This window comes from Odocoileus virginianus, chromosome 24 (genome assembly GCF_023699985.2).
Source record: "Odocoileus virginianus isolate 20LAN1187 ecotype Illinois chromosome 24, Ovbor_1.2, whole genome shotgun sequence".
Taxonomy (NCBI): Eukaryota; Metazoa; Chordata; class Mammalia; order Artiodactyla; family Cervidae; genus Odocoileus; species Odocoileus virginianus.
In genome coordinates, this window is record NC_069697.1 from 4,729,410 (window position 1) to 4,801,498 (window position 72,089).

The window sequence follows — 72,089 nt, forward strand, 5'->3', positions numbered from 1 at the left end:
CGCTTCAGTTTTAAAAGGACTTTTTTAAAGAATAGACACATTATTAAGGGCCACCCTTCCTCCGCACACTCCCCTATATCACCAGCCTCCCTAGGGGCTAATGGACACGGGCTCTCAGCCTCAGTCTCCTTGCTTTCCCCGTGCTCAGAGAGTCTACCTCCCTTCCCTTTCTCTGCAGCCCTTTAGACATGCATTCCTTGATCTAGATAGGATGCTTCCTTATCCATTACTTTTCTTTCCTTTGAAAGATAACCTATCACTCAGAATGGCCTCTTTCTTACAGCCTCATCACTCCACCACTATCATGTTTGCAGTGGAGACTTAGGTCTCTGCCTGTTTCATGCCCCGCCCGTTAGCACTGAAACAGGCCTACTCTTTACTGACCAGGGATGCCCAAGGAACTGATTCAAATAGCCGAGATTTGGCAAAGCCGGAGCAGCATCTGCTTAGATGTGACTGGAGACCACTGGCTCACCCCAGGGCTTTCAGGAAATAAAAAGGAATCCAGTAGAACCAAGAGTCTCAAGCCAAGAAATCGCTAGCTAGAATTCCGCGTGTACCCCACCCTCTATTTTACAGATGGACTCTCCAGTGCCAGGGTCGTGACCAACCCAGCCTCTGGGAGTGACAAGCTGGGAATCACCGCGCCACAGCGACCATTCGGTACCAGCTGCATGGGCTCCAGCTTCGTGCGTTTTCCTTGGGACGCTCAGAAACTCTGCGGAGACTAAGGAGATACCTCGGAATTCCTGCCGCTGGCCTCGACTCAATCCCCCTTCAGCCAGAAGATCACAACTATGCAGATACTAGAGAAATTCAAAGATGGCAAAGAAGTTGGTGGACGTGAAGTACATCTCTCTCCACAGATACATCGGGAATACACCTTCAAATAACCTAGATTTTCATCTCTGGCTTGCAGGGAACCTCATGGATGATCCCAGATGCTTCCTTGCTGCTGGCTGCCATGATGCAATGTTTGTTAGTGTTGTTCAGTCACTGAGTCATGTCTGACTCTCCGCTGTGGTGAATAGCTATATTTATTCTTCTGTTGTCTCCATCTGCATTAAGTTGATTTGGTGTGTTCTGGGGATCAAGCAAGATAAAAATATAACCAAAAGAGCTTGTACAACGCTGAGGCTGTATTAAAATGACAGTCATTGCTAGAAGAATTATAGTCTAAAAAGTATGGTGCTTTGGCATCTGGTCTGGTTGCCGTGGGCTTCTAACTACTCTATCTACACTACCTCCATTCACAAAATTGTCCCTGGTTCTCCCTTCACTTCTATCAGATCCGTGAGCTCCCTGTAACTTGGAGGGAAACCCACTAGTCTAAGGAAGATACTACACAAGTTCTGTTGATTGTTTTAAACTGTATTTAACTGTATTCGATTCTTAACCAACTGCAGCCTGATTTCTATCAGATTCAATGAAGTTTCTTTCAGAAAAGGATCTGTACTAATTTGTATGACTTACATATAGAATAAGCATTTAAGTTTAAAAAGTCAGTGGTTCCCAAACTGGCTGCACATACTGTGGAAGCACATACATGCTTCATGTGAAGACTGAATGAACATATATGTACATACGTACTTACATATGTGTATGTGTACACAGATATCTCCACGTATATTCATAAATATCCAGCATTGCTATTCAAGTGTAGATATAAATGCTATTGATAATGAAATGTAAGTTTATTTGAAAGCATGACAATTTATGAAAGCATTTATCATTGTACACGTTCTCAATCATTTATTAATATGTAGTGATTCTAAATTTTTAATATAATAGCATTTTATCAAATCTTGGCATTGATATTATTAGTAATGTTTGATTATTAACAATAATATTCCAACACTTATTATGTGTCAGACACCTTTCTAACAACTTCAGGCTCAAGATTCAAGAAGTGTGCTCAGCTGTGTCCGACCCCATGGACTGTAGCCTGCCAGGCTTCTCTGTCCATGGGATTCTCCAGGAGAATAGTGGAGTGGGTTGTCAGTTCCTACCCCAAGGGATCTTCCCAACCCAGGGATTAAACCTGTGTCTCCTGTGTCTCCTGCATTGGCAGGCGGGTTCTTTACCACTAGCGCCACCTGGGAAGCCCTCTAACAACTTAACATATATTAACTCATTAAATTCTCACAGTGAACCTATAAGACAGAGCTAATATCATTTCCAGTTTACATATTAGGAAACTAAGGCACAAAAAGGTTAAGTAATTTATCATGGAGCTAATAAGAGGCAGAGTTGAGATTCAAGCTCAGGCATTCTGGTGCCAGAGCCTAAGGTCTTTGTTTCCACATAAGAGCCTAAGGTCTTTGTTTCCACATAAGTAGTTGAGAATTCAGCTATGCAATAATACACTGGTGCCACTGTTTTTGATCAGAAAATTGTATGTGACCTTGACATTGATTTCATATTCTATGAAAACAGGCGTATTTCTATCTGGGTACAGAGCAAAATGTATATGCATACTCTGGCTTATATTTGACCAGGGACACAACCAAGAAATCTATGGTAACTGCTTTATGAAAAAACAATAAATTGAAATAATAATAAAAATCCTACATGCTGCCTGGTCTGCCTATATACTCCTGCCCAAGGAGGTCACATGGACCAGAGTGAGTTTACATTCACAGCATTTCCTTTGTTGATTATTTTGTCACTATCTTGTCGCTTTCACCTTTTTCTGCTCCGTTAGGAAACTATTAACAGTTTTCCAATATTTGCACTGTTTGATGGTTTGCTAAATTAAAAGCTAGTAACAACTACAACAACAGAAGCAAAAACTACGAAGGAAGTTAAATTCTATAAAAATGCTGCTGCTGCTAAGTCGCTTCAGTCGTGTCCAACTCTATGCAACCCCATAGATGGCAGCCCACCAGGCTCCCCCACCCCTGGGATTCTCCAGGCAAGAACACTGGAGTGGGTTGCCATTTCCTTCTCCAATACATGAAAGTGAAAAGTGAAAGTGAAGTTGCTTTGTCGGGTCGGACTCTTAGCAACCCATGGACTGCAGCGCACCAGGCTCCTCTGTCCATGGGATTTTCCAGGCAAGAGCACTGGAGTGGGTTGCCATTGCCTTCTCCCTCTGTAAAAATAGAAGGATGCATTTCAAATTTTTGCCTCTGTACTTGAGTTACATTCACACTCACACCCATGTTCCATTTCACTGAACATTTAAGAACATTCACTGACTCTCTGCCACGTCCAGGAATTGTGTTTAGAGCTATAAATATGTGAATAGAACTAGAATAATCTAAACACTTTTAAGAACAGTCTAAAAGATTCTAGGGGGTCCATTCACTCAATTTAGAACTACATTGCCAGGCAGAACAGGGGGACAAAACTCTATACACGTCCTCAGCAGGGAGAGGTGACTCCAAGTCACTGGACAGGAAGCCTCCTCGTGGATTCTTGCCCGAGGGCTCACTCACTCCCAGAGCCACCTAGAATCCACACGCCAATCAGCAAGGCACGACCTCATGGGGCCTCCTTGATGTCCTGGGGCCAACTTATCCCGAGATACAATGGTGATCCTCTTACTCCATATTCTTACTGATCCTCTCTTTCCCCCAGCTTCTCTCTTTCATTGACTTATTCAACTTTTTCTTTTTTTTTTTTTCATCATTCTCCTTCTCTTAAGGTATGTTATTTCCTAGGAACACTTTCACAAGGTGACTAATGTCATATTATCTTAACGCTTGCTACGAGAAAGTGGTATTTTCAACTCTGTTTCCAAATTATGAGAAGTTATGATATTCTAACTCCCCCTTATCTATGGGGAGTATGTTCCATGATGCCCAGGGGGTGTCTTAAACCATGGATGGTAACAAATTCTATTTATATTATGCTTTTTCCTATAAATACATACCTGTGATAAAGTTTGATTTATCAATTAGTCACCATAAGAGATTAACAATAATAACTAATAAAATAAAACAATTATAACAACATACTGTAATAAAAAATTATGTGAATATGGACTCTCTCTCAAACTACTTTATTTTACTTTACTCTTTCTTCTCGCGATGATGTGAGTTGATAAATGCCTGTGTGAGAAGATGAAATGAAATGAGTGACAAATGCACTCTGATATACCTTGAGGCTACTATTGACTTTGGATGAAACTCAGAAGGAGATTTATCTGCTTTGGGTGATCTTGGATCATTCATGGTTGCAGGTCAGGAGCAGATGATGTCAATGGTTGGGCTACTTGGGCAGGAAAAGCAACATGGTGTGAAATTTCATCACATTACTCAGAACCAAGCTGCAATTTAAAACTTATGAATTACTTATTTCTGGAATTTTCCATTTAACCTTTTCAGACCATGATTGAGCACAATAACCAAAACAGCAGAAAGCAAAACCACAGATAAGGGAGGACTAAGAAGACTCTTTGAGAGTCCCTTGGACTGCAAGGAAATCAAACCAGTCAATCCTAAAGGAAATCAGTCCTGAATATTCATTGGAAGGTCTGATGTTGAAGCTGAAGCTCCAATACTTTGACCACCTGATGTGAGGAGCTGACTCATCGGAAAAAATCCTGATGCTGGGAAAGATTGAGGGCAGGAGGAGAAGGGGCGACAGAGGATGAGATGGTTGGATGGCATCACCAACTCGATGGACATGAGTGTGAGCAAACTCAGGGAGATGGTGAAGGACAGGGAAGCCTGGCGTGCTGCAGTCCTTGGGGTCACAAAGGGTCAGACACGACTGAGAGGCTGCACAACAACAACTGTGCTTGAAAACTGCAAGTTCCTTAAGCATTAAAAGTTCTATGTTTGATGGCCCTAAAACATCCTTTCTTGTCCCTCTGGGTCAGAATCTGAGTCAAGGAGGTTGAACAGAGCCAGGTCAAGAATGACTTTGGAAGAAGTAAGGAACCTAAAGAGTGGTTTGAAGAGGGGAAAAAAGCACAAACAAGAAGACAATCATAGGCACACTGGCAGCACACATAGGCTTCATGGACTCTCGGGGAGACGGCATCCAGACATAGGTGTACTTGAAGTGAACAGCTACAAAGGCGCTGATTTGTGTTCTTTCATCCAGAAATTTTAGAATTTTTGCTTTCCTCTAAGCACTCTAATCATCCTATGAATTCCTTTGCAAACCTGACTTTTTATGGAGCCCCAGTCTTTTGAGCTAAAAATATCTGGACTCCTTTTGCACCCAGGGGTACAAGTGTAAATGTTACATTTAGTTGAGAGCATTTTTCCAGCTTCACTTTCTGTGCTTCATTTGAGAAGACAATGATACTGATTCTTTAACAAACTTGACAAGGTGTGCTTAGGAAGTAATTCTCATTGTCCTTTGTTTTGTTTAAAAGACAATGTGTTCAAGTTGAGAAGGTCACTTGAATCATAGAAGACTCCTCTGTTCCAGATCGCACTTTTCCACTAACAAGTATCATGTTAAGTCATTTCACCTCTCTGGCTTCAGTTTTCTCATTTGTACTTAGCATACAGAAGGAGCTTTATAAATATTTGTTAAAAGAATGAATTAATGCTATTTACTACCTTAAACTGTGGAAAATTCTGAAAAAGATGGGAATACCAGACCACCTGACCTGCCTCTTAAGACACCTGTATGCAGGTCAGGAAGCAACAGTTAGAACTGGACATGGAACAACAGTCTGGTTCCAAATAGGAAAAGGAGTACGTCAAGACTGTATATTGTCACCCTGCTTATTTAACTTATATGCAGAGTACATCATGAGAAATGCTGGGCTGGATAAAGCACAAGCTGGAATAAAGATTGCTGGGAGAAATATCAATAACCTCAGATATGCAGACAACACCACCCTTATGGCAGAGAGTGAAGAAGAACTAAAGAACCTCTTGATGAAAGTGAGAGAGGAGAGTGAAAAAGTTGGCTTAAAGCTCAACATTCAGAAAACTAAGATCATGGCATCTGGTCCCATCACCTCATGGGAAATAGATGGGGAAACAGTGGAAACAGTGACTGACTTTATTTTTCTGGGCTCCAAAATCACTGCAGATGGTGATTGCAGCCATGAAATTAAAAAACACTTACTCCTTGTAAGGAAAGTCATGACCAACCTAGGCAGTATATTAAAAAGCAGAGACATTACTTTGCCAACAAAGATCCATCTAGTCAAGGCTATGGTTTTTCCAGTAGTCATGTATGGATGTGAGAGTTGGACTATTAAGAAAGCTGAGCACCAAAGAATTGATGCTTTTGAACTGTGGTGTTGGAGAAGACTCTTGAGAGTCCCTTGGACTGCAAGGAGATCCAACCAGTCTATCCTAAAGGAAATCATTCCTGGGTGATCTTTGGAAGGACTGATGTTTAAGCTGAAGCTCCAATATTTTGGCCACCTGATGCAAAGAGCTGACTCATTGGAAAAGACCCTGATGTTGGGAAAGATTGAAGGCAGGAGGAAAAGGGGATGACAGAGGATGAGATGGTTAGATGGCATCACCAACTCAATGGACATGAGTTTGGGTAAACTCCAGAAGTTGGTAATGGACAGGGAGCCCTGGCATGCTGCAGTCCATGGGGTCGCAAAGAGTTAGACACGACCAAGTGACTGAACTGAACTGAACTACCTTAAAAGATGATTGTGAAGAGCTCAGTTTTTAAGCTCCCAGATATGTCTGTTTTACTTACCACTGCATTCCCTGGCACAGTACCATGTACATATCAGAATCTCATCAAAACATAGTGAATTAGTGAAAATTAATAGATTCTATAATAGCTGCCATACTTTACAAAGTTACCAAGAGTAACAATTTTAGGCTCACGATGAAGATGAATTCTGTTGATTATACTCATCACTGTATCTCCAATACCTAAGTCTCTGGCATTTGTAGGTGTTCAATAAATAATTTATTAAATAATTAATGAATGCTCAATAAAAATATATGTAAAATTATTTTAAAAACCACAAAGAATGATATCTGCACAAATTATTAATAGCCTCTTTCTTCCACACACCTACACCAACAACTTCTATAAGAAGATGACCTCAAACGGGGTGACTTCCATGAGATATGATGATTTAGAAGAGATGATATAGAACCTTCTGACTCACATATGGATCTCAGGTTGGGAACAGTCATGTGTTAAAGTTCAAATATATCCCAAGGATATGCAGTGACATTTCTCACATTTCTTAAGAGCATAATCAAGACATTATTCTTTGGGTATGTGATCATACTGGATCTTCCTAGGTGGCTCAGTGAGAATCTGCCTCCCAATGCAGGAGAGGCAGGAGACATGGGTTCCATCCCTGAGTTGGAAAGATTCCCTGAAGAAGGAAATGGCAACCCACTCCAGTATTCTTGCTGGAGAATTCCAAGGACAGAGGAGCCTGGTGGGTTACTGTCCACGGGGTTTCAGAGTCGACAGGACCACGTAACTGAGCATGCTTTCATATTACATATTACATTTTCAGTTGCAAACAACAGAAAACCCTAGCATAAAATGTTCTAAACCACAAAGAATATGCATTAACTCAGCTAGATATAGAAGTCATATGTAGAAGTATAATAGCTTCAGAATGGGTAAAGTTTAAGACTCAACATTATTGTCAAAGACTCAATTTATCTCCTTCTTTCAGCTTTAACATCCACTGAGATGCCCTCTAGAGCTGGTTCCTCTAGAGTGAAAAAATGTCTCTCACAGACCCAGGCATTATTAGACAACACATCTAGTGGAAGAAGGGAAAAGGGAAATCTTTTCTTGTAGCTTATTCTTATCAGCAAGGAAATCATTCTCAGAAGCAGACTTCAATTCTTGTGGGCCAGAATCATATCATATGTCCACTCCTCAGCCAGTCACCATCAAGGGAGACAGAACCATTATGGTGGGCTTAGACCTGGCAGGTTTTATCCCTGGAAATCAAGATAGGGCCAGTCATCCCTAAGTTTCATGGGAGCTCCAGAAGTGGCAGCAAGGAGGAAGGAGACAGAGGGGCTTGGCCGTTCAGTGGGCAGCAGAGTCTGCCAAAGAGAGAAAGTATCGTGCTTTCAAAATTGTTATTTAATGTATCTGATTAAGATTCTGTAGGTTTAAGACTTCAAAAACCTATTCCATCTTCAACAAAAACTCAAGGAAGGCAGCTAGAAAAATTATAGGAAATTTGCTTATAATTGCAATTAATTATATTATAATTTATTTAAAAAATCATATATATAAATATATATATAAATATTAAAAAATTATAAAATTGCTCAAAAATTGAAGCCACTTCCATTGTATAAGGCATACCTTCTCCAGAGGCTCTCAAACATCAGTGTCCTTGACCCACAGTAAAAAAAATAAAATACAGTAAACACCGTACCTTTACACATACTTCACAACCTTCAGTGAAACAATACTTATTACCTTAATACCCATGAGCATACTCATGTTTTCCATTCCATTCTATTTAACTTTTTTTTATAACTATTCATCTCAATCCAAGAAACTGATTTCAGGAGCCAGTAATGGGTTGCAAGCCGCTCTTTGTTTCAAAACACCACTTATTCAAGGGTCTGGCAAGTCTCATTTGCTTATTTGTTTTTGTTTGTGGCGGTGCCATGTGGCATGTGGGATCCTAGTTCCTTGATCCGCGACGGAACCAAGCACAGAGTCTTAATCACTGGACTGCCAGGGAAGTCCCTTGCGTTGCTATGTAAACATGATCTAGCATGATTTGTTAAAAGCAACAGTGACATTATTTCAATTAACCCTGTGAGTATCCTTAAGCCATGTTTATAGCTCAGAAAACATACAGTATGAGAGATCTGTTAGGATCTTACAGCCAGTAAGAGCTGGGGGTAGAGATGGGAGGAGAGGGGGAGCCGTGTAGCAGACTTCAAATGAAGGTGTTCTGATTTTAAATAGGTGTTTTGAAAGAAAAACAAGAAACAGTTTGGTATTCACTTGAATGAAGTCTTTAGTTTCTTCAAATGACAGCTGTAAAAAATGCAAGCATAATACTCACACTCACTGGCATAATAAATGGCCAAGTACAACTGTTCAAGGCTAATTACCTCCGCCAGGCCAAGCAGAGTTGTCCAGTCCATCAGACAATCCATTACATCTAATTAAAGGAAATTATCTCGAGATGACTCTTAAGCCCAGTAGAGAATGTTCTGTGCTAAGTTTTCTAAAATGCTTAGAGAAGTTTATGAACCATAAGAGGGTTTGCAAAACTAGAACTCTGATCTAGAGAGATTAAAAACACTTGACCTGCCCCATCTCCTCCCTTCTTTAACTTCAGGAATCAGGTTGGCCCTAAAGGTTTTCTATCAGCCATTGAAGAGTCCTTTCTGTATGGTAATGAAATTATTATTTGCACTATTTAATCCTAAGCAGGAAAATTCCTTTTAGCTTCATGGGTAACATTTACTCTTCTAGCTCAAGGACAAAATCAGCTGAAGAACTGTCAGCCCAGAGCCACAAAGAAGATGAGCAATGAATTCTCTGCTTCTCGGGTTAGACAGCTGGAGCAGCATGAGCAGGACTTACAACGCCCAGCAATGTCCTTCCTGCTGCTGCTGTTGCTGCTAAGTCGCTTCAGTCGTGTCCGACTCTGTGCGACCCCATAGACGGCAGCCCACCAGGCTCCCCCGTCCCTGGGATTCTCCAGGCAAGAACACTGGAGTGGGCTGCCACTGCCTTCTCCGGATGTCCTTTCTAATCTCCTTTAAAAGAACAAAGAGCAGAGGCTGTCTAGACACTCAGTAACGCCTCGCTCCATCCCTGGACTCTCCAGTTCTCCAAGAGTCCCAGGTGAGGAAGCTAAATGGCAGAGGATGATGCAGTGGAAGCGAAGAGAGGAAGCAGGGGCCAAGGATACACAATGGCAGCATCACCCAAGCTTTGTTCCATGACAGGTGGAAAAGCTCCCAGGGCAGCAGTCACGGCACAGGGGGCCCAGTGCCCCACGAGCAGCTGTGCCAAAGGTAAGGTGCCCTGCGGGAATGGCAAAGCACTCCGCTCACCTCACTGGAGACCACCAGCCTCCCTGCTATGCTGACCTCCTTTCCTAAGTAACACTCTTGAGAAGCCCATGAAACCAAAGGTCTTTTGAGCCCAAAAGACCATATATTCAGAATCAAATACTAGAACTTGAAGACCATCTAGGGTCTGTTGTTGTCATTGCTTGATTTGCCTTACAAGTTGTAAAAGGCTAAATAATTTAGTTATACTGCTTGTGGATTTAATAAATCATTTTAATGAAATAGAATGAAATGATAAGAGGTAGATGCTGTCCCAGTAAATCCAGGATATGCAATGTTTAGGAAATGGTAGAGATATTTCATATTTGCCTCTGTGAAGTTCTAACTGCAGATTTCGGTGAGGACTATTTCTCTTCCCCACAGCCACAGAACAATCAAAATAGGATCATATATAGAGGGGGAAAAAAAACCTAATTTGATTTTCTGTGGCTCTCCATTAAACCACAGACTCTGTGGAGAAAAATGTAATTCCTATTTCTTCAATAACTTTATCTTAATATTTCACATGGCGCCTGTACAATAGAGTATGCTATTACCTGTGTTTATTTGATGCATTATATGAGACCATGGCAGAATTTTTACCAAAAAAAAAAGAACTATCAGTGTAGAAGAAGAACAACAGTGTTAGTGTATTTGGGTTATAAAAATTGTATTTACATACAGAGTCCCTTGGCCTGAAAGGAGATCCAACCAGTCAATCCTAAAGGAAATCAGTCCTGAATATTCTTTGGAAGGACTGATGCTGAAGCTGAAGCTGCAGCTCCGATACTTTGGCCACCTGATGCGAAGAGCCAACTCATTAGAAAAGACCCTGATGGTATGAAAGATTGAAGGCAGGAGGAGAAGGGGACAAAAGAGGATGAGATGGTTGGATGGCATCACCGACCCACTGGACATGAGTTTGAGCAAGCTCCGGGAGTTGGTGATGGACAGGGAAGCCTGGTGTGCTGCAGTCCACGGGTTCACAAAGAGTCAGACACGACTGAGCGACTGAGTTGAACGACTTTAGAAATTCTATTTCTGCATGAAGGGAGACATACCCGTCCATAATCCTGAGTTATTCGGGTTTCCTACTGAAAGGTAGAGAATTTAAGAGATACTCAACTAGACTATGAAGTTATGAGCCAGAAAAGACACTCAGTACTCCCAAGACAGCCTATAGTACTCAAACTTGAAGACCAGTGAAAATATAAGGACTAAGACTGGATCCTCTTCCACAGGCAGCTTTGGCTAGGTCAGCTTAGGGGTAAACAGCAGGACTCCAGTTCCACGGGTACCCAAGGCTGGGAGAGCTCTATCCATTTCATGAAGCTCCTTCGGGTGATCCTGTTCACATAACGACCCAGCACCTACAGGGGCAACGAGGCCTATCTGCCCTAGAGAAGCTAGTGCTGCTAGAAAGGGCTTAATGGCCCAAAGGAGGTTCTGGTTCTTATGGCCTTAGGGACGATCAGTCAGTCTCTCTCAAACCTCCTGGCACTCAGAAAGCCCTGATACTGCCAGCTAACATGCACTATAGTACAGGTAACACTATAATCATTGAGCTTGTATTGATGCAGCTAATCTTCCCCACTATCCTATCAGGAAGGTAACTATTATTATCCCCATTTTGATAAACTAAATTTTATCAAGGTTAGATAAATTGCCCAAGTTTACAAAGCTGTGGCGGTACCAGGAGCCCAACTCAGAACGTCTGTCCACAGAGCTACATGCTCTTAGCCATGACATTATACTGCATAGTTCTACATACATGCATGTAGTACCTGTGTGTGCACGTTTGTGCATCCACGTGTATGTCCGTGCTATACTGATATTAAATTGTCGGCATTCTGTCATAGAAACTGAATTGTCCTAAGAAATATTCTTTTGACAGCAGTACTTCAAGGTCATAAAAAGAATGGTAAGCATGATAAGAAATAAGAAATAATAAGGTCAAAGGATTGTCAAGCCTACAGAATGGATTAGAAAAATTCCCCTAGAGATACAGCAGGTCTCTAGAGGATTCAATATGCCTGATACAAAGAATGCTTGCCTCTAAAGGAGTCATGAATATTAACAATCACGAGCGTGGAGAATAATTTTACTTGACCAGATCTTCCCTGCTGTATGCTTCACTTAGTGGTGTGCATCAGACCAAGGCATAAAAATGAATTGCAGCTTTGCTTAAATTAGATCACCAATTTCCCTGGTAGCCAATATTTATGAGTAGGAGACTTGAATCACCTTGTTAGAGAAGCAGCGCCCACCCCTACCTCCTGCCAGGTGTGAGCAAAGGGGCGTCAGTCTGGGGCACGGGGATGGAGCAGCTGGGTGAGCACCAGCGCTGCTTCTTCCTCCATGTGCCAGCGAACCTGCTTCAAAAACATGAACATTGAACGAAGGGCTCTAGATAAATCACCTGATTGCATTTCATGCCTTTAGGGAGATGGCTGTTTAAGCCAATAAGACTGGTACTTTTTTGCTACACCTTTTGCATTTCCTCCTTTTCCTTGGGTGCCCCATGTAAGTGTTTTACACACGACAAAAAAGAAATTCTATTTTACACTCAAGTACAACCTTTAGTTTAAATTAAGTCCACTCCCCTTGATAGTCCCATGAGGACAGAGAACTGTTTTGTGTCCTCCTCATCAGTTCAGTTCAGTTCAGTTGCTCAGTAGTGTCCAAATCTTTGTGACCCCATGGACTGCAGCACGCCAGGCCTCCCTGTCCATCACAAACTCCCGAGTTTACTCAGACTCATGCCAAGTGAGTCGGTGATGCCAGCCATCTCTCTCATCCTCTGTCGTCTCCTTCTCCTCCCACCTTCAATCTTTCTCAACATCAAGGTCTTTTCAAATGAGTCAGCTCTTCACATCACATGGCCAAAGTATTGGAGTTTCAGCTTCAGCATTAGTCCTTCCAATGAACACCCAGGAATGATTTCCTTTAGGATGGACTGGTTGGATCTCCTAGCAGTCCAAGGGACTCTCAAGACTCTTCTCCAACACCACAGTTCAAAAGCATCAATTCTTCGGTGCTCAGCTTTCTTTATAGTCCAACTCTCACATCCATACATGACTACTGGAAAAACCATAGCTTTGACTAGATGGACCTTTGTTGGCAAAGTAATGTCTCTACTTTTTAATATACTGCCTTGGTTGGTCATAACTTTCCTTCCAAGGAGTAAGTGTCTTTCAATTTCATGACTGCAGTCACCACCTGCAGTGATTTTGGAGCCCAAGAAAATAAAGTCAGCCACTGTTTCCACTGTTTCTCCATGTATTTTCCATGAAGTGATGGGACCAGATGCCGTGATCTTAGTTTTCTGAATGTTGAACTTTAAGCCAGCTTTTCACTCTCCTCTTTCACTTTCATCAAGAGGTTCTTTAGTTCTTCTTTGCTTTCTGACATAAGTGTGGTGTCATCTGCATATCTGAGGTTATTGATATTTCTCCCGGCAATCTTAATTCCAGCTTGTGCTTCATCCAGCCCAGCATTTCTCATGATGTACTCTGCATATAAGTTAAATAAGTAGGGTGACAATATACAGCCTTGATGTACTCCTTTTCCTATTTGGAACCAGTCTGCTGTTCCATGTCCAGTTCTAACTGTTGCTTCCCGACCTGCATACAGATTTCTCAGGAGGCAGGTCAGGTGGTCTGGTATTCCCATCTCTTGAAGAATTTTCCACAGTTTGTGGTGATCCACACAGTCAAAGATTTTGGCATAGTCAATAAAGCAGAAATAGATGTTTTTCTGGAACTCTCTTGCTTCTTTGATGATCCACGGATGTTGAGAATTTGATCTCTGATTCCTCTGCCTTTTCTAAAACCAGCTTGAACATCTGGAAGTTCACAGTTCATGTACTGTTGAAGACTGGCTTGAAGAATTTTGAGTATCACTTCTCTAGCATGTGAGATGAGTGCAATTGTGTGGTAGTTTGGGCATTCTTTGGCATTACCTTTCTTTGCTATTGGAATGAAAACTGACCTTTTCTAGTCCTGTGGCCATTGCTGGATTTTCCAAATTTTCTGGCATACTGAGTGCAGCACTTTCACAGCATCATCTTTCAGGATTTGAAATAGATCAACTGGAATTCCATCACCTCCACTAGCTTTGTTCATAGTGATGCTTCCTAAGGCCCACTTGACTTTGCATTCCAGGATGTGTGGCTCTAGGAGGGCCTATTACCAAAGGCATATTATTATTCCTTTGCACTTTTTATCATTTTCCATTTTTCCTGCATTTCTTGGGGACTTCTCTAAGGCTCCTATGTATTTTTTACACCATGTTAAAATAATTTTTTAAATCATATTGAAGTGACATATTTTCCTAGTGGAAAACTAGAGAAACTCTGAAATGTCCAAAGATCTGACATCTCAGATCTTTCTCAGAGCCAATTTGATATATATCTTTCCAGTCTCATATGCCAATGCACATATATGTTTTTCTGACCGTTTTCCCCTGCCACTGATAATTGCTCTTTACTATAGAGTTGTAGTCTTCAACCTGAGTCTATGCATAGACTTCATACAGTCAATGAATTCTGTGAAATTACTTACAAATTTTTATGTAGGTAAAAATGTGCTTTCTTCCCAAGAAGGGAATTGGCTGCTTTTATCATATTCCCAAAAGGATGTAAGACCTAAAGAAACAGTTAAAGTTCTCATTTAACAACAAGATATGATGGTTGTATAATATTCCACCATGTTAACTGATCTTGCTATTATAAATTATACTGCAAAAAACATTTATAATTCTTTTCATTCACCTTCAATAATTTCTAAATAAACACATCCTTAATGACTTTTATCAAGACATCAATGATCAGGAATTTGGGATTAGTAGATGCAAGTTATTATATTATATATAAGATGGATAAACAACAAATTCCTACTATGTAGCACAGGGAACTATATTCAATATCCTGAGATAAACCATAATGGAAAAGAATCTAAAAAAGAATAAATATATGCATATGTATAACAGAATCATATTACCATCTAGCAGAAATTCACACAACATTGTAAATCAACTATACTTCAATAAAATAAATTTGTAACAAAAGAAAACAATATCTTATGGACATTCAAAAAGAAAGATATCAATGACTCTAAGAGGAGTAAGGTCACTTGACATTCACCCTTACATTGATGCCAGATCACTAGAAACTGCTTCTGGGAGGACTGTCAACTAAATACTCTGCCTGCCTAATTGTAGTAACTCTGGAAATAGAACCTAGCTGAAGAGAACATAAAATCAACAGAGATAAGAGTGGCCAAAACACCACTGTGGTAACTGAGAGGGTGAGCTCTTGCAGTGAGAGTTCCTGGGCTCACATGTCGACCCTCCCCCCGCTTGCTGTCTGCATGGCCCTGGGCACACACTTCCCTGTCTAAGCTTCACCCCAACTTGGACTAATAAGGGCCCTGGGCTGGGCACTGGGAGTGTGCCTTCCTGTTGGTTGCAGGTGGTTTCAGGACTCCTTCGACACATTGTCAGACTCCCCTGTACAAATCAGTAAACCCCCGAGGCCCTCCTCCACACCCCCTCTCTGTCTCTTTCATGCCCAGCTTCTTTTTGTTACCTGTCTCATATCTGATATGTGATATCTTTGTTTTCATCTGGCTTCTCTCACTAGGATGTAACCTTCACAAGCACAGGATGTTTGCATTCTGTTCTCAGCGCTGCACCTTGAGAATAGAGAACAGGGTCACTGTGATGACTGAATGATTCAAGGTGTCTATAAGGATGTGTTAGTTTCCTAGGTTACCGTAACACAGTACCACAGACTGAGGCGCTTAAATGACAAATATGGACTGTCTCACGGTTCATGAGCCTAGAAGTCCAAACGGTGGCGGGACCAGGGACCGCGAGGGAGAATCTACGGCAGGCCCCTCTCCCAGCTCCTGGTGGTTTTCTGCCGTCCCTGGGGATCCTTGGCATGTAGATGCATCACCCAAGTCTCTACCTTCACCCTCAGTAGCCTTCTCCCTGCGTGTGTGTATTGGTCTCTGTATCCAAATTTCCACCAGATTAGGGCTCACACCAATGACCTCATCTTAAATCAATCATCTGCAAAGTTCTTATTTCCACATAAGGTTATATCGATCAGCACCCTGGGTTAGGACTTTGACATCTCCGGGGAAGACACAATTCAACCCATAATAAGCAGACAGCAGGATTTCTCCGGTGATCCAGTGGTTAAAATTCTGCCCGCCAATGCAGGGGACAGGTGTTCTGTCCCTGGCCCAGGAAGATCCCACGTGCCAAAGGGCAAATGAGCTCATGCGCCGTGAACTACTGAGCCCACGCCCTAGAGACCACAGCCACAGCTCCTGAAACTTGCCCACCCTAGAGCCCACCCTCTGCAACAAGAGAAGCCCCCACTCTGCAACTCGAGAGCAGCCCCTGCTCGCTACAGCTAGAGCAAGCCCGCATGCAGCAACGAAGCACCTGTGCAGCCCAAATAAGAAAATAAGCTAAACAATGTTTGTTTAAAAGCAGGTAGCAGTTGGCACTCAATAACTATTTACCCTACTTAGATACTCATGTTATGGGATTATTATCTTACCGAGAAAACTATGTTATGTCTAGTGTGATAGGTTCTCACGAGTCACTATGACATACCTTCACTCTAAGGAGGCATTAACTGCACTTGCAATAGCTCCCATTCCCTCAGCTCTGAGTGACGACCTATGGGGCGGAGAGGCGGCTCTGAAGTCAGTCTTTGCCACTGTTGCAAACCCGTTATTCTGCAGACAAGAAAGGAGAGGCTAAAAGGCAATGACTTGAGCAGAGGTTTACAGTAAGTCAAAGCAAAAGCTGTACCAGAACCCAGCCTTTATCACTCCTGGCTCCTTGCCTCCTTTATATAAACCTATCTACATAGATTTAAAATAATAATTACAATTATGGACACATTTTTAAATAGGTTGATTATAGAATTTTTGGCTCATGGATTAGTCCACCTGGATGAACAAGTTACCTATAAATATAGTCAATTGACCCTTGACAAAAGAGAGAGGGTAATACAGTGAAGCAAGGTAGTCTCTACAACAAATGGTGCCAGAACAACTGGATACCAAAAAATGTAGAAAACAAAATTAATATAGACACAGATCTTACACACATCACAAAAATTAACTCTAAATGGATCATATTCATAAATGTAAAATGTAAAGATATAAAACTCTTAGAGGATAGCATAGGAGAAAACCTAAATGACTTTGAGCATGGTGATGCCCAAAGACCCAAACCATGAAAGAAATCATTGATAAGCTGAACATCATTAAAACTAAAAACCCCTGCTTTGTGAAAGACATTATCAAGAGAATTAGAAGACAAACCACAGACTGGGGGAAAAAATTTGCAAAAGAGATACCTGATAAAGAAGCATGATTCAAAATGTCCAAGGATCTTCTAAAAATCAGTAAAAAAAACAAACAACACGCTTAGGACATGGGCCAAAGACCTTCATAAACATCAAAGAAGTATACAGATGGCCAAAGAAACATATGGAAAGATGCTCCACATCACTTGTCATCAGAGAAAAGCAAATTAAAACAGTGATCAGGTACCACTACCCAGCTTTGGTGGTGATGGTTTAATCCCTCAGTTATGTCCAACTCTTTGCAACCCCATGGACTGTAGGCTCCTCTGTCCATGGCATTTCCCAGGCAAGAACACTGGAGTGGGTTGCTGTTTCTTTCTCCAGGGCATCTTCCTGACCCAGGGATCGAACCTGCATCTTCTGCATTACAGGTGGATTCTTTACAACTGAGACACCAGGGAAGCGCCAGCTTTAGAATGGCCCACACCCAGAACACTGGCTTCACCAAATGTTGGTGAGGAATGGAACCACAGGGACACTCACTCACCACTGGTGGGCATGCAGAAGGGTGCGGCCTCCTGGGAAGACAGTGGTGGCTTCTTACAGCACTGAACATGCTCTTATCGGATGACACAGCAAGCACGCTCCCAGGTATTTACTCAAAGGGGCTGAAAATGTATGTCCACAGAAAAGCCTGCACATGGATGTTTATAGCAGCTTTCTTCATAATTGCTAAAGCAGATCTGCAGGCAACCAGATGTCCTTCGGTAGATGAATGGATAAGTAAACTGTGGTATATCCCAACAATAAAATTTGTTCAGTGCTAAAAGGAAATGAGCTACCAAGCTATGAAAAGACATGAAGGAAACAAATGCATATAAGTGAAATAAACCAATCTGAAAAAGGCTACATACAGTATGATCCCAACTATAGAACATTCTGGAAAAGGCAACACTATGGAGATGATAAAAAGAACAGTGGTTTACCTGGGGTGGGGGAGGGGATGATGAATAAGGTAGTAACAATACCCTATATGATATTATATTGATGAATACATGTTATTATATATTTGTTCAAACCCATAGCATATATAACACCAAGAGTGACCCCTCAGGTCAACTGTGGACTTGGAGTGATTATGATGTGTCAGTGTACGTTCATCCTTGGTAAAAAATGTACCATTTCAGAGGGTGATGCTGATAATGAGAGAGGTTATGTATATGGGGAGGAAAAGAATATATAGGAAATCTCCATACCTCCCTTTCAAATTGGCTGTAATCCTAAACTGCTTTAAAAAAACAAAGTCCTATAAAACACATTGAGACATGTCTTGCCAGAATTAACTTCTCTGTTTTATCAAATCTAAGATTTCACCTATTGTGAGTGATGCCATTATTTTATCTACTGCCAAACAAACAATCAGAAGACCATTGCCAATTAAGGTGTGACATGTGATGAGGAAATTACCTCCCAAATTCTCAGGTGCTAAAGGGTGAAAATGTCTGGGTCTCAAAAGCCACAAAATATAGCAACATGGCCCCTCAGTCGTTGGACTAAACATTTCACTGATACAGATTCTCTTCCCTAGACTGCTTCACTGTAACCCAGCTTGGAAGGAGGGGGGAAGTAAGTTTTAAGACCCAGAACTGCTCATCTAGACTCCCCTCAAACGACCTAACACATCCTCTTGTCATTCCTATCAAAGCCATGCAGGCAGGTTAGGTCTCGAAGGACAAGAGGGAAGCAGCAGGAGACAGCATTCCAGATCAAAGACATGAGAGCGGAGAAGAGAGGATCACAAGGCGGTTCTCTGCCAAGGCAAACAGAGACAGGCAGAGGGAGGAGACAGAATGACATTTCCTTCCGAGAGCCTCTGATGGAAAATCACAGAGAGTCCATCCGCCCGTGTCTGGAGCTGAGACGCAGCTGGAGAGGTATGAGTCGTCCCACGCGGGGGGTCGGAAGCCGCGAGGTTGGCTCCGGCTGTCTCCAGCCTGGCGCAGGACCAGAGCCGCCTCTGGCTGGTGTTTACAGAGATCTGGTGAGGGGCCAGCTGGCTGCCAGGGGTATGTTTCTGTATCATTCATCACACACGAAGTGCTCTGCACCTGGAAAGAGAGTCAGGATCGTGGCGGTCAATGAAGGCCGGCCACGGGACTGGCCTCTCCCCCGTTTCTAAGTCTCAGCTCCTTCCTCAAGAGCAGACAACCGGCCGAAGCCCCGCGGCAGTCAGTGAGAAGGGCACGGGGAGGCCGTGGGGAGGATGGCTAGGCCCATAGAGACGGCTTGCCACGATCGGCATCCACCAAGTGTTTACTCGGCACCCACTATGTTCTAGGTCTTGGGGATACAGTGGTAAGCAGGACCGCACATTGCATTCCAGTGTTATTCACTCGGAATGATTTTGTGCCCTGGGCTCTTTCCATCTGCTTCCCGTTGCAAGGGAAGGAAACCGCCGCAGTTTGTCCTTTTGTTCAGTCTCTTCAGCTGGCTCACAGGCACTCACCAGCTCGCGTTTTGCTACCCGCCCAGGCTTTCACAGGATGGGTCATGGGAAGGCCGGCTCCGCAGAGCGGCCCAGGAAAACCAAGAGCCCAGCTAAGTGAAGTCAGCGTTTCATCATAACTTGGGGACATTTGGAAGCAGCTCACAGGAGCAAAAGGAAGGAGGACAGATAAGAGGGGCAGGATTGTCATTAACAAGGAACAGTATGGCCTCACATCTTGCGATGTGTGCTGAGTAAGTCGGTGCAGTTTCTTGGGAGGGTAAACACTGATGGCCATTCAAGCTGACAGTGGGAGCCGGACAGTTGACATTTACAACAATGCTCCATGCAAATCAAGGCACTTGCCCCCAGAAATGGAATTTCATAGATTTATCCTTTGAAAGGCCATTTCTCTGACTAGTCTGGGTCAGCAGTTAAGCTGAAAGAGAAATATTTCTATTATTTGGCAGATTTTTCCAAGGCCTCCAGTTCATTAGGCAAGGGAGGCCTTGAAAAAGTCTCATTCTGGTGTGGTTGTCAGGCAAACAGAATGAGAAAACATCAAAGAACAATCCCATTTCCAGAGATGATGACAACAAATACTTCCTCTGAAGTCTGTAATGTTCCAACAGGGGGAGGGGGTGGACCCCAAGACCAGGTGTCCTGGCACCATTCCAGTTTTTCAAAAATTGTTTCAACACGCTCCAGTAACTCTTCCTGGCTTCACTATAAAGTAGCAAAACTTTTCATGCACAGCCACTGCCGCTTGCTATCCCAGAAATGGACTAAAACCCAGAGCCTCTCACTAGTTGGATGACCTTGAAAAGTCACAAAACCATAAGCAAATCTTCATTGTTCTTTACCTGCTGCTCTTTCCACCTACCTTCACACTCACTGATTCCCAGATGCAATGTGTTTTGTCTTCCTCATCGCAGTTAATATTTGAAATTATTTCATGTATTGGTTTGCTAGTTTATCACATCAGCTTCCCAAGAGTGGAGACAGTACCCGCCTTATTCATCTCCGAATTCTTAGTACTGAAAAGGATGCCTGGCACCTAATAGATGCTCGATGAATATTTGTTACATAAATAAATGGAATTCATTCAAATTATTTGAGCCCAAATTCTATAATAATAATGAGTAATAATAAAAGATAAACTGTGCCTTATAGGATTGTTTGAAAGATTAAGTGAGATCATGTTAGTAAAAGCAGAGCCTAGAACATTGCAAGGCCTTAATAGATATTAATTTAAGAAGTATATAGGGAGGGGACATATGTTTACATATGGCTGATTCATGTTGAGGTTTGACAGAAAACAACAAAATTCTGTAAAGCAATTATCCTTCAATTAAAAAATAAATACATTTAAAAATATATATATATATCACCATTCCTAATTCCACAAAGCACTTTTCTCAGCTTAACTTTCTAGGAACAAAAATTCTGAAATAATTCATGATGTGCTTAGTCGCTCAGTCGTGTACAACTCTTTGCAACAACTTTGGACCGTAGCCCACCAGGCTCCCTTGTCCATGGGATTTTTCAGTGAAGAATACTGGAGTGGGTTGTCATTTTCCTCCTCCAGGGGAATCCTCCTAGCCCAGGGATCAAACCTGTGACTCTGGGTGTCCTGCATTGCAGGAGATTCTTCACCTGCTGAGCCACCAGGGAATGCTTAGATATGACTAATAACTGCTGATATGCCACATTTACAACATTCTAAGCTCCTATCCACTGAAAATGCATTATAAACTTAATAACATTTGGTTGGTAAAAAAAACACTATATGCATACTAATTTCAAAAATGAAGAAAAGTGAAAAACTCTTAAAAATAGATATGGTATTACCTCTCGTTGGGAAAAATAAAGCTGAGCTTTAGGCCAAATGAGTAACTCTAATTTCAGGCGCTGTGACTTGGGTAATGGGAAAGGTCGTGGGAGAAAGCCTCCCACACAATTTGAATCCTAGCATGTTACTTCCTGGCCCAAGTGTGGAATGTGAGCAACTGCTCTTACTTTGAGACTAGGAAGTAAGCAATGTAATCAGCAGACATACAATCAAGTTTCAATCACCCCCAGTAACCGGGATCGGGAACTGCTTGACTAGACAAACCCCCTGTGAAATCACATTACTAGAATGCAGTCGCTGGAAAGCGGAGAGCAGGAAGGATGCCCTCCTTTCCATGTGAGGGACAAAGAGGGGCTAACCTCTCTCATTAAACAGAGTCAGATGTGTCTACTCTCTCATGGAGAGGCTCACCCATGGGGCTTGGTTTCTTTGTTTAAAATAGTCACCATGCTCTACATCACACCCCCAGGACTCATCTGTCTCATGACCAGAAGTGTGCACATTCTGCCCACCTGCACCCATTTTGCTCTCATTTCGTGAAGTTTTAGCCTCTCATCCTTGCAGCACAGTCCCCAGGCAGCTGGGTTAATGAGCAGATATCACAGGATGACAAGAGGACAGCAGGCCTAGATGGTGCAGCAAGTTAGCAATGAGACATTGGTGGGCCAGCCCGCCCTCCTGCACGAGCCTCCAGTCTCTTCCACTGAGCGAAAAGTACCATTCAGCGCACCTCCTCTTTCCCATTTTCTCACTATCCATTAGTTCAAAAGGTCCTGGAATAAAGGCTGAGACCCTGAGGACAGAGGACAGGAGGCATTGTCCTGTCAAAGCCTTGTCTCTGCTGTCCACCCTTGAAGTGAATGCGATGTCACATGAGATGTGACACAATGAGATGTCAGCTGACCTTTTTTTTCTTTTTAGAACTGACTGGCAGACAGCATATTCAAGGGATCCAGACTGGGCATGCTGGACGCCCTGTCGCTCACTGGGGTTCGGGGAGATCATTAGCAGGCCACAGCCTTCCCTTCGCGTGTCTTTGGTCCCTCCCTGACCTCTCAAATAATAGTAGGGGGTGGGGAGAACAAGGACAAAATTAAAAGATCATTTTCTAAATGGAACATTGATCTATTACCATGAGCCATCTGCCGACTCCTGCGTCTAGGGAACCATTGTACTGTCAAAGATGGGGAAAGTGTGTTAGTTGTCAGACAGAATGCAAGTTCAAACAGCTTCGATGAGCTTTACCCACTGACCTGTCTAAAGATGATCCCTTCAACCACAGGAGGAATTTCCAAAGCAGTTTCTAGGAAATGCAAAACCAGGTTCAGATGGAAAAGTAGAGTTTAAGTTTTGCTAGGGTTTTGTTTTGTTTTGTTTGCTTTTTTCCCTAAAAGGAGTCTATAAATCAGTTGCCTTCTTCGGCCTTCCCCATACAAGAGAGGGCAGAATGCCTACAGGGAGCAAGGGGAACCCCCATCCTCGTCAGGCTGAAGAGCAACGAGGGTCTGGGAACCACAAATCCAAAATGGGGCGACCATGTCTGGGTAACTCACAGCCTGTCCAGCACCAGCTTCATGTCCGAAGCAGCAAGCTGAGATAGGCTTCCCAGCTCAACCAGGCATGCTTCTGCCTCCTCCCCTCCTTGGTGACCACCAGCCTGGCGTGCGTGTCCTATGACGCAACCCCACTCCAGAATCCGAGGGGGTCTGCAGAGACCCCATTCAGGTAACCTGCTTACCAGATAAGCACATCAGGGGGTCACCCATCATGACTGCAAACGAGTTGTTCAATTGGCTGTGACAGGAACAGAGGATGTCACCGGGAGCTTCAGTCTTACACTTTTAAATTCTGTTCTGCCTCCAGACATGTGTATCCAACACAACTGAAGGTCCTGATCCAGACAAAACGGAGTCTGTTCCAGGACTAACACTTCAGTGTTGGTCGCTCAGTCGTGTCCGACTCTTTGGAACCGCGTGGACTGTAGCCTGCCAGGCTCCTCTGTCTGTGGGATTCTCCAGGCAAGAATACTGGAGTGGGTGGTCATTTCCTTCTCTGGGGGATCTTCCCAACCCAGGGATCGAGCCAGGTTTCCCACATTGCAAGCAGATTCTTTACTTTCTGAGCCGCCAGGGAAGCCCAATGGACATGAATGAGTCTGAGCAAATTCCAGGAGATAGTGAAGGACAGGAAACCTGGTGTGCTGCGATCCATAGACTCTATGCTGAAGTCCATGGAGTCGCAAAGAGTCGGACACAACTTAGTGACTGAACGACAACAAATAGATATTTAAACTACTTACTTATCTGTGTCATTTGTTAAGATTTTACTTCCGGTCAGGTGAAGTGTTTCTCTGGAAATGCAAGCTCAGAGGTTAACTGAGGGACTTAACATGAATGCCTTCAAACTCTAGGGACCTATTGTAAGAAACGCACTCACATGTGTGTGACTGAAGCAGATGTTTTATGAAACAGCGCTCACCGGGCTCATGCCTATCCAGGTTTTCCTTTTTCAAAAAAAGCTGCTCCCTATGCTGATGCACTAAGGGGTTGAGACTAGCCATTTTTTTAAATCTTGATTTAAATTATATCCAGAGAAAAACTATTAAAAATCTCCTTTCTATGTCTCTAATGCCTAATGCCTCCTCTCTAAAAGCATCAATGGCCACATATTTTCTGAAATGCACTGTTATGTTTTCAGGATAAGAGAAGTGGAAAGGGGTGAGGAGAATTTGAACAATAATAATACAAACCAGAAAGTGCCTGCTGACAACTCAGGGATATTGAGAAGATGGCTCCACACTCTCAGAAGGCATCTCATGATGATGCTTCGTTCCACCCTCAGATTCCGAGTTCCTTCCATGGACCAGGTGCTCCCAGGGCGGCTTGTGGCGGGGGAGGCAGGGGAGGGAGGTGACAGGACCCTATGCTGCCTGTCACCACCGCAGGCAGACCCTCTGCACGCCGCTGGGGCTGCGGGAGCAGCCAGGCTGCAGCCGCCTCTTCTTCCACCAGGGCGCTGGGCGAGGAGCAGCCCCAGAAGGGAGGTCTGGTCTGAAGCACCAGAAGATTCCTCTGGCCAACCCGTACTCACTCATCTGACAAAAGGCCGAGGAGGGAAACTCTTTCCATTTATGAGTCTAAATTTTACAATTGATTAATTGTAATTTATTTTTTATCCTGACAGGAATAAAGGGTTTATGAAGCCTCAGTTTCCCAGTGTCATCTTTCTCTTTCCATTTCCTTTCTTGTCAGCAAAGAAGGGAGGAAAGAAACAAGAAGAAGGGTAAGGAGAAGAAAAGGAAGGAGGGAAGGAAAGAAGAAAAAAACAAATGAAGGTTGAGAGGGAGGGAGGGAAAATACTAATGCTGAGATCTAATCAGATCTCAATCAGTTAAACCCAGAAAATTTTTCTCTATATCTTTTCAGTGGAACCTTCACAGCCACATGGAAACAAATATATCTGGATTCTTAGCTAGTTCTTTTTCTTTCTTTCTGGGTTTTTTTTTGGGGGGGGGTTGGTCAAATCAGAGGCTTTTTAAAAGTTTTATTTGAGTGTGGCTTCTTTCTTAAAAGGCAAAAAATAAAATAGACCTAATGTAACTTGTGGCTCAGCTGGTAAAGAATCTGCCTGCAATGTGGGAGACCTGGGTTCGATCCCTGGTTTGGGAAGATCCCCCGGAGAAGGGAAAGGCTACCTACTCCAGTATTCTGGCCTGGAGAATTCCATGGACTTTATAATCCATGGAGTCACAGAGTCGGATATGACTAAGCAACTTTCACTTTCAGTGTAATTTAGACTAAAGTGTAAAGTGCATCCTCAGTGCTTTTCCGGAAGCAATAAAGAGTAATCAGTAAAAGGCGTGAGGCCTACTCAGCTATTAGTATTTTGTCTAAAATAGACCCTATGGATTTCCCATTTATTAAATCATTTTATGGATCACCCACCTCATTGGCTCGGTTTCTGCCTCTGTTCTTCAATCAATCCAAATATCCAAAAGCACCAACAGCTAACATTAGTCTTTCCCAAAACCACTCTACAATGGTCAGGGAAGGGGTGGGGAGAGCCAGGAGGCAGCCAGGAAAACAGTAATTTAGCAAGGACGGCAAGCAAAAACTACAAATATTTTCTAGAGAAATAAACATAAAGTGAACTCAATCTCTCCATTTAATTGCAGTCTTCTCTTAATGACACCTTGATGCTCCTGAAGATCTCACTTCAACCGATTGCCCGCTCTGCTTCTGTTGTCAGCTTGCATGCCAGCACACTCTCACCACCAGGTCGGAGGGGTTTCCAAGCCAATGGTGAGAAAAGTGCTCGACTTGAGATGCGTCTCAGAGGAGGGTTTGCACTCACACCCCTTCTGATTGCAGACAAATCATAATGTTCGATAGGTTCCACTACCAGCAGGAATCTGAATTTACAGAAGATCATATTCAGAATTCCTTGACGTCAGCAAGCTAAGTGGAAAATATATATACGCGTGCATGTTCAGTCACTCCAGTTGTGTCCCACTGTTTGCGACCCCATGGACTATGGCCCACCAGGCTCCTCTGTCCACGGGATTTCCCAGACAAGAATACCCCTCCTCCAGGGGATCTTCCCCACCCAGGGATCAAACCCATGAACCCATGCTCTGCAGCAGGCAAAGCCACTGCAGTGAGAAGCCCATGCACCACAATCAGAGTAACCTCTGCTCGCCACAACTAGAGAAAATTGTGCCCAGCAACAAAGACCCAGCACAGCCAAAAACAAATAAACAAACAATAGTATAGGGGAAAAAACTTTAGCTCCGGATCAAAATGAAGCCATGGTGCCCTCCCTGGAAATAACAAATTCTCTGTAGTAGAAGTTAGCTTGATGATAAGGAAACGTTGCAAGTTACCTCCATATTCCCAACATGGCATCTGTTACCTCCTGGAGCATCTGCCTAGGTTAGGTCTCCTCTGAAAATAGCCATGTCACACATGTGCTACTAAGAATCAAAGAACTGGGCCTTGAATGATCCACCTTGCCCTCGACCAGCCTTGTAACTGAGGGAATGTAATGTATGTGTGCTCAGTCGTGTCCCATCCTTTGTGACCCCACGGGCTGAAGCTGCCAGGCTCCTCTCTTCATGAGACTCTCCAGGCAAGAATACTGGAGTGGGTTCCTTCTCCAGGGGATCTTCCAACCCAGAGATCGAACCCCTGTCTCCTACATTGGCAGGCGGATTCTTTACCACTGAGCCACCTAGGAAGCCCTTTGTAACTGAACACATCAGTAAATTTCTCTTAACCTCTCTTTCTTCAAACACACAGGAGCACGGCCACATGCAATGTCATCTAAAAGATGCCAGTGGTTGATTAGCTGATGTCTAAAGTTATTTTCCATTTATAACATCCTGTTCTGAAAATAGGAATCATCGTAACTCCTAACAAATAAGTGTGGGTGAAAAGTCTCCAAATTGACAGAGTTCTAACACATGACAAATGTCCCTTGAGTTTGGAACAGAGGCTAATGTCACACCAAAGCTCATGACTTCCAAGTCAGGGTCATTCTTTCCTTTCCTCAGTCAATGAAATGTATTATCCATAGGTTACGTACCAGCAACTCCTCTGAGCGTAAGCGAACCTCAGAGAGAGGGTGGCAGATTTCAAAGTCAGCAGCTCTATAAACAGGTGGGAGGGAAAGGGAAAAGGAGGGAAAAAGGAGGAAAGGAATAAGTCAGCATACTCCTTCCAGAATAGGGGTCTCAAAGTTTTTTCACCATAAATAGGACACCAGGAGTTGAAAGGGAGCTAGAAGAAGGTTTGCTTCTTTTTTTTAATAGACTTTGTCTTTTAGAGCAGTTTTAAGTTCTCAGTAAATTTCAATAGAGTACACAGCTTTTCCTGTGTACCCCCTTCCCCACACATATAGCCTCCCCCATTATTAGCATCCCTACACAAGGGGGTATGTTAGTCACAACTGATGAACCTACACTGACACATCATTGGACTTATTTTTTCCAACAGATGAAATGCACATATAACACTGCTAATCAAAATATAAAATCAGTATTTAATCCTTAGGATGTTTGACTAAAATGTTTGTTTCTAACTCAACCCCTCAATCCTTGAGGTACCAGGAAGGAAAGAAGGCTCAAGCTCCTTCTGAAACCCTCGAGGCTCACAATCAGAGGAGGAGACTCTAGTCAGCCCCTGGAGCCACTATCAACAGTGAGAATGGCCCCAGGAGTCCATGGTCACTTTCTGGGGGTCTTCCCCCCAGCTCCTCTCCCTGTAAACTGCCACACACACACACACACACACACACACACACACACTCAATCACTCTAGATCGTAAAGCCTCTGTAAGATTTCGTGGACTGTTCCCCACCAGGCTCCTCTGTCCATGGGATTCTCCAGGCAAAAATACTGGTGTGGGCTGCCATTTCCTTCTCCAGGGGAATCTTCCTGTCCCAGGGATCAAACCGAAGTCTCCTGCTTGGCAGGCAGATTCTTTACCACTGAGCCACCAGGGAAGCCCTCCTTTTAGACCTTCAGGCTCGTCTGAGACCTCTGATAATCCTAATATTGGACATGACCCCAAGATGTTCGCGTGAGTAGGGACTATTAACAGTGAAGATCATTGGTGCAGGGACCAATGAGGTAGCATGTCCCCCACTAAAGGATGCCATAAACTCTGAATTAAACAACCCAATGGGCTAAACCTTCTTGGAATCATTATTCAGGTGCAGGTATCCAGGTTACCCAGTTCACATTAGCACAAGTTTCCACAGGCAGCATGTAATTCTGAAATCAGCTTAGAAGAAAGGTGACCCACTGGTGACCAGAGGGTCCTGTAAGCCCATAGACATTCTCAGTTTGATTCACATAATTGTTTTAATGCTACCTTTGATTATTCTGAGATATCAGATTGCCTATTTCTTGGGAAAACTGACATTAGGTTGACATGCAACAGTCAGCTGGCGCGAAGGATGAGCAGCTGACTTGATTAGATGGAAACTTTCCTTCCTCCAGTCTGCTTCAGTCTCCAGCCCTAACACACACACACCCCCCTAGACTCCATGAATGCACACGCAGTAAATGGAACAGCTTCACTCACTGTGTAAACAACCTGGTCCTTGGCCAAAGAATACATGCTGTTCTTTGCTAATCCTGAACCTCAGTCTCAGAGTGGCTACACTTTTTAGCTCGCCATCCACCAATCTCCCAGCCAGCTGACTCTCCAGAGTCAAGGGTCCTTACCTGTTCATTTTCACTCCTTTTCCAAGTCATCTTTTCTGTAACCAGCATTGCCAGCTTCCAGTTGACTTTCCACCATGGCCCCTCCCATAAGTAAACGGCCCACTCATCTCCCAGCCCTGGCATCATTGTTCAAGGAAAAAGTAGATGTTCTGAGGGGCTGGCGAAAGCCCAGGAGGTTGTCAGGTTCTTCTGAAATTAAAATCATTACCTTTTGCTTATTTTACCAGTCATGTTATTAGGGCTTCCCAGGTGGCACAGTAGTCAAGAATCCACCTGCTAATGCAGGAGATGCAAGAGATGCAGTTTCGATCCCTGGGTTGGGCCGATCCCCTGGAGGAGGAAATAGCAACCCATGCCAGTATTCTTGCCTGGGAAATCCCATGGACAGAGGAGCCTGATGGGCTACAGTCCATGGAGTTGAAAAGAGTAGGACACGACTGGAGTGGCAGGACACAGGCATACACCTTCATCATATTATTCCTCTGTCAAAAAGGATGATCTGAAAAGCAGCAGAGAAATGTAGCTTCCAAGGCACCACCCTCGCATAAATTTTAAAAGCACTGCTTTGTATACAAAGATAGTTTTAAAAGGAAAAAAATGTGTTATATTAAGCAAAATCTTGATTACTATATACAAGGTGTTATTCCACAGAAATACAGGAAGAAAGGCTGTAACTGAAAAGGTCAAGAGTTGGCAGGATTGCTTATTGCTAAAGTTTCTGTGTAGCAGCCTCATGTGACCCTTTATGTAAATTCATTATTTAGCTGGTCTCAGTCTCCATCTGCTTTGAAAGAAATTGTACTCATTGGGTAACAATGGTCTAGCAACATCCTTACCTGTATTTTCTCACATGCATTATCCACTCAAAAAGTAATTAGCAGGCCTAAAAGATTCTGTCCTGGGAGTCATGCTAATGTATGTATGGCTGTATGTATGTATGTATGTATGTATACAGCCATCCTGCTTTTTCATCTTAACAAACTCTTTTTCATGGCACCTGGCTGATGGTGTGGTCTATTCTAATGCTCATGACTCAGGCAGTAGGGTCAGGACTGTTACAGAATCAAGTTCTGAGGATGAAATCTAAGCCACCAAGCCCCTGGACTTCCCTGAAGCTCCAAATTATCTTACTGTGTGTGCTTCTGCCTTTAGCTATCATAAAACACTGCTCACTCTCTTCGCCCTTAACCAATATTGCTTTAGCCTTATTTAGGGAGGCTGCCTAAAATTAGCTTTGTATATAAGTAGTTTAAATAACAATGGACAAGTGAATTAAATGTTTTGGATAAGTGAATGTATGAATGATAAACCCAAAAAGGCAAAGAAAACCAGAGCTCATTAGAAGTTTTTAAAAACATCCTTTCATAAAAATACTAATGAATGCTCATTTCACCTGGTCTCATGAATAAGGATTCAAAGTCAGACAAGAGCAGTGTCTGATTATTTGAAATATGCCTTAAGTAATCTACAATGTAGATAAGCTACATAAAGAGTAAAGATAAATTATTAGAAATAGCTAACTTCAAATTTAGCAAACTCTATCAGATTCTGCTAGGGCAAAGAGTTTGTTCAAATCTGTACTTTGGGCCACAGTATCAGAAAAGGAAGTTACAGTATTGACCCAATTCACAGACCACAGTTGTATCAAAAACACCACGCTCTTTTAAGGAATGGACATTGTAGAGACTTGATGATATTCTAGGAAATGAACATGAGATAATGTTTTCTAAAATAGCCCCATGATAATGTCAATGAGTAATTTCAGCTCTTATCACTGTATTATGTAGTTCAGGAGCAGTACTGATATTGTGTCAAGGAAAGGTGTCAGAATGTTAAAAAAAAAAAAAAAAAAATCAATGCTCCCTCCAAGGAAAACAGCTGAGAAACAGCCACTGCTGATGGATTAAAGACTCTTCACTGTTCAGTCATGGGAAGAAAAAAAAATATCTGAAAACAGTTTTCATTGTTTCACAGCAAATAGTGAGTCAAAGACCCTGCCCATCAACATACATATGTCCAGTTTCTTCGAGGATAATTATGGAAGACAAGATCATTCAAACTGGAAAAGATCCCCAGGCCAGTGCCCCCACTGACAGATGCTCAGAGGTACAAAGTAACTTTCCTCATTTGCCCAGCGCTGGAGCTACGGAATCAGAGCTGTGCAAACAGGCCCTCTCCTCCCCCCTCCGCCTTGGGCTATCTTTCCACCTACTTAATCTATTTCTCCTCTTCTTTTATAAACAGACGAGGAAAGAAATATTGCTGAAACCCTTCACAAACCTACAAAAGTACAAACAGTCACCCACCCTGGTCCTCTTTTCTCACCTCGCATCCCCTTCTCACATATTGTAGCTCTTTCTGGGACACTTTTCCAGCCCTGCCTACCTCACGGATTTCATACCTCCTTTAATGATTTTTCCTTCCCCCAAGCCAGAGTTAAGGGTTCAGTTCCTATAGCAACTTGTCCATACTTGTGTCACAATAATTGCTACCCTATTGTTTTTGAGCCACTTGATAACCTCTCTGTCTCTTACCACACACACACAAAACCGTGGTTTCTCGGAAGCAGTGGTTTTGTCTTACTTATCTTCGCAGGTGCTACTATTCCCAGCCTTTAGCAAAGATCATTAACTGTTTATTGTATAAATAAATCAATGTTACCAATTTTTTGTCTTTCTGAGCGTTAGGAAAAAGCCCACAGCCAAAACAGCATAATGAGGGACTTCCCTGATGGTCCCGTGGCTAAGACTCTGTACTCCCAATTCAGGGGGCCCAGGTCTAATCCCTAGTCGGGGAACTAGATCCCACATGCGGCAATTAAGAGTTCGCATGCCGCAACTAAAGATCCCACCTGCCACAACTAAGACCCAGTGAAGCCAAATAAATATTAAAACAAACAAAAAAGGTAGCGTGATGATACAGGACATTGTGTCTGTGCTATATAAATATTTTTCAAACTGTAGAAGATCCATGATTGGGTACTATATGGCTTCTGTAATTTTCTTAAGAAAGCGTGAAAGGACCTGCTCACTCTCCGACAGAAATTTAGCAAATTGCCCATAGTTTAAAATTCAGATTAGTCTCTGCCTTTTTCTTCACAGGCCTCTCTGCCCTAAGTGCTGTTCCTTATTCCTGACCCATCCATTTTCAAGGCTCAGCTCAGACATCAGTCCCAGATACCAGGCTTTCCTTGATCCCCCCTTGGTGACCCTCGAGGGGGCCCCTTATCACACCCTCTTCTGAAGTCTCCCAGCATGGTAGCTGTTCTTCTTTATTGACTGTGTTCAGTTTATTTAAGTGGATCTTTTATCTCCTCGCCTCGCTAAGGAACCTGAAAGCAGGCTTTCGATCTTTACACCCTGAAGATGTCTAACACGGAGCCCTGCCCGGGGCAGGTCCGTGGCAAACAGTTTCTGAGTTGCTAAAACCTTCCCTTCTTAAAGCTGCAAACAGGCAAATCTTCACCAGGCAGAATGAGGAGGAGACGCTTCCTAGCCAGGCTGGTCCGTGACTTCGTGAGCTACGTGTGTGTGAGCAGCAGCCAGATCAGTAGGTAAAGGAGGACAGGTGGGCGTGTGAGCCAGCCAGGAGGGATTTCTCAAGGCAGACAGATAAGAAGAGCCCTAACCTAGGCTACAGGTCAGGGAAGACTTCCCAGAAGAGATGACCCCTGACCTGAGGCACAAAGGTTGCGTTAAGCAAAGAGCAGGAGAGTTGGTCAGATGGGAGGAGGCAGCACAGACACAGGCCCGGAGAAGATCCAGCCACCCGGGACTTCATATACTAAGTATGTGTGCCTAAGCATACACGCGGAGCAGTGTGACTAGCTGCTTTCTGCTGGAGGGATGGAGAGCCAGGGGAGGATGTCAGGTATCGTTCAGCAGCCGTATGCAAAGGGGACTGGAGGGCCCCAGCCAGGAGGCAGCCATCCGTGGCTACTGCAGTCATCCATGCAAAAGGGGAGGCGCTTCAGAGACGAGAACCTGAAATGTGGGTAATTAAAAATATCCATTGATGATCTCTTAGGAATGGGAGGAGAGAGAGCAGGGAGGGAGGGGAAGGCATCAAAGATAATGGCCAAATGTCTGGCCTGAGTAACCAGGTGAGTTACATTCACAAAGACAGACGTTGAAGAAAGCAGAGGAAGGTAAATGGGAAGGTGATGGATGAATTAACTGAGTCTGAATTGTCTACAGGACTTGCAAGTGTCAGTCCAACAGGGATCGGTCACACAGAGCCAGATCTCAAGAGAGAGATTTCAAAGCCAGAGCTATCTCTTTGGAATTCCTTGGAAAGGTGATAGTTGAATTCATGGGAATACATGAGATCATCTGGGGAAAGTACATAGAACTCATGAAAGGCTTGAATTTGACGACAGATAAAGAAGGGAAATCTTTGGAAAGATTCGGAAGTTGCGATCAGAGAGGTAGGAGGAAAACCGAGAAACCAACCGTGGGAGCTGAAGGATGTTTGAAGAATCACGGCGTGGCCAGCGCTGGAAAATGTTGCAGAGATATCAAATGAAGGAAAGACAGACCACGGCCGTTGCATTTAGGTAGAAGGTTTTGGTGCCCTTGAAAAGGAAAGCACTATTTCTGAGGAATGAGAGAAACTGACGCCAGTCAGGGGGTTAGGGAGTAAATGGAAGTTGAAAGTGTGGAAAAATGAATGCAGAGAAGTTTTTAGAAGCTTGGTTTTAAAAGAAATGTGAGAGATGGGGCCAAAATCCAAATAAGACCCAAGACTGAGAGAAAAAAAATTGGGGGGCGGGGGGGTGCAGTGTGTATGTATTATTTGGCTGGTTAGTTTCTTTGTATAGTTCAGAGAGCCCTTCAGTGTTTCTATCCTGAGAGCAAGAGAGTCAGGCAGAGGTTAAAGATCCAGGAGAGGGCAGATGAAAACTGGAGGCCATCCCCTAAGAGGCAGGTGGAGAGGGGGCAGGGTGTGATGGAAGAGTCAGCCTCAGATAGGAGGGAGAAGGGAGACTCAGCCTCGACTAGCAGAGGAGGGAGGCTGGGAGCAAACACCAGGAGGGTGACGGGTAGTTAAGGGAACTGATTAAAAAGCTTTTTGTAAATCCCGATCAGCTGTCAGGATTAAGAAAGGCAGTCACAGTAATATGGCAATGGTTTCAAAAGTAATCACAGGACCTGGTTTCTTCAAACGAAAACTATATATGTTACAAGGAAATAAGAGAAAAGGAGGAAGAAACTTTACCTTAAAAGAAACTTACCAGACATGTCAACCAATCACAAAATAGAGACCTTACTTGGATAAACCTTTTTTTAAAAAATCAAAAGGCAACAAGGAAATGTGAAAACTGCCTGTATGTTCAGTGGTACTAGAGAATGACTTAACTTTTTACTGAGATAATGCTATTGTGCTTAGTTTTTTTAAGAGTCCTTATTTTTAGGGTACATATAATATTCACAGATGAAATAATATGACATCAGAGATTTGACTTACTCTAATCTGGGGGCAGGATAGAGGCCATCAATGCAACAAGATTGGTCATGAGCTAAGTAATAGATATCGGGGAGTTTAGGACAATATTCTCTATGCTTTTATAAATGTTTGAGATTTCCCACAGGATAAAGGTTTTTAAACCAAAAATATTTTTCAAAGCCAGAAAAAAAAAAAAAAGACAATCACAGAGAATGAAAGAAAGGGATAATCTAATACATACAGAAAGATGACTATGTAGTGGCCAGTGACTGCAGCCATAAAATTAAAGGACACTTGCTCCTTGGAAAAACGCTATGACAAAACTAGACAGTGTATTAAAAAACAGAGATATCACTTTGCCAACAAAGGTTCATATAATCAAAGCCACCGGCTTTTCCAGTAGTCATATTACTTCCAGTAGTCATATTACAGATGTGAGAGTTGGACCAGAAAAGAGGCTGAGTGACGAAGAATTGATGCTTTCAAATTGCGGTACTGGAGAAGTCCCTGAGAGTCCCTTGGACCACAAGAAGATCAAACCAGTCAATCCTAAAGGAAATCAACAGTGAATATTCACTGGAAGGACTGATGCTGAAGTTGAAGCTTTAATACTTGGCCACCTGATGCAAAGAGATGACTCGTTGGAAAAAAACCCTAATGCTGGGGAAGATTGAGAGCAGGAGAAAGGGGCGACAGAGGATAAGATGGTTGGATGGCATCACCGACTCGATGGACTCGATGATTCGATTTGAGCAAACTCTGGAAGATAGTGAAGGACAGGGAAGCCTGGTGGCTGCCGTCCATGGGGTCACAGAGTCAGTCACAGCTTACAGACTGATTAACAACAGCAAAGCCTGCCTAAAGTTGACACAATCAATTTGTTGTAACCCAGTTGAGTGACACTCTCCTAGCAGACTTCAGAAGGCTTGATGTACAAGTGAAGACACTGCACTGGTACAGGGCAATGGATATGACAGCAAAAGAAGGCAGAGGGGTATAATGGTATTGACCGTGTCGAAACTGAGGCGTTAAACCATCATCCTGCGTAGGCTAGATAGGCAGGATGTGAAACCACGGAAGTGACTGACAGAATAGGGGCAGAAAGAAACTGGAGGTCTTGAAGAAAATGCATGGCTGGAAAATGGAGGTGAGAAAGCTGGAAGAACTGGGAGCCTATGGTTAGCAAGCCAGTTTATGGAATCTAGGATTTCAACTGCGGGTGATGACAAGGTCAAGTGTAATGGCAAATGCCTGTGAAGTGCCTCCGTGAAAGGACAGCTGAAGTGGGATGGAGGTGGAAGTCAAACAGAGTGAAGACGGTTATGAAATGGTGAGGTGGGATGGACACTGAAAGATGAGGCTCAGTTATAAGCCCTATAAAGACAAGGGCTCTGCCTCTCTTTTATTAAAAAGCCAGCATTACCAAACATTGAAGACAGTGCCTGTCCCAGGGAAGATGCTTCCAAGTAGTCTTTGAGCACAGGAAAGGAAGGATGGTATCACTAACTCTTTAACTGAAAGCCTTCAAGTTTCTACTCACCACGGGTGAGCCAGGAGCGGGAAAAAGAGATGTAGAAAGCAGATGAATGAATATGCACCACAGCAGGATTCATAGGCCAAAAGAAATATTAAAGGAATAAAATGTGGAACCTAGGAGAAAACGTCAAATGCATTCACGCCTTTTTTGTCACTTATACCTGAACTAACATATGAGCTGTGACTGAGTTAATAACTGTCTGTGAGTGTATGGACAGATTTTTTTAAGAGAGGAGAAAACAAGAAAAGATTTTCTTAGTGCTCTGCCGTGTTGCTGTTTGGCAGGGACCAGGCTTAAGTGGGAGTCGATCTGGATCACAGCAGCCTGAGGTCATCTCCGGTTCGGAAGCCAGTGGGCAGGGCAAGGAACAGGCCTCCAGGAACTCCTCTAACTCTATAATTGAGTAGAATAAACTTCTCACCCTGCCACTGATCTGCCCATCTAAAGGAATAAATCTCAGGAATAAATTAGAACTTTTGAGAATACAGTTGGCTCTTAAAACTGGGCACCTAAACCAGGATCACTCAGTCATTATTCATTCAGTTACTCAATAAATACTGAGAAATGAAATAGTGGTTTGAATTGAGGAAATGATTTAGAAAAGACATTAAAAAAGAAACTTAAAATGCAAAAAGAAATATTAAAAATTAAGTCTGCTTACAGATAAAATTCTTGTTAATGATAATCTCAAATACTGAGTGAGTTTACCACTGGCCACATACTAGGCCATGTGCTTTACATAAAGTCGCATTTCACCATCATAGCTGTCCTGTGATCTAGGTATTGTTAGGATTCCCATTTACAGGTGAGGAGATAGGCTAAGAGATTGAATGACTTTTCCAAGATGGTAGCTAATATGGATCTGAAAGAGGAAGGAAGGGGACATGGCACAACCTTGGGAGAAGTGCCATAGCTATAGGATATGATGAAAACTGGTTAGAACCAGCTACGTCCAAGGCAACAGAAGATTCAACCTCCAGTGGCTCAGGAGCCTCATTATAGGCTCACCGTAATATATTAGCATCTCAGTGACACAACCACCAGCGCTGAGGCCAGCCATCAAAGGCCAAAAAGTGGGCGGTGACCCAGCTTCTGGGAATCCCTGCCCCTTCTCCAAAGTAGCTGAAATAATATTTCCACTCATTAGCCTGTGAAATGACCCACTCCTATAAAAACTGACAGCCCCAGACGCCGGTGCCCCCTCACCTTCTGAGATGGCCCACATTCTGTCTGTGAAGTACGTGGGTGCTCAGTTGCTCTGTCGTGTCTTTGCATCCCTGTGAATTGAACCCACCGGCTTCTTCTGTCCATGGGATTTTCCAGGCAAGAATACTGGAGCGGGTTGCCGTTTCCTACCCCAGGGGATCTTCTGACCTAGAGATCGAAACTGTGTCTCTTGCGTCTCCTGCATTGGCAGGTGGATTCTTTACCACTGTGCCACTTGGCAAGCTGAGTATGTTTCTCTCTAAATAAATCCACTTCTTACCTGTTACTTAGCTTCTCACTGAATCCTTTCTGCGATGAGACATCAAGAACCTAAGCTTCAATAAGTCCTGAAACCAGGTGTGTGATCTCAGTTAAATGATGAAGGGTTCAAGTCCCAATCTGAGTTACACAGCTTCAAAACCAGGCCAGGTCTGGCTGACACTAAAATATTTGCTTCTAACTCATACTCTAAACTGCTTTACTCAACCCTGCCTGGCAAGAACCAAAGTAAAGTCACTCAGTCGTGTCTGACTCTTTGCAACACCATGGACTGTAGCCCACCAGGCTCCTCCGTCCATGGGATTTTCCAGGCAAGAGTGCTGGAGCAGGTTGCCGTTTCCTTCTCCAGGAGGTCTTCCCAACCCAGGAGTCGAACCCAGGTCTCCTGCATTGTAGGCAGACGCTTTACCGTCTGAGAGAGACACCAGGAAAGTCTGACAAGAACCAAGAAGGGAGAAAATGAAGTCCCATCTAGACCGACTTGAGCTACTAGTGATGAAGGATCACTGTCTGAGTGATAACTCTGACGAGTCAGGAATGTAAGATAGAAGAAACTTATAGTTTTTCCCTGTCTCTTCTCTTGTGTGTGTGCTCAGTCACTTCAGTCGTGTCCAACTCTTTGCGACCCTGTGAACGGTTGTCTGCCAAGCTCCTCTGTCCATGGGGATTCTCCAGGCAAGAATACTGGAGAGGGTTGCTATGTCAGAGGATCTTTCTGACCCAGGGATCAGCATCTGCTGCATTGCATCTCCTGCACTGCAGGCAGATTCTTCAGCCACTGAGCTACCTGGGAAGCCCAGTCTCTGCCCTTACATTCATGCAAATCCTGTTTCCAACAGAGAAAGGAAAGGTGGGGTAGGGGGCATGTTAACTAATGGCAGGACAAAAAAAACAAAAATGAAAACCTTCCAGGGATTACTTAGACCACTGCCTATCAAAAAACAGAAAAGGGAGGAACTCCCAAAGTCCTTGAGTCCCTATTTCCTCGTGAATGAAAGAGACTAGTATGTAAATAAGGGCTTTGCATAAGCCAGACATTCTTTCAAGTCCAGTTTATCTACCATATGAGTCACTTCCTTTGTAAAGCAGGAATTAGAAGAGATAGAGGCACATAATCATTACCCAGCACAAACCTTCTTAATAGGCCTTTTCTTCTCATTCAAGAAGCCAGAAGGTACAGGACTCCTCCTAGGACAAAAACAGCAACATCATTTTGCATACACTGCACACACAGCTTGACCTGTTCTTATTCTCACTGGCAGAGAGAAATGAACAAGATAAACAGGCAGATGAGACAGACAGGAGGGAGGCCACAGGTCCAGCCGGTTAACCTGACACTTACAAAGGCATCTGAATAACAAGAAGCCTTTGAATGACTCAGGGATGGTTTATCTCTTTCAAAAGGAAGTTTAACCCCACTAGTTACTCACTCAAGCAAGGATAGTCATAAACCTTTAGAGGAAGTCTCAAAGTAGCCTAATACCTGAAAAAGGAAACAGCCACCCATTCATTCATAGACGAGGGCTCTGGCCTTGACCTTTCAACTGAAAAACAAATAGAGTTGTATTCTGCGATGGCACAAATTGTAAACAGGAAAGGGACTGGCCTCTTTCTCATCTTAATGCCTACTGTAGGTCTTGTCCCATCCCTGCAGTATATTTATCAGGGGTAAATCCTTAGAAGGAAAGCTATGACACACCTAGACAGCATGTTAAAAATCAGAGACATCGCTTTGCCAACAAAGATCTGTCTAGTCAAAACTACGGTTTCCAAGTAGTCATGTAGGGATGTGAGAGCTGGACCAGAAAGAAGGCGGAGCACCAAAGAACTGATTGATGCTTTTGAACTGTGGTGCTAGAGAAGACTCTTGAGAGTCCCTTGGACTGCGAGGAGGTCAAACCAGTCAGTTTGAAAGGAAACCAGCCCTGAATATTCACTGGAAGGACTGATGGTGAAGCTGAAGCTCCAGTGCTTTGGCCACCTGATACAAAGAGCCAACTTGAAAAAGACCTTAATGCTGGGAAAGATTGAAGGTAAAAGGAAAAGGGGTGGCAGAGGATGAGATGGTAGCACCACGGACTCAATGGACATGAATTTGAGCAAACTCTGGGAGACAGTGAAGGACAGAGAAGCCTGGCTTGTTCCTGTCTAACTAACAAAGAGTTAGACACCACTTAGTGACTGAACAACAGTGACTTTTTTTTAGGATTAAAGATTCAATTTGAAGACTGAAATAGGAAAGACGTCCTGGACCTGCTAGGCAGTTGAAGCCCATTCATGAATAGGCAGAATACCTTCAGGGCTTCCCAGGTGGCGCAGAGGTAAAGAATTTGCCTACCAATGCAGGAGACTTGGGTTCATTCCCTGGGTCGGGAAGATCCACTGGAGAAGGGAATGGTAACCCGCTTCAGCATTCTTGCCTGGAAAAATCCCATCAACAGGGGAGCCTAGCCAGCTGCAGTCCGTGGAATTGTGAAGAGTCAGACACTACTGAGCACATACGCACACAATTAGATTTGAATATTAGGATGGTTTCTCCATCTTTAAAATTCTTTCTGACTCACTGAACGTTTTTGAAAGTGCTGTTAAGACTAATAGCTCTACCTTGGATGGTATCACCGACTCAATGGACATGAGTTTGGATAAACTCTGGAAGTTGGTGATGGACAGGGAGGCCTGGCATGCTGCAGTCCATGGGGCTGCAAACAGTCGGACACGACTGAGTGACTGAACTGAACTGTTAAGACTACATAGGTGATTATTATACACACAAGAGAAATTTTAAAGTACATACATAGGAATAATTATGAAAATAAGAACAGCTAACATTTACCACTTGCATACTGAGCACCAGGCACTCAAAGTTTTCTGTGCATGTTAAGTTGATTAATTCATACAATAGTAAATTCTACTGATAACTCTAGTTTGCAGATGGGTTAAGTGAGGCACAGAAAGTTTAAGGAACCCTCCCAAGGTTGTGCAGCTAGAGAGTGTAGAGTCAGTATTTGAACTATGGCAGCCTGACTCCTGGGTCCATGAATTTACCTGCAATGCTAGCCAATCATGGAAAAGATGAAAATAAAGTTTGCCTCACAGTTCTGTAATACTTCTCGTCAGTTCTGTGTGGGCCAGAACTAATCTGCAGACCTCTCTACCAGGTACACCAAGCAACACAAGCTATCCTGTTAAATTTAATTCCAGCTGTTAAATCCTGAACATTTTCTAAATATCCGGTTGCTGTTGTTGTTCAGTCACCCGGTCGTGTCCAGTTCTTTGTGACCTGATGGACAGTAGCACACCAGGCCTCCCTGTCCCTCACCATCTCCCAACGTTTGCCCAAATTCATGTTCATTGCATCGGTGATCCCATCCGGCCATCTCATCCTTCATCCTCTGATGCCTTCTTCTCCTTCTGCCCTCAGTCTTTCCCAGCACTGGGACTTTTCCAATGAGTTGTCTGTTCACATCAGACGACCAAAATACTGGAGCTTCAGCTTCAGCATCAGTCCTTCCAGTGAATATTCAGGGTTTATCTCCCTTAAGATTGACAGGTTTGATCTCCTTGCTGTCCAAGGGACTCTTGGGAATCTTCTCCAGCACCACAGTTCAAAGGCATCAATTCTTTGGCATTCTGCCTTCTTTACAGTCCAACTCTCACAACTGGATGTGACCGCTGGGAAGACCACAGCCTTGACTATACAGACTTTTGTCAGCAGAGTAATGTCTCTGTTTTTCAACACACTGTCTAGGTTTGTCATCGCTTTCCTGCCAAGAAGCAGTCGTCTTCCGATTTCATAGCGGCAGTCACCATCCGCAATGATTTTGGAGCCCAAGAAGAGGAAATCTGTCACTACTTCCACCTTTTCCACTTCTATTTGCCATGAAGATATGGGGCCCAATGCCATGATCTTAGTTTTTTAAATATTTAGTGTTAAGGCAGCTCTTTCACTCTCCTCCCTAACCCTCATCAAGAGGCTCTTTATTTCCTCTTCATTTTCTGCTGTTAGAGTGATATCATCCACATATCTGAGATTGCTGATGTTTCTCCTGCCTATCTTGATTCCAGCTTGTAATTCATCCAACCCAGCATTTCTCATGATGTGCTCAGGGTATAGGTTAAACAAACAGGGTGATAGCAGGCAGCCCTGCCGTGCTCCTTTCCCAATCTTGAGCCAATCAGTTGTTCCATACAGGCTTCTAACTGTTGCTTCTTGACCCCCATACAGGTTTCTCAGGAGACAGGTAAGAAGGTCTGGTATTCCCATCTCTCTAAGAGCTTTCCACAGTTTGTCATGATCCACAACAGCCAAATGCTTTCAACTGTTGATGAAACAGAGATAGATGTTTTTCTGAAATTCCCTTGCTTTCTCTCTAATCCAGCGAATGTTGGCAATTTGATCTCTAGTTCCTCTTCTTTTTCTAAACCCATGTCCAGACCCCTCCCCCAAAATGCTTTGAGCTACGCTGCTTGTATTCTGTCTTTCCCTGTATTCTTTCATGCGTGCAAGCTCACTCGTGTCCAGCTCTTTTCCACTTCGTGGTCTACAACCACCAGGCTCCTCCGTCCATGGAATTTTCCAGGCAAGAATACTGTAGGGGGTTGCCATTTCCTCCTCCAGGGGATCTTCCCCACCCAAGGATTGAACCCATGTCTCCTGCACTGGGGCATGGGTTCCTTACCACTGAACCACCTGGGAAGTCCATATTCTTTCATAGAAAAGAAAAATTTCTGGTCATTTGGAACTGTTACTTCAGGATGACCATGATTACATTCATCAGGTTTCTGACAGTGAGCATTTCAGTGCTTTTTCTGAGGAAAAGTTGACTTTTCTAAGGAAAACTCTAAACAATCTTAAGCCATTCCTAAGTCTTTATCTGAGGAATCAAGCTGGTTAGCTCTACTGTAAGAAAGTCATATTTAAATACTTTGTGTACAGAACCAAAGAATGACTTCAAGAAAATATTTTTTTTAAAAAGTATTTTCCTTTTAGTAAAAAGTTTTTTTTTTAAAAATATTTATTTATTTATTTGACTACAACAGGTCTTCATTGTGGATGCAGCTTCTTTAGTTGTGGCATCCTACTTTTTGGTTGCAGCATGTGGAGTCTAGTTCCCTGACCAGGGATCGAACTCTGGCCTCCTGCATTGAGGGCATGGAGTCTTATCCACTGGACCACCAGGGAAGTCCCTAGTAAAAAGTTTTCTAAGTTGAAGATTTATCTGTCTACCTACAGGAAAATGGAACCAGTTGATTTTTTTTTAACATACCAGTTATGGGCCACATGTTATGACATGAGCAAAATGCTGAAATGTCTAAAGGGAAGAGAACTATAATTTATGTCTACCACTATTTTTCTATTTACAATTCGTGTCATTTTATTAATTAGAAAAATGAGGGGAAACAAAATACTTATTAGTTTGGTTTTGGCTGCAAGTTTGTGGCTCAGCTAGTAAAGAATCTGCCTGCAGTGTGGGAAACCTGGGTTCAATCCCTGGGTTGGGAAGATCCCCTGGAGAAGGGAAAGGCTATCCACTCCAGTATTCTGGCCTGGAGAATTCCATGGACTATATAGTCCATGGGGTCGCAAAGAGTTGGACATGACTGAGCAACTTTCACTTTCAACGTAAACATCCTCCTGAAAATTTCTGAACAAAAGAGAAACAACAGCATCTTTGGCTGATGGTAGAATCTAGCCTTGTGGATTAACTTTGAGCCCTTATGGGTCTTTATTATTTTCTGCATGTTCAGTTAGGCATATACATTGCTGTTCTTTTTTTTTCAAGTAGTAGTTGTCCAAAACAAAAACAAAACCTGAACAACTTTCTTGAGTTCTAGGAGACAATAGCTCTCAGATCATCATTTCTATTTTTCCCTAATAGATCAAAGCTGGATGAGAAGCCTCTGTAAATAGCTATATAAGTATTGCTTGTTCAAGACAACCAAGCCTCTCAGCTAACATTAAATAAGCCCTGCAGAACTAGTAGAACTTTATCATAGAGATAAGCAGCCCTGAAGGCAAGTAGAGAAATCATTATCAGCGGGTTTTATGTAGCCCCTGTTCTGAAGACTGGGGCTTCCCTGGTGGCGAAACAGAAAAGAATTTGCCTGCCAATGAAGGAAACGCGGGAGACTCGGCTTCACAGGAGACTCGGCTTCGATCCCTGGGTCAGGACAATCCCCTGGAGAAGGAAATGGAAATGCCCTCCAGTATTCTTGCCCCAGGGAAGTCCTATGAACAGAGAAGCCTGGCAGGCTACAGGCCATGGGGGTCACAAAAGAGTCAGACCCACTTGGCAATTAAATAACAACAATTCTGAAGACCCAAAAATACCAATAACCCCAGATATAGGAATGATTCTAGAAACTGGCTTCAATTTTCAAACCCCAATTTTTTTAATATTAAAATATATCTTAAGATAACCTCAAGATATTTCATTAAGATAAAAGATTTTTCATTATACTTATGTATAATTCCTTACTAGTTAAAAGAAAATAACTAATAAATATCATTATACTTATTTTTAGGGAGTTTTTGACAACAGCATTCACAACACTTTTGTAAATCTGTTGGTCCATTTTAAATTGTTCCCAATTAGATGCCTGAAAGCTTATAATACCAGGAATGCTAGCCTTAAAAAGATCAAAATTGCCACTATTGTTTAGTAAAATCATGTTTAAAAAATTATATCACAATTTTGTCATCTTAAACAAACTCTAATTTGTCATTCACAGAAATATAAAATTTTCCTCTGGTTCTTAGATTTTTTATATGTGCATTCCCTCTTCTGTCAAATATTGGCTGATACTCCATTGGAAGCAGTTGCTAAAGGAACTAGCACAGTGAGGGGCATGTTGCTTACCCCAACTTTGTTAAACAAAGGCCACACCATATATACAGAATAGACTGGAGAACAAAAGTGATGAATACCACTTCCTAAACAGACACAATCCACTTGTTCTTATCTATCATTACCCACAGCCCTCAATCAGGAAAAACTTCCTGGCCATCCATTTATGCAAACCTCTAAGCAAGAACTGAAAGATTTAACTACAGAATGAGTAGCATTACATGAGCAGAATAAATATTTCTATGTTTATAAAGATTTTTGTTCTAATTTTAAATATTGAAACATTGAGATAAACATTCGAAGCTCATTTGTCAGGAGTTTTATTTCTACCTTCTGGACAGGTTCATATAACAAGTGCAAATGTATTTCCTTTCTAGGTATCAGATACTTATTTCAATAAAGAGATCTTACCTGTCTGAATGGCAGACAGATAGAATTGCTTCAGCCCTAGATCTGTGTCTCTGCTGCATTTAAAGTGGCACAGTTTGTCATGCTTGTTTTTCTGTATATGCAGTTAAAAGCATTTGAGATCATTCTGCATCTCCTGAATTTCAAATGTGCAACTGTATCACACCAAAAAATAGTTAAAATCAAGTGGCTCATTATTCAAGGATAAGGGGTCAAATTTATTCAGGCAATGAACAAACAATTCTAACTAAACTCAACTGTTTATGGTTTAGGTTATTTTCTCAATAATAGAACTGATTTTCCTCTCAAACCAATTTAGTTGTTATTCTGAAAACCGTTTATATGGGTAGATAAAACTTTTAGCACAAAAACCAGCAAAGTCTATATAGATAGATAGATGCATACATACATACATACGTGTGTGTGTGTGTGTGTATATATATATATATATATGTAAAAGGTCTTCTCATTGACAATCAGACATTTAACACTGGTTGCTTTTTTTCTCCCATTTAGATAAAATTCCCAGATTGCTGTGATGAAGTTTCATTCATTCTAACTTCCTTTAAGAACGAGGACAGGGCTTCCCTGGGGGCACAGTGGACACCTGCCGATGCAGGGGACACGGGTTCGATCCCAGGTCCAGGAGGATCCCACAGGCCCTGGAGCAAGCAAGCCTGCAAGCCCTAACTATGGAGCCTGTGCGCCTAGAGGCAGTGCTCTGCAAGAACACCGGCCCCCACAGTGAGAAGCCACAGCTAGAACATAGCCCCTTCTGGCCTCAAATACAGAAAGCCCGCAACAGCAACAAAGACCCAACGCAACCAAAAATTAAAACAAAAAAGAACAAGAACAGATTTTGCACACTGATTGACATCAGGAAATCATTTTGTTGGTGGTTTATAAATGCTTTTGATGAATATAGGTGGGATTACATATGATGCCTCCACCAAAATAAATGTTAGTAGAGTCATGACTCCATTCAGGATTATCAAAGAGCAAAAGAGAAGTTATTAGGAGAAACCTACTTAGTAAATAATAGAGATCAAATTCCACTGTCAAAGAGGAACTTTTAAATAGTTAAAACATGATTCATACAAATATAGAATGACTACGTTAACTTGTGTTCAACTAATTGATGGAGGAGCCAATGGAATGGTAAAGTTGGTTCCCAGGGCATTTGAGGACCTATGTATTTGTAGAAATTTGTAAAAGAGATGGCCTGAACAAAATTTCCAGGTTAAATACAAATCTGGTTAACATCCTCCTAGATAATTTTTGGAGTTACCTTTCTACCAGACGTAAATCTATAAATCAACATATAGCCCCATGGAGTCTAGGCCTTGTTGTAAACTGTGCATCAAACAAAAGGTACTTTTCCTTGGCTAATTATATAATCCTTGGAGGCCTTTTTAAACATTTCCCCAGTGTAACATTGATGGGACATGCTGTTCTGTTTTCCCCTTAATTCCAAGTTTGTGCCTATTTTCCTTGCCACCTCTGAAGTTGTGCTTAAAACAAATAAAAATGAGATTCTAATAGTATATTATAAAGAGTCATTATTGAAAAGTAATTTCAAAATCTGGAAACTCAAAATTTCTAAACGTGAAATTTAACTTCATTTCTTCCCTCCAGGTTTCAAACAATGATGCTAAATCTCATGAGTCACTGTGTTTGCCTTCCTTTTTTCTCTCTATATTCTAGCCAAGACCTGAAAGTTTCCTGGCAAAGCCATCTGGTTCTCCCCTCTGCACACTGGCATGAATTTACAGAAACTACTTCCCTATTTCAGAAGAAGCACTACATTCTGCCGCACTAACATCAACAACTTTCACCTAAGAGAAGAATACTTCTTTTAATAAAAGTGAACACAAGTCCCTACCTTCTTGTCCTCTATATGCATCAATGACTACCTTTCTTAGTAATCACCCTCCTTTCATTGGAAAGCCAACACTAGTCTCCAAACAAAATGAGCCTGGTGACTTTAACGTCCTCCGAGATCTTATTTTCCAACTCTAAATTCTTTGGAGGGGTCCCTTTTAAATTTTTCTGAATCTGATAGATTAAAATGTTCTCCTAAGACTCCAGAAGATATTGAACGAAGGACCAAGTACACCCACAAATATTGAAAGAAAAATGACAGTGAAAGTGAAGTTGCTCAGTCGTGTCTGACTCTTTGCGACCCCATGGACTGTAGCCTGCCAGGCTCCTCTGTCCACGGGATTTTCCAGGCAGGAGAACTGGAATGGTTTGCCATTTTCTTCTCCAGGGGATCTTCCTGAGCCAGGGATCAAACCTGGGTCTTCTGCACTGCAGCAGACTCTTTACCATCTGAGCCACCAGGGAAACCTATATTGAAAGAAATGAGATTGCATTTCTTTTGCCTATTTCCACCTCCTCTCAGAATAAGAGATTAAACTTTAGTAGTGAAGATTAAATACAGGTAAAAGATGCAAAGACTCAGAAGAGGATTTAAATGAAAAACATGATATCGCTTGTATGCAGAATCTAAAAAAGATGATACAAATGGACTTATTGAGAAACAGACTCACAGAGGGTGCAGGAGTCGGGGATAAACTGGAGTTTGGGGTCGACATACACACACTACTGTAAAACGGGCTTCTCTGGTGGCTCAGCTGGTAGAGAGCCCGCCTGCCAATGCAGGAGCTGCAGGAGACGCGGGCTCGACCCCCGGCTCAGGGAGAGCCCCTGGACAAGGGATGGCCACCCAGCCCAGGATTCTTGCCTGGAGAATGCGACGGGCAGAGGAGCCTGCTGTGCTACCGCCCGCGGCGCTGCAAAGAGCCTGACGTGACTGAGCGACGAGCACTTTCATGTTTCATGTTTAACATAGGTAACCAACAAGGACCTGTTGTATAGCACAAGGACTTCTACGCAATATTCTGTAATAACCTAACTGGGCAAAGAGTTTGAAAAAGAATATATGCATATATATATATATATATATATATATGCATATATAGACATATAGATGTATATGTATAGATATATATACTAATTGTATATGTAGATATATAGAAATTTCTATATATAGATATATATGCATATATAGACATATAGATATATCTGTATGGATATATAGATATATATTAATTATATATGTAGATATATATATATGCATATATAGACATATAGATATATCTGTATGGATATATAGATATATATTAATTATATATGTAGATATATATATATGCATATATATATGCATATATAGACATATAGATATATCTGTATGGATATATAGATATATACTAATTATATATGTAGATATATATATATGCATATATAGACATATAGATATATATGTATAGATATATACTAATTGTATATGTAGATATATAGAAATATCTATATATACAGATACATATGCATATATAAGCATATAGATATACCTGTATGGATATATAGATGTATATTAATTATATATGCAGATATATAGATATATATCTATATGTATAGACATATATGCATATATAGACATATAGATATATCTGTATAGATATAGAGATATATATTAATTATATATGTAGACATATAGATATATATGCATATATAGACATATAGATATATATGTATATATATATTAATTATATATGTAGATATATAGAAATGTCTATATATACAGATATATATGCATATATAGGCATATAGATATATCTGTATAGATATATAGATGTATATAATTATATATGTAGATATATAGATGTATATGTATAGATATACATGCATATATAGACATATAGATATATCTGTATGGATATATATATTACTTATATATGTAGATAGATATATATGTATATCACTGGATCACTTGCTGTACAGCTGAAACACAGCATCATAAAGCAACTACAGTCCAATATAAAACACTATTTAAGCCATGTAATCATTGATTTTAAAAGAGACACATGTACACAAGTGTTAACACTTGCTTTGGCCAGGGGCTTTGTCATTTGTGGAGTGTGTTGGACTTCGAGGTGTTCAGTATTGCTCTGACCCTGCCTCGGGAACCCAGGCACAGGCTAAAAGCACTGGCCTGAGCCTGCGGGACGCTCTGGGGCTTCCTCACACAGGAGTCCCACGCAGACCCAGCTGAAAGGAAAGGCCTCCAGTGTAAAAGTCTCGTTAGCCTGGCTCCGGGCTTGCTGCCCAGCCCTGACTGGGTTCCCAGTGACTTCTTTTGGGCTTGGGGCCAGGACTTATTTTTACATTAGATCTTGAAGAAATGTATTCAGTTCCCACAGAATGCATGGTAGTCTGAAAACTTTAGAATCACCAGGGGCAGCCTCCAGGAGGGGTGTAGACAGAAGCGTAGCTCGAAGGAGGGAGAGGCAAAAACGCCACCGAGACGCTTAATAAGGTGCGGAGCCGTGCAGCTTCTGGTCACAGCAATATACATTCTCATCCACCAGTCAGTCCCCGGAGCCGAATTCCCACCCCAGCTTGAAATAATTAGCTACCCAGCCTCCACAGGAAAGCGCCCAGTGTGGGCGGCTATGAAGGGACAGAGGACAGCGGGCAGGGAGCTGCCCTTCGCTCATCACTCACCACAGTCCTGACCCTGCACCTGGGGCTTCAGCTCATTCATTCTTCAGAGCAAGTCCATGAAGACGGACAGGGAATAAGGACCCTGTGGCCGCAACGTTAGCAACCCCTCCACCCGCTTTCAATTTCATTGAGGATCCCAGGCCGTGCTTAAAATTTGGAAACAACAGTGCCAGAATTAATTAGGTAACTTGAATAAAACCAGATTTAATTCTTCCTTTGCACTTGACCCCCATCACAGGCTCGTTAGTAAGGACAGAAATTCACCCGAGTGAACTAAATGTATGAAGGGTTATTCAGCATTCTTGGAGGGTGAATGGCCTTTCCCACCGCTTTCCCACCCCAGTATCTAAGGGCACTGAATCCAGCGATAGCTATGGTCCAAGGAGAGAACTGTTTTTTCCTCTCTGTCTTGGCCAGACTGGTGTTGAACAGCAGGGACCAAGCTCTTGGTCACAGGCATGGCCCTTCGCCCCCAGGGGAACGCTGACTGGCTTGACCGGGGTGTCATCAGCCCTCGTGGGTGAGCAGACAGAACCTGCCTGTGCTGGAGAGAATCCAGCATGCCCCATGAAGTCCAAAGTCATAGGTGACTTTGAGAAAGACAGGAACTGTGCTTTTAACATATGCTAACAGAACTCTAACCTGTGAGCCAGACAAGCCAAAGCTGTCAGAAGAATCTGATGGGAACAGTGAATTCAAAGCCTTCTTTACTGCCCCCTCTTCCCAGTGGAAGCAATAATCTGCAACATTGAATCATTCAGCAGATATTCATTGAGAGGCTATTATACAGGAGACATCCTTCTAGGTCCTGGGCAGCAGTGAACAGGACAACAGCAATGACAAAAAGATTCTTTGTCTCCCTTATTACTAATATATTCTTATTAAAGAAAAATCATAAAATGGAGATAAACTGAAAGGAGAAACCACTTGAATTCTCCTAATCAGAAAAAAAAAAAAATACTGTTAGCTTTGTGGGATATATATTCTATTCAATCTATTTCCAGTGTGTATGAGCCCATAAGTATATACTATTTTTCCCAGAATAATACTAAAATGCACATAATGTTGTATAATCACTGCTCTTTCTCACCTGTCCTGTCCGTGCACGCTCAGTCGTGTCCCACTCTTTGTGACCCATGGACTGTAGCCTGCCAGGCTCCTCATTTGTCCTAGTGTTACATGTTTCCCTACGCTACAGTTTGAGGAGAGGCTAATTTCCGCATTTCGAAAGTAGGAGTAAAAGCATTTTTTAAGAGATTCCAACCAGTGAGCTAGACTCCCCAGACATGAGGAGGAGAAGAAGGAAGGATAAAGGGAGCCTTTTGCCGTGCCCACCCCGGGGTCGCTGGCAAGAGAGCCTGTGCTGCCGCCTCACAGTCCCCAGTCTGCTGCAGGGCGGCAGGCGGGCCACCTCCTAATGGCCAGTCCTGCAGATCCCATTGCAGCCCTGGATCCGCCCGGCCCCGGCCAGGAGGGACGGCCCCGTGCCATCAGCGGGCGTGACAACACCACAGTCTGGAATGTTTGGCCTTGCATCAGGTTTTACCCAGGAGAGCGGCTAAAGTTGACCAGGGTGCGGTCAGGACTCAGAACAGCAGGGCAGGCGTGGGCCACTTGGCCGTGTGTAGGTAACCTGCAATTCTTCCCATGTTGTGAGTGTGTGTGTGTGTGTGTGTGTGTGTGTGCACGCACTAAGCCGCTTGAGTCGTGCCGACTCTTTGTGACCCTATAGGTGGAGCCCACCAGGCTTCTCTGTCCATGGGGATTCTCCAAGCCAGAGAATCCGTGCCCTCCTCCAGGGGATCTTCCCGATCCAGAGATTGAGACCTGTTGTCTCTTGCGACTCCTGCATTGGCAGGCAGGTTAATAAAAAATTGCTAGCACCACCTGGGAAGCCCTTCTTCCATGTTCTTTGTTACTAAAAGCTAATCAGTCCTTACTATTCGGTTTAGCACTTACGCCTAAATTTAATCTGTTGTACTTTGGCAAAGTAGCAAACTTAAGGTCTAAATCACTAAATAATCGAAGAGAAGTCTTGCATTACCCAGTGGTCTAGTAGTTAGGGATCCGCCTGCCAGTGCAGGGGACAGGGGTTCAGTCCCCTGGTCTGGGAAGATCCCACAGGCCACAGTGAAGCCCGTGTGCCCCAACTACGGAGCCAACACCCTGGTGCTCACACTCCAGAGGCAGAGAGGCCGCTGCAATCGGCAGCCCCACGCTGCAGTGAAGAGGAGCTGCTGCTCTCTGCGGCTGGAGGAGGCCCGCAGGCAGCAGCGAAGACCCCTCACAGGCAAATAGATAAGTCTTAGAAACAAAAAAGTCTAGTGCCAAAGAAAGCAAGCTTTCTTTCAAGGTAGGATTTGCTTGTGGGCACCAGACCCACACAGAGGGGAGTGATCCCAGGGACCACACACAGCATCACTGACGTCCCCTATTCCACCAATTCAGTACATCAAAGTTTATTTTATCAACTGGCTTATTTTGAAAACAATTTTTTTTTATCTTCCAATTCTCTGCCTTAACATTCCTGCAATGAACATCTGGCTGTTAATTGTTCATTCACTTGCTTTATTACAACCTTCAGGAGAAATTCTTTCAAGTAGAATTGTCAATTCAAAGGGTACATTTATTTTTATGACTTTGCAACCAAATTACCAGACTGCTCCCTCAGAGAAGTTGTAGCAATCTTTATTCTCACTAGTCTTGTGTGGAGGTGTTTAATTTCCTATAACTTTCTCTACACTCTGTACTACCATAAAACAAAATTGTTAACTTGATATGTGAAAAAATAATTTCACTCTGCTCCTTTATATCCCTCTATTACGAGTGAAGCTAAAGATATTTTTATATCTATGTTTGTTAATCACTTGTTTTACAAATTTACTATTCACATGCCTTGTAAATGTCCTTTATACAGTAAGAATATTAACCTTTTTCATGTATCTACTTAGTGAAGAATGAACTTTATAATTTACATATTATAGATGCCTGATTTTTTTCCTCTTTGCTCTGTAAGTCATTTAAATTTTATCTTTCTTGTTGGCTACATTTATGATTTTCCAGATTATGTGACATTTTGAAAGAGCTCAATATATAATCCATGCTGTAGAGAAGTCACAAAATTGCAACATACAACTCTTTTCAATTTGCATTTTTAGTCTCATAATTTTCTTTGTTTCTTGAGTGCAGTTGAAATAAGATATCTTACGTTGTGATGCAGGATAACATTTCTGAGTATATATGTTAATTGGCACATCTAAGCGTGTAAGCAAATATACACAGAATATAACATGTACGTATACATCAATAATAGAAGCAAAAGTTTTATAGAACAATCTTAATACCTGCCATGTGTACTGTCATTTTCCCTTTTCTCTTAGCCTCGGTGAGACCTAATTAAATTGATTTCATAAACCATTAATAAGGTCCAACCTGCAACTGGAGAAATACTATAATAATTGAAAATGTTCTGGAACCTAATAAGGCCAACCCTTCCCTTCAAAGACTCATCCTTATTGCTTTGGAGTCCAATTAATTAGCAGTAACAATTAACATTATCAGGGCATTCTTTAGTGCTTACTATGTGCTCATTAAGTGTTTTGCATGTAAATCCTCACACATTTTGATAAGGTAGGGATTGTTACTATCTCCATTTGACAGAAGAGAAAACTCAGGCAAAGAGATTAAGAAACCCACACAAACCCCCATGGCTAGTACGTAGTAGATCCAGATTTTGAACTAAGCAGACCGATCGGAGAAACCCTTATTTTCACTCTTCTGGCCTTCCACTCACTGCTGCAGCTGGACTGAGTCCAGGAACGCTGACTCTTAAGAGTGGAAGGAAACGAACTGCAAAGTTTTGCACCAAAGCTGCAGAAACTTTCGTTTGTTCTATTAAACTATAAAACACTGGGAAAGGAAATAAGATCAGAAAAAAGAGAATAAAAGGTAAGCAAGTTCCATCATCCAGGTCATCAAGGATAGTTTCCAAAGAACCGGTTGTGTTGCACAATCTTTTTTCTCCTTGCCCAAGGAGGAGTAGGTGGATGAAACATGAAGCCCACATAAACCAACTGCAGAAGCAGCGTTAGGACATCGGGGCTGGCTGATGGGTCGGCCTAGATGGAAATCTGAAGTGAAACTCCACTCCAAACGTGTGTGTAGATAGCTGCCTCTCCTAATTTTAAAGATTTGGAGCCTATATCTTTCATTGGAACATGCAGATGAGGGTCGAGGGAAAAGGAGCTGAAGTCTGAACTTGTGAATAGAAACAGCATCAGGTGCTACATGTGGGACTTCCCTGGCAGTCCAGTGGTTAGGACTCTGCACGTCCACTGCAAGGGGGCAAGGCTTCCCTCCCTGGTGGGGGAACTAAAAGTTTAAAAAGAAAAGTTTAAAACATTTTTTTAATTAAAAAAAAAAACAAGAGCAGAGAGGATTAAAAAAGAAAAAAGCTATCACGTGAAAAAAAAAATTGTTCTTTATAAAAGTGTTATTGAAGCATCAACACCCTGAAGAGTCACCCAGAATTTGGGTTTTCTCGGGTCATACATTCCAACTCTCTTGTTTTCTCCTTTAATTCTTCACTATTTGTGTTTAAGTCCAAGATTTAGATTGTGCTACTGCAGGAGGATGGTGGTTTGGTTTGGTGGTGAAAAGTGTTCCATCAAAGTGACAGGAAAGTCCTCAACCTGCAAGTTTTTAAAAACTGACACAGGAATTTAACCCATCATTTAATCATCCCTGCAACCAGGAAGTCCATTTTTAGATCTATATCTATCTTGCTGAAATTTATAAATAAACTTTGGCTTCCCACCCCAGCCCCAGAGTGCTAGATGCCCAAGGAAATTTTAAACCAGTAACTGAGGGCCTACCCAGTGCAGGAGAGCTTGTTAATTTGCATACAATGCATTGTGATCCTCAGATAAAAGGTGTCCCATTTGAACAAAGCCTCATTTTTTTTCACAAATTAGTCCCATAATTAAACTCCTGCTAATAGTAATTGCAAATACTTACTTCATTATAAAGTAATTCCTATTCAGAAAAGAAAAATGCAGCTCATTTACTTATTTTATTGCTGGATGGATGTGTACAATGGATTTTTATCTAAAGACCCAGGGCACTGAGCTCTTGCTGAGATAAATCAGGAACAATGCTGGGATAAATTAGGAACAATGCTTTCATATCCTCTGCACCAGAGAAAAATGGGCTTCGGCTTCCCAGGTGTGGGTCAGAGGTGGGAGGACCGGGTTTTGTGGTTGCATATTAACTCTCTGACCTCCACTAGATAGCCAGGTGACAGCTGCTGGGAGCTGGCTTTGAAGTATGACATTCTTGCGGTACTTCAAAGGGCACTGGCCTCTGGGGCGGGTTTGTTTGCAGGCCACACCTGGTACCTGCCAACCCCCCCACAGCAGCTGGCCAGCAGGAAGCCTCGGAGAACCAGCCCAGGGTCTGTCTAACGAAATGCCTCCAACTGGATAATCAAAGGGAGAAAGCAGCGGCTGCGGGTGTTGCCCTGAGATGAATGAACAGCTTGAGCCCTGGCCTTCTCTGAAAACCTAATAATTTCTCGGCCCAGGTCAGTTGCTCCCAGCTCAGAAAGCAGCGAGTATGAAATTTTGCCTGGAAAATGCCCTTTGTGGAAATTCAACCTGATTCACACAGGGGAGAGGAATGAGCTGGAAGGTTTAATCAAAAGTGAAAGGTGAAGGTCTTCCCTGGTGGCTCAGTGGTAAAGAATCCGCCTGCCAGTGCAGAAGACGCGGGTTCGAGCCCTGGTCCCGGAAGATGCTACATGCTGTGGAGGAACTAAGTCTCTGAGACACAAGTACTGAGCCTGCGATCTACAGCCCCGAAGCCACAGCAAGAGGAACCCACACACCACAACCAGAGAGAAGCCCCTTCTCACTGCAACTAGAGGGGGAAAGCCTGAGAAGCAGTGAAGACCCAGCACAGCCAGAAATAAACAAAAATCAATTTTTAAAAAAAGTGCAAGGTGAAGGACTTCCCTGTGGGTCCGTGGCTAAGACTCTGTGCTCCCAAAGCCGGGGGCCCAGGTTTGATCCCTGGTCAGGGAACTAGATCCCACACGCCACAGCTGAAGATCCCGCACTCTGTAAGGAAATTGAAGATCCTGTCATGCCGCAACTTAGATCCTGCGCAGCCAAAGAGTGTGCTGGGCTTAGTCGCTCAGTCCTATCCCTCTGTGACCCCACAGACTGGAGCCGGCCAGGCTCCTCTGTGCAAGGGATTCTCCAAGCGAGAATACTGGAGTGGGGTGCCATGCCCTCCTCCAGGCAAATAAATAGTACATAAATAAAAATAAATATAGGCACAAACCAAAAGTGAAAGGTGAGCAGAGTGCTAAGGCCATAAACTCTGCTGGGAAAGCTGATTGGGAAGCCACCCCAACCACTGAAGCCAGCTGGCCAAAGGGGCACATGGTGGTCAGACCCAGATGGGAGGTGACCCCGGTCTCAGCCCCAGTGGGTTATGCAGCCCTGAGAACATACATCATGCTCCATGCCATTGCCAGTCACCCGAAGCCAGCGGATTTCCGCAGTCCCACTGAGCCCCAAGAATTAGAGTCCCTACTACGTATGTATGGGTGTTGCGAAGGGGACGGAAACAGAGTCCGCAAAGATGTTACAGCCTAGTGGAGACTGTCAGCTGTAGACCTCCTTTTCAGTCATCTGGCCTCTAAAAACAAACATCCTTAGGTCTGAATCAGAGCCCTTACATTTGCTTCCTGTGAGACCTTGGGCAAAGGCCCTGACGTTTCTGAGTTCCACCCTCAGACAGTAGCTGTGAGGATTCAGCGAGCAAACGCAGGGCCAGTCACTCGGACGGTCCCCTCACTTAGCGACCGCTCAGCAAGTATCAGCTAAGAGTCTCAGCACTGTGGCAGGAGCAGAGGTCGTAAGGTGGGACAGCGCCCACAGAAAGCAGGTCCCGCCCAGCTTACGGGTCTCGCTGACGGGCAATGAGCTGTGTCTGCTCTCCTAACTCACTGGTTTCTGGGGGAGGAAAGGGCCAACGCCAGCTGTTTGTGGTCAGGCGGAGAACGCTGAGAATTGAGTAAGCATCCCAAGTCCCAGTCTAATTTTCTTGCTACATCCGGCCTGGAGGCCAGTGCGGTGGCCCCCACCCCAGTGAGGCCAGGCAGCGCGCTGGGAAGGTGCCGTGCTGATCCCAGCCCTGCACAGTGCGCTCAGCCACAGCCTTGCTCTTTGTTTAATAATTCTATTTATTTACTTTTTTGGTGGCACTGGGTCTTCGTTGCTTGCTGTATGAGGGCTTTCCCTAGTTGCGGCGAGAGGAGGTGACTCTTCCTTGTGGCCCTTGGGCCTCTCGTTGCAGCGGCTTCTCTCATTTGGGAGCGCAGGCTGTGGTTGCGCAGGCTTCAATAGCTGCAGCACATGGGCTCGGTGGTTGCAGCTTTCCAGCTCTGGGGCACAGGCTTAGCCATTGTGGCGTACAGGCTTAGTTGTCCTGCTGCATGTAGCATCTTCCCAGATCAGGGACTGAACCCATGTCCCCTGAATTGGCAGGTGAACTCCTATGCGCTGCATCGCCAGGGAAGTCCTCATGAGCTTGTTGTGAGGATTAAATGAGATCATTAGATGTGACGCTGTTAGCAGAGTGACTGGCACATATTAAGGACTCCATGTTCACTGCTTTTAGTGAGCTGAGATACAGCCATCGTCCCTGAAACAGCAAGTGATTGCTTTCCCTCACTGCCCTCCTTCCCGTCACGGAGCCAGCGGGCCAGTCACTCCCGAGGGAAGAAGACAAAGGCAGAGAGCAGGGTCTGTTGGGCTCTGAATCCTCACAGGCATTGCAGAGGACTGGAAAGAGCTGGTTTGGAATCCAGGAAGACCCAAGTTTAACCCTGACTTCACAAGGGACTAACCAAGCTACTTAACCCTTCTAAACCACAGTTTTCCCATCTATGCATTGGAGAGAGGTGTTGGAAAAATTAGACATAAAGTATGCAAAATACACAGCCCGATGCCTGGTTTACCATGGCTAAAGAGATACTTTGGTGGTACCCAGTTTCCCTAGGGGTTCTCTCTTCATGCATTTTATATATTCTCTTTGAGCAACTGCTTTGTCAGTTGTAAAGGCCGTGAAGACTGGCTCCAAACATAGAGCCAGATCACATTACAGCAAACATCATCGTTTCTCACCAGAAGAATGAGTGTGTACTCATTCCCGTGTACATCACACAGGAAAAAAACCTATGTGTCAACAGTATCAGCCATGCTTCCCATAGGTAACACCGTGGGTGAGGCTGGAACCAGACAGAGGGAAAAAAGAGCAGGAATTTAATGAACACACACCCTTCCCTTTTCTCCCCACTACCTCCTCCCATGACTTTCCTCGTCTCTACTGCCAACAGGCAATGCCCCTCCAGGCCTTTAACACACACACACCTCTCCAAGTCTTCACCTTGGACCTACCCCCTCTTCTTCATATAAGTAAGCGTTCGTGACACAGGGTGGCAAAAACGCCCTGAGCTTTGAGGCCAGATGCATCTGTGGCTTCCCAAATGCCAAACTCCTGCTCACACTGTCTCAACTCTTCTAAGACCTCAGCTTAGCCATTTCTACCTTCTTTGCCAAGGCCAAAGCATATAAGGTCTCTATTCTAAACCTCTTGAAACATCCTCCGTGGGGACTCCCCCCTCCAGGATGATTCTCCTGTTGACCCTCTCAATGGCTGCTGCAAGAATATGTACCCCATAATTTACTTCCTCCCTGAAAAGCAACCCTACACTGTGAGCATGGAGCTATTAATGTTAATACCGCTGCTACCACTATAATGATAAGATCTCTTTATTAAAGCGTTGTACTAAGCACTACAGATATAGTAGATTGTTTTATTTCTTCCAACTACAAAGTAATTATTTTTTTCCAGCTTTGTAAAAGGATCACTGAGAGTCAGAGAGCTGGGGTCACCTGCACAGGGCCATAGAGCGAAAACAGAGCAACTCTGGGATTTCAAACGGATTGGTTCATTCATTCACATGTGCATGTGTGCTCAGGGGCTCAGCATGGCCAACTCTTTACAACTCCATGGACTGTGGGCCACCAGGCTCCTCTCCCCATGGAGGCAAGAATACTGGAGTGGGTTGCCATTTCCTCCTCCAGGGCATCTTCCTGACCCAGGGACTAAACCCAAGTCTCCTGAGTCTCCTGCATTAGCCACTGGATTCTTTACCACTTAGCCATGTGGGAAGCCCTGCATTCATTCGTACATCCATCTATTCATTCCCTCAACATTCAAAGAAGAATTACTGAGCGTATACTCTGTACCAGGAACAGAGACAGATATTGTACATCGACAAATAGGGCGGGTGCCATTCTTGCCCTAGAGCAACTTCTGCCTTCACTGTGACACCAAACTGTTTTTCCTTTTAACCATTACATGGATGCCTCTCAAATTAGAGACCAAGCTGTTGTCCTGATGAAATATGGTTCTGTACATCCTAACTTGGAAAGGGACTGGTAAGCTGACTTACCTGCCTGATACACCAAATCATCACCTGGGACAAGCAAAGGGAAGAACTTCTACCTAGTTCTGGAAAATCCAGCCTGTACTGTGGAAGTTCCACTCTAGACAGCTGAGATTTCTCAGCTCCAGTCTAGCTCAACTGGACTCCAGCCCTCACCCAGGGGCCCTCACCCCCCGTCTCCAGCACTGGATTCCATCCTGCCCGAGGGAAGGCATCTCTAGCAAATGCTTCAGCCCACTTCCTGGTCAGGCCGGCTCAGCCGAGCTTCTGGGATTGCTTCTGTATCTCTTCCGTACACAACCAGTCCAGACAGGCAGGCTCCAAGTAGTGTTTACCGTGATTTAGAAACACTGAGACACTAACACCACAATCTCTTTCTCTGGGGCCTCTGTGCTGCCCACTGCTCAGAGTACAGAGAATATGACATAGCAGATGCCCTTAGATGAAAGACGCCCACAGAACAAAATTAATTCCTTATATGTCTCTAATGCCCCCAATTGCACCAGCCTTATGGGCTTCCCTGATAGCTCAGTTCGTAAAGAATCCGCCTGCAATGCAGGAGACCTGGGTTCAGTGCCTGGGTTGGGAAGATCCCTGCAGAAGGGAAAGGCTACTCACTCCAGTATTCTGGCCTGGAGCATTCCATGGACTGTACAGTCCTTGGGGTCGCAAAGAGCTGGACAGGACTGAGTGGCTTTCACTTTCACTTTTCCTTCCACATCCAGTAAGAATATTTTAAAGGCAAACACTCTCTTTTTAAGAGAGAGATTCTTTTTCTTTTAGTTTTCACTTATTCATGTGTTGGCTGCCCTGGGTCTGTACACGGGCTCTCTCTAGCTGTGGCAGGCGGGGGCTCCTCTCTAGGTGCCCGCTCAGGCTCCTCACTGCGGTGGCTTTCCTTAGAGCACGAGCTCCGGACGAGATCAGGAGCTGCAGCTCTCGGGCTCTTGAGGGTGGGCTCAGCACATGGGATTTTCCCAGACCAGGAATCAAACCAGGGTCCTCTACATTGCAAGGTGATTCTTAGCCGCTGGACCACCACTTCAGTTCAGTTCAGTCGCTCAGTCGTGTCCGACTCTTTGTGACCCCATGAACCGCAGCACACCAGGCCTCCCTGTCCATCACCAACTCCCGGGGTTTACTCAAACTCAGGTCCATCGAGTCGGTGATGCCATCCAACCATCTCATCCTCTGCTGTCCCCTTCTCCTCCTGCCTTCAATCTTTCCCAGCATCAGGGTCTTTTCCAATGATCAACTCTTCGCATGAGGTGGCCAAAGTACTGGAGTTTCAGCTTCAGCATCAGTCCTTCCAATGAACACCCAGCACTGATCTCCTTTAGGATGGACTGGTTGGATCTCCTTGCAGTCCAAGGGACTCTCAAGAGTCTTCTCCAACACCATAGTTCAAAAGCATCAATTTTTCAGCACTCAGCTTTCTTCACAGTCCAACTCTCACATTCATACATGACCACTGGAAAAACCATAGCCTTGACTAGACATACCTTTGTTGGCAAAGTAATGTCTCTGCTTTTTAATATGCTATCTATGTTGGTCATAACTTTCCTTCCAAGGAGTAAGCATCTTTTAATTTCATGACTGCAGTCACCATCTGCAGTGATTCTGGAGCCCCCCAAAATAAAGTCTGACACGTTCCCACTGTTTCCCCATCTATATGCCATGAAGTGATGGGACCAGATGCCATGATCTTAGTTTTCTGAATGCTGAGCTTTAAGCCAACTTCTTTACTCTCCTCTTTCCCTTTCATCAAGATGCTTTTTAGGGGAGTTCCCAAAGCACTCTTCTAAAAGTCCTATTCACCCTTAAAGGCCTTCTTCTTCGGGTGACATGAGAGGGTGGCAGTTTTGGGGGAGAGAGGGCCGATTTCCTTGTGGCAGCCAGGACTGAAGGAGAGTGTGGAGCATAGGGGAAAGTACTGAGGGTGCAGGGAACTGACTTGGCCCACGTCAGAGTCCAGTACCAAATCTGGCCCCGTTTTCAACATTATAAGTGCCTCAAGTCAAGGGTCAGTTAATTGAAACATAAGACCTGCTTTCTTTTCCTATTCTTCCCTCATAACATTTCTCTGTAGATAAAAATCTGACGTATTTTAGAGGAAAAAAAATAATTTCCATAGTACAAACCATCATATATTTTATAGTTTTCAGAAGATTTATTACAGTGTACTGACATATCATTTTGAAGAGATGACTCAAGTTTCAGAAAAGAGGCCTTCCACACACATGTCCATAAGAATATCCAGTCTGTCTTCCACAAAATAAGGTGGATTTCATTTAATATTCATTTAAGTGTAACTTGCTTTCAGCTCATAAATCTTGAAAACACATTCTGCCCCACTCCCCTCCATGTACTGTTTTCATTGGCTAAGTCACTTTTTCTTTCCTTTGACACTTTATAATTTGTGTTTAAATATGAGACACAGCTGGTTTTGCCAGCAGGGTTTCTGGTTTGGCTTTATAAGAAAACACAGAACAAAATCCTCAAAGATTTACAACAGGTGTTCTGTTTTCTCCTCATAGTGAAATAGCACATTGTGTGGCTAAGAAAGGGGGATAAAAAAGGCAAGACAGTGAAATAACCTGCTAGACTGCAGGGTAGAAAATATGACTGGGCTGACTGGCAATTTCAGAGCAGACACTGTATTTTAAAGGGTAGGTCTACATCTCTGGTGGCGCTAGTGGTAACGAACTGGCCTGCCAGTGTAGCAGACATAAGAGAAATGGGTTCAATCCCTGGATCAAGAAGATCCCCTGGAGAAGGCCATGGCAACCCACTCCAGTATTTTTGCTTGGAGAAACCCATGGACAGGGGAGCCTGGCAGGATACAGTCCATAGGGTGGCAAAGAGCCAGGCATGACTGAAGTGACTTAGCACACACCCACTACATCTGTAGTGCTTACTCTATCCGTGCCCTTGAAAGAAATTGCCAGTGCTGAGGATATAAAAACTTTAAAAAGGAAATCCAAATTCACAAAGTGGAGAGAGACTCTGTGTGACAAGAGTTTGGAGGGGTGGTGACGGCATCGGAATTCCTAACAGGTAGACTATTCTGAGTAGGTATGCACTATTTTCCTTCTTGCTCAGGTGGCAGAAATGGACCAACAGTATACTATGTGGCCTAATAGCCGACCAAGCCAAATTCGTATCAAGTCAGTGGAGTGGAATAGCCAAGCATTCGTCCATAAAAGACACGCTCTGGTCAGAAGCAGCCTGGTCTTGACATGGGAGTGATGCCCTAGATGGGGCCCTATTGTCAGAGAGCTCTTTAACTAAGGGAAATGATGAAAAGAATGATGGGAATGAAGATGCTAGCTCAGGTTTACAGACCACTTAATATGGATCAGGCACTGTTCTTGGCACTTAGTGTAATTCACTTAATCCTGGTAATGACCCTGTTGCAGGTACAATGATTGTCACCATTATATGCATTAGGAAACTGAGGCCCAGGGATTTAACTGACTGGATCTTGATCATACAACTAGCAAGGAATGAACCAGAATAAAACTGCTAAAGACAAAAGTCTTTGGAAGGGCTCATGACTAGGTACCAAGATGAATACCATCTGCTCTCTTGTTTTATGTTCTTTGTAGTCAGGTGGCAGGGAACACAAGCAATTTGGCCATCCAGGAAATCTTGAAAAGTCTTCAGAAATGTTTGATCTATTCCAAAATTTCCAATTCCTCTGCCACACTAACCACTAACTATAGAAAGTTAACTACAGAAAGCACAATACATTTATCTGCATTCTGTCTTTTTTTATCTGCATTCTTGTTCCTCTTCTCAGTGCTCTAATAAATGTATCGTTGTGGTTGCTACTGAGTCACTAAGTCATGTTCAACTCTTTGCAATCCCATGGACTGCAGCACACCAGGCTCCTCTGTCCATGGAATTCTTCAGGCAAGAGTGCTGGAGTGGGTTGCCAGTACAGATTTTTAGGTCATACCAACCTGAAAAATTCCGCTTGAGTAAGTCTGAGATGGGATCTAGCAGTCTATTCTGTAATCTACTTTCTAAGATCCAATGTTTTCTCACCGTGTTTATTTATTTACGTTTGCCTGTGTTGGGTCTTCATTGCTGTGTGCAGGCTCTCTCTGATTATGGTGCACAGGCTTCTCATTGCCACAGCCCTTTGTTGCAGAGCATGGGGTCTAGGCGCGTGGGCTTCAGGGGTTGTGGTGCATGGGCTTCGCTGTTTCGAGGCATGTAGGATCTTTCTGGACCTGAGCTCAGACCCATGTCTCCTGCATTGGCATGCAGATTCTTAACCACTGAACCACCAGGAAAGTCCTCTAACTTCCAATGTTGAAATAAATGGACTTACCAAAAAGTGGCGAAAATGGTACACAAGAGTTTCCATGTATCGTTTACCCAGTTTTCCCCAACGCTAACATCTTGTGTGACCATAATACAATTATCAAGACTAAGAAATTAACATTATCCAATGCTCTCCTTACCTGGAGTCCTACTTATCTGGTTCCCACCAGTTTTCTCACTAACATCATCTTTCTTCTTTAGGATTCCACATTGCATTGAGTTGTCATGTCCTCTTAGGCTCCTCCAAACTGTGACAGGTACTCAAGATTTTCCTTGGGGTCCAGGACCCTGACACTTCTGAAGAGCAGACGTAGATAACTGGTAACATGTTGCTTAATTTGTATTGTCAGGTATTTTTTCATGATAAGACTGATGTTATACAAGATGTTATACAAGGTGAAACTGACGTTGAGCAAGAATTCCACAAAAGCAGAAGTTCCTTTCCAGTGCATCATATCAGGGGTATGAGACACTGTTGTATCTTATTACTGATGATGATAACCTTTATCGCTTAGTTGGGGTGGTATTTGCTGCATTACTATTAATATTAATACTAAGGTTACATTTTTCCTTTTTTACTTAATAAATACCTTGAGGAAGGCACTTAGAGATGCTGCAAATATTATGTTTGTCCTCAAACTTTCATGCAGTGATACTTGCAATGATTATTACTCTGGGGTTCTAGAGGTAATTTTCTATTTCCTTCATCCCCTTCCTGTTTATTAACTGGAATCCCTGTGTAAGGAGAATTGTTCCTTCCTTTCAATTTATTTATTTATTCAATTATTTACTGATTCACTATGGACGTGTAATATTAATCTTATTCTGAGTTTTAATTCAGTGCTGTTACTGTTTTCTTTTGGGGCTGCAGAGTCGGACATGACTGAGTGACTGAACTGAACTGTTTCTTTTGTTGTTCAAGATAATCTAGTTTTTCAACATTTGCTTATTTAATTGTTTTTATTTTGGCTGAGTCAGGTCCCAGCACGAGGGACCTCTCACTGCAGCTCAGAGATTCTCTGGTTGTGGCTCGTGGGCTTCTTTGTTCCATGTGGGATCTTTGGTCCGTCAGCAGGGATCAAACTCCTGCCCCGTGCACGGCGGGGCGGATTCTTAACCACTGGGCCAGCAGGGACAACCCAAGATAATCTTCCCTCTGAAGGCTGGTAAGGGAACCCTTGACTTGGCCTCTCTCTTCTGTTTTCTTATACCCAAGATGAAAATGATAACAGAGCTAGTTGTACAGTGTTGTGAGGATTTAAAATATCATCTATCTAAAGCCCACAGCTCATGGCTTAGCATACAGGAGACTCTCATATGTATTAGTCATATCATCGCGACAGCCATCACATTGACATATGTGTCAGACACGAAGAGGAGCCGGTGACACCATGGAGCTTGGTCAGTTGCGGAACAGATGTGAGAGAGTCAAATCAGGCAGGAGCTCCATTCGGGCGCAGAGGAGCAGGACCAGCTGTTATTACCCTGTCGGTGATGTTGGGCCAATCGAGTGCCCACCTGTTCATGGATAAACACTCGCGGTCCCATTCAGTCCTAACATCTTGTGATACTGCACAATCTCAGAGGTATGGAGAGATTTGATAACTCACACAAAGTCAGGAACAGTACTCCTCACATAACTTCACAAATTCAAAATCACAAAATGAAACCACAAAAACTCACACAGACAGGGACTTTCCCGGTGGTCCAGAAGCTAAGACTCTGTGCTACCAGCGCAGGGGCCTGTGTTCAATCCCTGGCCCGCAGGACAACTAAAAGATCCCATGTGCCGCAGCCCAGGCCTGGGGCAGCCAGGTAAGGAATCTAAAAAATGCACAAGAACAAAATCCAAGACTTGCTGCCAGTATAGAAAGAGCAAGGAGAAGGAGGAAAACGCCACATGCGGCTATTTTCTCGTCAGGCTCAGGCTTCGTCTCTGAGTAAAACCCCGCATTATTTCCCTGATGTGTAACACTGGTCTCAGGGCTCCATTTGGCCTTGTTTTCTATCATGCCTATGATAAACTAGGAACATTTTTTCATAGCACTTATAATTACATTACTGTGTGCTAAAAGTTCACTTTAAAAAATGAACACTTTTTTAAAATTAACTTATTTTTTATTGAAGGATAATTGCTTTACAGAATTTTGTTGTTTTCTGTCAAACCTCAACATGAATCAGCCATAGGTATACGTATATCCCCTCCCTGTTGAATCTCCCTCCCGTCTCCCTCCCCACCCCACCCCTCTAGGTTGACACAGAGCCCCTGTTTGAGTTTCCTGAGCCACACAGCAAATTCCCGTTGGCAATCTATTTTACATATGGTAATGTAAGTTTCCATGGTAGTCTTTCCATACGTCTCACCCTCTCCTCCCCTCTCCCCATGTCCCTAAGTCTATTCTCTATGTCTGCTTCTCCATTGCTGCTCTGTAGATAAATTCTTCAGTACTATTTTTCTAGATTACATATATATACATTAGAATATGATTTTTATCTTTCCCTTTCTAACTTACTTCACTCTGTATAATAGGTTCTAGGTTCATCCACCTCATTAGAACTGACTCAAATGTGTTCCTTTTTATGGCTGATTAATATTCCACTGTGTATATGTACCACAACTTTTTTATCCATTCATCTGTTGATGGACATCTAGGTTGCTTCCATGTTCTAGCTATTGTAAATAGTGCTGTAATGAACAATGGGATGCATGTGTCTTTTTCAATTTTGGTTTCCTCAGGGTATATGCCTAGGAGTGGGATGCTGGTGATTTTATTCCTAGTTTTTTAAGGAATATCTATATCAGCTTCCATAGAGGCTGTATCAATTTATATTCCCACCAACACTGCAAGAGGGTTCCCTTTTCTCCACACCCTCTCCAGCATTTATTGTTTGTAGATTTTTTGATGAGGGCCATCCTGACCCATGTGAGGTGATATCTCATTGTAGTTTTGATTTGCATTTCTCTAATAATGAGAGATGCTGAGCATCTTTTCATGTGTTTGTTAGCCATCTGTATATCTTCTTTGGACAAATGTCTGTTTAGGTCTTTCTCCCACTTTTTGATTGGGTTGTTTGTTTTTCTGGTATTGAGTTGTATGAGCTGCTTATATATTTTGGAAATTAATCCTTTGTCAATTGTTTTATTTGCTATTATTTTCTCCCATTCTGAGAGCTGTCTTTTCACCTTGATTATAGTTTCCTTTGCTGTGCAAAAGCTTTTAACTTTAATCAGGTCCCACTTGTTTACTTTTGTTTTTATTTCTGTTACTCTAGGAGGTGGGTCATAGGGGATCTTGCTTTGATTTATGTCATTGAATGTTCTGCCTATGTTTTCCTCTAAGAGTTTTATAGTTTCTGGTCTTACATTTAGGTCTTTAGTCCATTTTGAGTTTATCTTTGTGTATGGTGTTAGGAAGTGTTCTAATTTCATTCTCAAAAAAGAAAATGAACACTTTTAAGAAGGAAATAAACGGTGCCATTCGTCTGTTTAGTTCATTCATGCATTATCAAAATCTAAGACAGCATCTTTGTGTGAGCTCAAAAATCATGTGTTGATTAAATGAGTGAATCAAGAATGAACAAATCATTCAACACACGTATTAGAAAAGCGGGGAGAAGCATCTCCTGAGAGGATAACAATAACAGATCACTTTGGAGAGTAGAGTCGGGGTCAGGGACAAGAAAAATTATTCCTCATCTCAGCCAGGTTAAAAGGGCCCAGAGATGTGTTGATATGGGAGCCACCGCCACTGCTTTTTCTCCAACTTCCTTCTCTGAAAAAAGACCCTTTAACACTGGGTCCTGAAACTTACACGGTGAATGAAAGCCACAGGTCCAAGATCCTGGCCCCACTGACAGGCTTGGAGACCTGTTCAGGCTCCACATTCGACTCAGATGCTTCTCCCTCCCAAAGTGAAGGACAATTCATAAGCACCTCTGGAGATAACTCCAACATGCCCCGTTAATACCATCTCCGGACATACTCCAAAATTAAATCCCTGCCTTGTCTGTGTAACTGACCACACTGTTTCACACAAGCATTTAACCTGCTTGACCCTGGTGGGGAACCAGCTCACAGCCTAGACACAAGTTCAGGTCCATTGAATTGGTGATGCTGCAATGCAGAGATTAGGTCACTGTTAACATTCAGGATTATACAGACCTAGGCACTGCCAGGATCCCAGGGTCTGATTCTAAACCCGAGTTCTGACTTCTTTATCAAACCGCCTCTCACTTCATTTGTGGGCCTCCGTGTCCACATCCTGGCTAAGATGCAGGATGGAGCGGCTTTACACCAAACTGTGCCCTGTCGTGAGCAGCATTATAGCACAGTGGACGTTTCTGGGGTGATCCCAATCCACGTCTTCTTTAATGTCTTCCGGTTGGCTTTTCTCATGTTAAGCACATAAAGGCATCTACAGGCCACAGGTACCAGGTCATAGAGATAGCCTGACCTGTGCTGGCAGGAAGCACAGAAACTGGCACTGAATCAAAAGAGAGTTTCAAAGATTGGCCAGCCTTCCTTCAGCCACAAGGGAACTACCATAACCTGAAGCCCATCATCCTGCAGGTAATCAAGCCTAAGCCAGTGCTCTTAAGAAGAAAAATGTTTGGAACCTTGACTCCATTACTACTAATAAACCCATGAACTTCTCATTCTAATAGAAATGGAAGCACTTTAAAAAGTGGTTACCAAGGGCACTCAAAGGTCATCAAGCAAATGAAGTGAGAGGCAGTTTGATAAAGAAGTCAGAACTTGGGTTTAGAATCAGACCTTAGGATCCTGGTAGTGCCTAGTTCTGTGTAATCCTGAATGTTAACAGTTACCTAATTTCTGCATTGTGGCATCACGGATTCAATGGACGTGAACTTGGGCAAACTCCAGGAGATGGTGAGGGACAGGGAAGCCTGGCATGCTGCAGTCCATGGGGTTGCAAAGAGTCGGACACGACTTGGTGACTGAACAGCAAAAAATCTCTGCAACTCAGTGGTTTCCATCACAAAATGGAGACAATAAATAATTATCCCATAGCATTGTTAGTATTTAGTAAGGTAATGGACTCAAAAGCATAGCACAAACTGGGAATACAATAAAGGTTAGCTTTCTGTCCACGAATCTGCCTAAGCCAATCAAGGAAATAGAGGAAGACAATGTAAGAAAAATGTTAAGAATGAGGTTTTAAGTCCCATTCCCACTTACCTTTTTTTCTAGCTCAACAGAGACTATGTCAGAACGAAGAAGGTCAAAGAATCCACAGCGTGAGTTGCAATGAAGAGTGTGATGAAGTATTTGCAATGGTGTGATTGTCCTCATAGAAGGAAGCAAAGGGCAGGGGGTAGTCCAGGACAAAGTAACTGGGTATTTTTCATGCCCAAGTTCTGCATATTTTAGAACTTTCTGGGCTATTTCCAAGGGAAATTAAAGAGGAAATTTCCTATTTCCCATCACAAAATTATTTAACTCTACTTTCTTTCCAGGTGGCACTAGTGGTAAAGGACCTGTCTGCCAGTGCAGGAGACGTTAAGAGACACCAGTTCGATCCCTGGGTCGGGAAGATCCCCCGGAGGAGGGCATGGGAACCCACTCCAGTATTCTTGCCTGGAGAATCCCACGGACAAAGGTGCCTGGGGGGCTACTGTCCATGGGGTCGCAAAGAGCCACAACTGAAGCATCTTAGCACATGGGCAGGCAGTTCAGAAAACCCAGAATGTGGGAGAAGGGCCACGGGAAGGTTCGTGCTTGTTTTACCTCTCCACTGTCATTATTTTAAACATGTGTCACACCAGAATGCTGTTAGTTCAGGACACAGAAAGCACAGATAAGCAGGTCTTGGGGGTTGCGGGTGAGGAAGAAAGCAGGGTGTACACACTCTATACACTCCAGCCTGGCATCATTCTGTGGTCAATACTTAGAGCAAATGAATGACACAGTGCCGCGGGCAGAAGATAGAAGTGATACTGCTTAGGAAAATAATGACCTTACAAAATAGGTGGTCAGAAAGGCCAGGAAGTGATCATCACAAAAGCCAGCATAGAGGCGACTTCTAGAAGGGAGGGAGGGGGTGTGGTCTAGAAGTTAAACAAAGGAGGGGCTTCTGGGCCGGCCCTGCTCCCCTTCTTGATTGAGGGGTGTTTACTTCGTAATTATTGATTATACGTTTCTGTTTTCTGTTTATAGACTCTATTTCATAATTTTCAAAAGGTTAAAGAAAGAAAATATAACCCGCCCTTCATTGAGGAAAAAACACGCTACTGCGGAGTAGGGTTTTTAAACGTCTTTCTCTGTTGATGTCTATGTTCTTGCCATAGATTGTTATCTTGGAAGAAAGAGAGGAGGGAAGATTTTTGAGGCGGCATAGGAGACTGTGGTTAATGCCCCAGTATAGATGGCATACCAGAGATTTTTTAAATACTGGAGTATGTTTGGGGTATATTTTTTAAGAGACTAACTATTCTAAAGTCAGAAATCAGTTGGAATTCACAAGGCACCAGAAAGTTCTCCATGGAGTAGGCAGTGTTCACAAATCAGTCATCAGATACAAAGACATGGGCTACAAACGGGGTTATGAAATCATCAGAATAAATGCAAAGTTTTCAGATGATATTAAGAACTCAGTTCCTCTAGTTCAGGGCATAGCGCAGCCTCAGGGCCTCTATGTGAAGAAAATCCCTCCTGTGTTTGGCATCTGAGTGACTCACCCAGAAAACCATCCGCTGCGTGCAGCAAAAAGGAAATGAATCATGGAAGGTTCTGACCTTTGCCCTTGTCATCCCAGCCCAGGGAAACCACCCACAGACAGTCTCCAGAGGGCTGGAGACGGGGCCGTCACACGGGGCACAGATACTGATGTCAGTCTATTGGCGGGGGCCAGCGAGACAGCCAGGCCTGGAGAGCGCAGGTCAGGAGTTGAGCATATGGATAAGCACTCATTTCCTGAGACAAAACACCGAGCAGTTGGTATATCAAAAATGGATAACCACCAACTGCATGGCACACGAACTCCGCTCAGAGTTACGTGGCAGCTGGCTGGGAGGGGCGACTGGGGGAAATGGATACATGTGTATGTATGGCTGAGTCCCTTTGCTGTCAACCTGAAACTCTCACAACATTGCTAATCAGCTATGCCCCAATATATAAAATTAAAACTTACCAAAAAAACCTAGCAGTTGAACTGGCATTGAAGACAGGCAGGACCCACTGGCCTCAGCTGTCAGCAGTTACTGGAACCCCACCCACAGAGGGGTAGAATAGAGGAGAGCAATGATCTAGATCCCCTAGAATCTCCATCGTAAGTCTGATATTTACTTGCTTAGAAGTAGGCCAAACTCATGTGAGTATAACAGTGGCAACGAGTTTGACAGAATCATTCACAATGAAGAAGGTGGGCGCCCAATGTCTGCATTCAGAAAGGCAGAGAGTTTATAATAACTGGCAGAGAAGTCTTAACACAATCTGAAGAATGATCTAGAGCGCTAGTCCAATACATCAGGTGGTGATTTCATTCTTAAACCTACTCAGGATGCCTTCAAAATGTTAATCAAAGAGCTAAATAGAGTCCATCCAAAAACATGAACAAAGTAGAAAGAAAAAGGTGCACACAGATACACACACATACACACACACACACACACACACGCACACACTCCCTTCACTTGAGGGACCAGAAGGAAAGCATCTAATAGCCTCATTACTAAACAAAAGTGCATTCGAGGACTATTCGTGGAAGCGAGACTCCTCTCAGCCTCCCTGCTAACCCACCAAAGGCAAGGGAATGGGTGAGCTGTAAAGTTCAAAGTCCTCAGTTCCCTGCTGAGCGGTAAAGTTCAAAGTCCTCAGTTCCCTCCACTCCAGGTGAACTTTCTAGTGCAGTTTTTCTCGCTATGGTCTACAAAAGGTAGTACAGCTTCTCTATACCTTATCACAAGAGAATACACCATCCCTCCAAAAAGCATCACCCAAGCTTTTACCCTCAGGATGAACTCAGCTCAGAAACCTTGCCCTGGCTGCTTAGGAGAGTGGGAATCAGGCACTCCGATCCCACCCAGCTTAAAGCAGAACTCTGACCTGTGCTTGCTGACTCAAGTTGATGGAGGACAGTGGATACCAAATGATGGTCCAGTCACAGGTCATGAATGCAGATCGGAGCAGACCTTAGAGCCTTTCCTCTCCTTCCCACCTCCCACTCACCCTGACTCTGGCCACAGTGGGTGATTGTCTCACCCACGCCAACAGATCCAACTTCATTAGAGAAAGGAGATTAGTCAGTACCAGGTAGACAGGATTTCTTGGGCCGCGCCCTGTTACTGCCTTCACTGTTTACTGATGGATATGGAAGTGATTCAGCCTTCTCTCAGAGCACAGACTTAAAAGATGATCCTTTGCACAGTATTAAATGATTTACATACAATTGGTATCAGGGCATCCCAGGACTAGCTTCCCACTCCCTTTATGAACTTCTATCCCCATTTCTTCGGGGCTTCCCAGGGGGCATGGTGGAAAAGAAACTGCCTGCCGATGCAGGAGATGCCAGTTTGATCCCTGGGTCAGGATGGTCCCCAGGAGAAGGAACTGGCAACCCACTTCAGTATTCTTGCCTAGGAAACCCCATGGGCAGAAGAGCCTGGTGGGCTACTGTCCGCAGGGTTGCAAAGAGTCAGACACTACCGAGCAACTGAGCGCAGAGAAGCCCATTTCTTCAGTGATGTCAATGAAAAAACCAGTATCTTTTCTGCGATAATACCACTAATAAAAAACTTTTAAATAGCTACCATCTATTCAATATTCACCGCATGCTAAAGGTTTTACAAACATTCATCCTTTTAATCTTCATTGTAACCATATTCTAACAGGTACTATTTTCATCCCTACTTTACACATGGAAAACCACAAATTAGAGAGGTTGTGTCACTTGCCCAAGTCAAGCCAGGCTCTGATTTTGGACCAAGTAAAGTAACTCCCCAGGATTTAAGCCCAGGGCCATTCAAGTTCAGAATCCGAGCTCTTCATCATCACACTCGAGGTCCTAGGAGACTGAGGTAGAAGAAGACAAAAGTGAATTATATTTGTGGCCCCATTAATTCTTCTCACTTTTT

The 72,089-nt window shown here is 43.3% G+C and overlaps 2 long non-coding RNA genes across 2 annotated transcripts; one reads left to right on the top strand and one right to left on the bottom strand.

Annotated features, from left to right (window-relative positions):
• Nucleotides 1-15,530: 15,530 nt before the first annotated feature.
• LOC139030902 (uncharacterized) lies at nt 15,531-16,833 on the bottom strand. The gene is made up of 2 exons (XR_011483341.1): nt 16,587-16,833; nt 15,531-15,649 (listed from the first exon to the last, which is right to left on the bottom strand). It is a non-coding gene; the product is annotated as an uncharacterized lncRNA (long non-coding RNA).
• Nucleotides 16,834-18,948: 2,115 nt separating this feature from the next.
• On the top strand, nt 18,949-46,122 carry LOC110123677 (uncharacterized). Its single transcript, XR_011483176.1, has 5 exons — nt 18,949-19,223; nt 23,490-24,492; nt 24,810-24,908; nt 25,801-25,927; nt 45,095-46,122. It is a non-coding gene; the product is annotated as an uncharacterized lncRNA (long non-coding RNA).
• The last annotated feature ends 25,967 nt before the right edge of the window (nt 46,123-72,089 follow it).